The 72089-nt window shown below is 42.7% G+C and overlaps 1 protein-coding gene across 1 annotated transcript; it reads right to left on the bottom strand.

Annotated features, from left to right (window-relative positions):
• Positions 1–30412: 30412 nt before the first annotated feature.
• LOC147436762 (uncharacterized protein At2g34160-like) lies at positions 30413–56744 on the bottom strand. The gene is made up of 5 exons (XM_086486188.1): positions 56540–56744; positions 32024–32072; positions 31601–31663; positions 30824–30888; positions 30413–30758 (listed from the first exon to the last, which is right to left on the bottom strand). The coding sequence occupies exons 1-5, from the start codon at positions 56663–56665 to the stop codon at positions 30660–30662; spliced, it is 402 nt and encodes a 133-aa protein (XP_086342314.1). The 5' UTR covers positions 56666–56744; the 3' UTR covers positions 30413–30659.
• Positions 56745–72089: the final 15345 nt, after the last annotated feature.

The raw sequence follows: 72089 nt of genomic DNA, 5'->3' as shown, positions 1-72089 counted from the left end.
GACATGAAAGTATCTATAATGGCCTAGTCATTAGAGGTATCACTACTTGGGAAGCAGTCACCATGAATGCAATCCAATTGGAGGATAATTTAATGATTGCAGGAGAAAGAGTGTTTGCCGAGCCGAAATCAAGTAGCTCGCAAGCATCAGGGCATGAGCCAATGAAGATAAAGCCAATCGTGAAAGAGCAAACGATATCTGAGATGACTTTGGCAGATCTCACCAAGGCCATCCAAGAAAGCCTTAGGGGTAATCGTGCTCCACAAAACACTTATATGTATCCAAGAAGGGAGCAACAATGGTGCTCAATTTGCTTGGGCCCACATACTACGAGTGAATGCCCTACTTTTAGAGTAAAGTTTAACGGGACTTGTAACGCGTGTGGTAGGTATGGCCATCAAGCGAAGGATTGCCTAATGCTTAAATGCATCATGGAAAATAGACCGCCTATAGCTTGGGCAGACTCACCTCGAGTTCCTGCATTGATGCCTACCCCACCCATGGAGCAATAGTTGCCATTACAGCACATGGTCCCTAGAACCCAAAATGTGGTCCAAACCACACAGTTGCCACCTCCAGTGCTAGGACCGCAACCCCCTCATCCAAGAGTTACACCTATGAACCAAATAGGTTGCGAGTCATCTAATGCTTATGGAGATTGCGAAGCGGACATAGACTCTAGTATCACCTATGGAGTCGACATGCTTGAGGAGTGTCCCATGTACTATATGGAAGACCATTGGGGACAAATCAAACCGGTATATCAAGCTACTGCGCTAGCAGCAAGAAGCCAAAACATTAATAGTTTTACCAAGAGACCACCTCTTCAGTGCTACGAATGTGGTGGACCACATCGAGTAGCTAAGTCCCCCATTAGAATACAAAAGAATGCCGCACTAATGCAAACAAGTCAAGGGAGTGCATTGGCAATGCCAATACTCACTTGTAATCGTTGTGGCATAGATCATTTGATCGCACAGTGTCCTAACAATCCAAACGCACCGAAAATCACACCATTGAACATAATAGAGATTTTTGATGGGACACCACCAACTATAAACATAGCACCAGTGAATGCACTCACACAGTCGATGCTCCAAAAGCAAAATTACATCCTCGAAGAGAGAGATGCTGCATCCATTGGCCGAGCGAGAAAGAAGAAAACACGAAGAAAGAAATCCCTTAATGCTTCTAGCTCAAAACCTAGTTCAAAGACTAACATAGGGACAGGAGAGGATCCCGTGTATATAAATGACCCTGAGGATGACTCAGATTCGATAGAGACCACGAAGACCACCTGAACCCAAACATATCTAGATGTCGGACACAGTGTTTCCCACACAAGTTCAACCTCACAAGAACTACAGGCCGTTAGCTATACCCAGTATCATTCGGGAAGAGAGTGAGGGTAGGACATCTGAAAGTGGACACACACCTTTCCTACTAGAGAGAATGTTTGGTGAGGGAACGCCCGACCCCCTTGAGGAAGTGGAGATTCCATCTTCACCATTCTCTTGTCAGGGTCCTACGTCCCACAAGATGCCATTAAATGTTGCCAAATTGATGGATTTCATGTCTTCAGAAGTTAGAACCACCATCATGTCCAAACTATATAAAGACCCCGAGCTAGTCTCAGCTCTTCGAGCCTTCCTCAATGGAGAATTACAGGCCGGATTACCACAGTTTGCACATATGAACAAACCTGACTCGGTAATGAATGATGAGGAACATTTAGCACCACCATCTGACCTAGCGGGACATGAATCTGTAATTGAAGTACCCGTTAACAAGTTGGGGCAATACTTTGAAGGTGATGAATCTAATGCTACTCTGCCAATCACTACTAAAGGATTAATTGTAAAGGGGGTCCTTGATGGTGGTGCGGGAGTCAGCATGGTGACAAAGAGTTGTTGGGAGTCTATGGGGCGACCTCACCTTGAAGCCACAAGCGTAGTGGTAAAAATGGCTAATGGATCTATTGTTACGCCTATTGGAATGCTTAAGGATCTCAGGATCAAGGTCTTGGGACACAAGGTAAGGCAGACTTTCATTGTTATGGATTTTTCCAAGCATCCTATGTCATTTGAGATGATCTTAGGGAGTCCATTCATGAGGGAAGCAAAAATGGTGCATGACTGGTCCAAAAACCACGTCTACTTACAGTTCCAAGACTCTGTCATTCGAGTTGATCTTTTAAGTGGTCGAACGCATCCTCTAGGAAATAAATTCATCATTGATAATCGATCAGACACAACAATTCACTTAGCTCCATTACAGTATTGTTACACGTGTAACGAAGACACGGATATTGGGGAGAACTCTCCTTATATGGATATCCTACCAGGAATGGCTGAGTCAGACAATGTCAATTGGGTACACCTAGCGGCAACTATAGATACATGGGGAGCTAGAGGAACAACCTGGGTAACACCAAATGGGGAAGAGATACCACACATTGCACCAGTAAACATGTTAGGTGTAGCGCATGTAGCATCCGATGATAAGAAAGAGGCACACCTACCTGAGAGTGAAACCGATGATTCCTCAAAGGCTTCAGGCCAATACACATCAGAAACGGAATCTCAGGGAGAAATGGATTCAGAACCTGAGGAAACATCGAGTGAGCCAAGTATAGAAACTGAACACTCAAAGTCTAGTACGACCATCTATGGTAATTTATATGAGAGTGAAGAAGATACAAGAGAAGACCTATCAAGCGAGTCGAGTTCAAACATTTACAAAAATCAAAACCTTAACAAGAAACAAAGGTCATATAAGAGACGATGATATCGAGCAAATGTGAGAGCTAGGATAAACAAGGAAAGATCTACTGCAGAATGGCTTAGCTATCTAGGGGCATGTGATGCTCATCGAAAGCTAGTAGACAATTGGGGTGAACATCTCCAGAGTGTCATGTGGTGCAGCCCGCGACCCATTGACCTCGCTCAATTGGAGGTTACAGAGCCGAAATTCAGTCGAACTATAAGAAGACGTCAAAACCGAGAGTTAGCACAACAACAAAAGGAGGCAGAACTAAAAGAAATGTCTCCGTCAGGACAAGAGCCTGCTGACTTACATATGGCTCCTGAACATTTTAAATCTTATACCACGGGGGAGCGAAAGGTTGTGTATGCCAAGGCCCAACGAATACCTACCAATGAAAGCAGTGGAGTCTATGATGGTCCAGCGGTAGTTAAGGAGATAGAATTAGCAGAACCAGGTGAGGAGTCTAAACCCGTCTTTATTGCTCAAGACCTTACCAAAACTGAAGAGGCTGTACTTAAGGAGCTCCTCAAGGAATACAAGGATACCTTTGCCTGGACATATCATGACATGAAGGGCGTTCCACCTTCTGTGGTGCAACATACAATTCCCATGATCAACACTGCTAAACCCGTCCAGTAACGACCCTATCCAATGAATCCTAAGTATGCCAAAATTGTACAAGAGGAGATTGAAAAACTTATCCAATGTGGATTCATATACCCTATTGAGCACTCAGAATGGGTTTCTCCGATAGTCATTGTACCAAAAAAGAATGGGAAACTAAGAGTGTGCGTGGACCTCAAGAAAGTTAATGCAGCCACTAGGAGAGATCATTATCCCTTGCCATATTCAGAACATGTGCTTGAAAGAGTTGCGGGAAAGGAAGCTTATAGCTTTTTAGATGGGTACTCTGGTTACAATCAAATCACAATTGCATTAGAGGACCAAGCTAAAACTGCTTTTATCACAGAGTTTGGAGTGTTTGCATTTCGTGTTATGGCTTTTGGCTTAACGAATGCCCCTGCTACATTCCAACGATTAATAAACACTGCGTTTAAAGAATTTCTAAGGGAGTTTTGTGAAGCTTTCCTAGACAACCTTTGTGTTTATTCTTCTTGGGAGAAGCATTTGTTATATCTACGAAAAATATTTGAAAGGTGCAGATTTTATCGCATCTCATTGAACCCTTTCAAATGCCAATTTTGGGTTAAGCATGGAGTCATTCTAGGGCATATAGTGTCCAAGAACGGGATATCCACAGATGAGAGTAAGATTAAAGCCATTGCCGATTTGCCACCACCTACGAACTATAAAGGAGTTCAAAGATTTATGGGCCATGTTGGTTATTATCGAAGATTTATTTTAAACTTTGCCGAGATAGCGCGTCCATTGTACAAGCTTCTTATCGAGTTTCACTGGACAGAAGAATGTCATCAATCTTATGAGTTATTAAAGAAGGCCCTAACAAGTGCTCCAATCCTACGAACACCTGATTGGAATGTACCTTTTCATGTGCATATTGATGCATCAAATTTTGCTATTGGGTGTGTTCTAACTCAACCAGGAGAACATAAATTGGACTACCCTATTAGCTTTGCAAGTCGCCAATTAAATGATGCCGAGATGAACTACACTACTACAGAGCGTGAAGGTCTAGCTATGATTTACGCAGTAAAGAAATTTCGCTATTACCTTCTTGCTACCAAGTTTGTGTTTTATGTTGATCATCAAGCATTGCTATATTTGGTAAACAAGCCATGTTCCACAGGTCGAATTACACGATGGTTGTTAATTCTTCTTGAGTTTGACTTCACCGTTGTTGTGAGGCCTGGGAGGAAACATGTCATGGCGGATCATTTATCTCGTATCCCTAATGGCGAAGCTCCTACGGGGGTTGATGATGAATTTCCTGATACTCCTTTGTTCATTTTTGAGACAATGCCTGAATGGAGTGAAAAGATTGTTAACTTCTTAGTTAATGGTTTTCCACCCAAAGAACTGCGAAAAGATATAGCTCGAAAGTTAATCAAGGAATGCGAACCCTATTGCTTACTGGCTGGAACTCTCTATAAGAGAGGAAAAGATGATGTTCTTAGACGCTGTGCCTGCGAGGATGAGTATTTATATATTCTACAAGAGGCACACATGGGCGTAGCTGGTGGTCACTTTTCAAGAAACTTGACTGCCCGAAAGATCTTACAGTCAGGCTATTGGTGGCCCACTCTATTTAAGGATGCATCACTTTTTGCAAAGGGATGTGATGAATGCCAACGCTTCAACAAGCCACAAAGGAGGGATAGGATGCCTCTACATCCCATCAAGGTAACCCAACCATTTGAAAAGTGGGGCTTAGACTTTGTAGGACCGATTAGTCCGGCTGCACGTAACACGCAATCACGATATATCATTGTGGCTACCGACTATGTAACCAAATGGGCTGAAGCAAAAGCAACACGAAAGGCGGATGAAAAGCAACAGCTAAGTTCCTCTTTGAGAACATTATCACACGTTTTGGATGCCCCTTTGAACTTGTGAGTGACAATGGAACTCATTTTATAAATGAAGTAATAAAAGAACTCACATCAAACTTCATGATATCTCACCACAAGTCTACACCCTATTATCCCCAAGTAAATGGCCAAGCTGAGAGTACTAACAAAACTCTCATCTCCATTTTGACAAAGACAGTCGAGGCTCATCGCACTGATTGGGACCTAAAGCTTACATCAGCTTTATGGGCTTATCGTACTGCGTACAAAGTTGCTATTAATTGCACACCGTTTAAGATGGTGTATGGCCAAGAAGCAGTTATGCCATGGGAGTTTGTCATTCCTAGTCTTCGAGTAGCTTCTCAAGAAGGTTGGGATGGTAACCCCTTAGTGGAGCGATTATATATCCTGGAAAGGCTAGATGAAGAGAGACAATTAGCTGTGCGAAATGCTCTAGTGGAGAAGGATAGGAGAAATAAGTGGTTTGATAGCCGTTTAAAGGATAAAGACATCAAGGTTGGTGATAAAGTTCTTATGTACGGGGTACGTAATGAAAATAAGAAATTGAAATACGCTGGTAAGGGGCCATATCGTGTGTGTGAAATTACCCCGCAAGGTACCATTCGTGTGGAGACTCTAGATGGAGTTGAAACCATTGGATTCCTTAATGGGAGTAAATTCAAAAGATATTATGATCCTCTAAGCCAGGAAGAGTTGCAAGCCATCCATCAAAAGAAGGCTGCCAAGGAACAAGCAGAGCTTTAAAAAATCCAAGCAAGAGTTGAGGCTCGAGAACGACAACAACATCTTAGACACCAACAAGAGGCTAATCTGGGAATCACGCAAGCATTTTTCGAGGACACAGATGACGACTCATTAGAATCTGAGCCACCCCTACGATACCCAATTGAGCTAAATAGCCCCTATGGGAAAGTACTATACAATGCCTTATTAGATACGGGAGCTAAACACAATTTGTTATCCTATGGAGTTTGGTGTCAATTAGGGAAACCGACCCTATCCCCAAGTACGATGCAAGTCAAGGGCATCAATAAAAAGAAAACTGCTATTCTTGGAGTCCTTCAGACCCCTCTTGTCTATGACAATGGAAGCATAGTGCAGAGGTTTCTAGTCATGCCTGTGGGAGCTATGGAAGGCAACGTAAACCTGGGACGCACGTGGATGTTGGCAACCAAATGCACTATTGATTGGGATACTGTTAGTGTCACGACTCGACCACCAACTCTTACCCCTATCATTCAAGCAAAGTCACCTACGTTGCAAACTCTAGCAAAGTTGAAGGATAGCCAACATTCACAAGCCAAGGTGGTTAACTCGTCTTTGCCAGCTACCCATGAACCTAGCACTTCAACACTTGTAGTTGCAGCAAACAGTAATATTGCAAGTACTCATCCACGACCTAAGAGTACATATCAATGGGTCCCCAAGGCCTTACTTCCAACTACCTCAACCCTCCCATCCATTCCAAGAAAAAATTTCCTGGGAAAACCAAGAGCGCGCCCTAGGAGAGTCAAGACCAAATCACGATGGATTCCAAAACAACTATTAGAAACCCAAGGCTACTATGATGGAAATGAGCAAATTTGGGTACCTAAACGTAAAATGTGCCCTTCCCTATCAACAACAAACCCATATGAGTCAAACAGTGTAACGCTAAAGCCAATGGCAGACCGTGGGAAGAAAAAGATCACAGGATGCTACACACCTAGTCTAGAGCTAGTTTGGGCTCCAAGGCAAAACCAATTTATTCCACCTAGCTCAGGAAGGGGGGAGTTCCATGAAGCTTCTAGCTCCTCATGTAATACATCCATAGAGGTAAAAGCTTCTACACATCCTCCATCTATAGTAATGGACCTCCATGAAGCTACAAAAGAATCCACACCTCCCAGTGTTCAAGAATCACCTGATGAACCACTTCAAGTTCGATCCTGGGAGAGTACCTTACCACCCTTGCAACTTGACGAGGTGTTAACCCTCACGGCACACAGACACCCTATGATCTATAAACGTTGTATTATTTAGAGTCAGGTACCGGGCTTGTCGGACCAATAGGAAAAGGGTAAGAGTGATCGCCGATGAGAGGCGCACTCTAACTGGGACATTCAAGGGATTAGTTGGCTAAGCATGGGCGCCCAAGTGTAAATGGGGTGAGCTCATATAAAAGCCAACTAAACCTAATTTTTACTCATTCTCTCATTTGTGCAATAGAAGAGTGCTCTTGCTCCATCTCCATCTCCATCTTCTTCTTCTTCACCTCCTTGTGTGTGTGTGTGTATGTGAGAGAGAGAGAGAGAGGGAGAGAGTGTGTGTGCGATCGAGCATTACAAAGGCACGACGGCGGCGAAGCGGTTGAGAGAGGCACGACTGCAGCTTCTTCTTCATCGCGGCGAGGAATCCACCACGAAGGCGAGCGTAGAGCGGTGAGTGACACACCCTTTGCTCTCTTGAGCTTGCTAGTTTAGGCTTGTTGTGTGCTTGGAGCCATTTGTGGCTCGCACACGGTGTATCGGCAAGTCCCTTGCTTCGACAGTGCGGCAAGGAGCGCACATTTTTGGCGCCGCTGCCGGGGATATGCCCTACACTAAGCTCGGTTAGCACTTTACGCTTTCTTGTGGTGCAATTTCTATCATAGGAAAGGCAGGGAATGAGTGTGTGTAGTTGTGTGGAGATTTCTGTTTTTTGCGTTTTCTACGTTTTCTGGTTTGCAATGCACAGTTAGCATTTCTTGCGTTTTTTGCATTTTCTGCATTTTCTGGTTCTGTCAAGTTTCAATTTCTGCATTTTCTGTGTTAAATTTCCTGTCAAGTTCCAATTTCTGCATTTTTCTGCATTTTTCTATGCTTTTTCAATTTTCTGCATTTCTTGCGTTTTTTCAATTTCTGCTCTTTTTGCATTTTCAATTTCTGCATTTAAAAAAAAAGTTTAATTTAAATTTTCTGGGAAAAAAAGAGCGGGGGGGAGGTTAAATTTTCGAAAATAAAAAACGTGAGTTATAAAAACGGACGGGTTGGTTTGTATAAAAGATAGATCGGAATCAAGCCCAGGCCCAGGCCCAGGCCTCAGTCCTCAGTCTTATGATATATACTAGACTCACTCTTATATATATACCCTACTCCCTCAAGAGAGAATGAGAGCATGGGGGACAAGTCCTCCACTCTCCTCCCTTCTCTTCCCACTTGCACCCTTAGACTTTCTAGTTTGGGCCTAGTTCCCTACTGGAAATTGACAGTTTTAGGGATTCCGAGGGCATAGAGTGACCAAACGGAGGGCTGTAAAGCACAGCACGACCCTTTGACAGAGACGCTCGTTTTGAGCTATCATACGCTCTATTCTATAGCCGGGTCAGAAAAAAAGGACCAAAAAGTCAAATTAAGGAAAGACTTGGGTTGCAAAACACCCAAAAATACTAGGTGAGCAGCCTTCACGGGCACTCACTGACACTTCTAGGGGATCAAGTCATATGAACCTACGCTGTGGGCGGGTGCTAGAACACGAGCATATTGAGGGTGCCTTTGTTCATATGGACACCCATTACCCATCCACGATAGGCTCTAGACCCTCAGCGGGGACACAAGGTAGCACCACCCAAGACCCTAAAATAGCTGCTAGTGATTCCTCCTCCGACTCAGAAATCATGGAAGCATACCCTACCCAAAACACTGATAGAGAAGGCCATGCACCTCTCGAAGCTCCACAGCCTAGTACTAGTATGTTTAGCCGTTTCATGGAACATTAGGTAGAGCTACTCGCTCGGAACCTGATGCAAATGAAGGACACGAAGGGGGTGGGGAAGTGGACTCTCCTTTCACATCGCAGGTGGACCCCACACCCCCAAAGAGTGTCCATGTGGATATCCTGCCAACTTCTTACCAAGAAGGCCCTGTTGAGCTGCCTCCTTCAGAAGTTCCCTCTAGAGTACCGTTGGTGACAAGTAAAACCACGGGGAGCAACATTGCTTCTACCTCACAAGAAACCGTTAACCCGTCGACTCTAGAAGGATTGTTCATTAATGATCATTGGACATATGACCACCACACTGAGGTGTTGACGGATCTACACTCTGGCCACGCCTACCATGTAGGATGGATAGAGATTGTACAATCCACCTCTAGTGCCACGAGCATCGAAGATCAACAGAAAATGATCTGTAATGTTATCCATGGCATTATTCAATCGGAAAGGAAAAACCGAGGGGTAAATATACTCTCAACTGGCCCCATGAGACTTCTGGATACGAGCAAGGCTCAACAGCCTACTCTATCACAAATGGAGACTCCTCTAATGAGTCCCATGGACCCATCTTACGTCATTTCACCTGGGGTCTCTATGCAATCTGAGCCTCCGAGCGACAACTTTAGCTTCCCTAACTTGGCTCAACCCTCTATTAAGGAAAACACAGTGCTCACTCCAGGGATAGGCCTGACAGAGAATGTACCGATGACATCTACGGTTAGCGCAGTGCCACTACCTAGTGTCGTAGTACCTAATATGGGTCCTCGACCGTATGTGCCTCTAGCCCCTTATGCACACATGGCCCCCACACCTCCAATTGTACCACTTGTTCATGCTCCTCGAGTGCCGCTCCCTAGCCCTTATCCGAGTGGACCTATGTCCGGTTATGTTCCATATCCTACATAATCCACACATATGCCAAGACCGGTACCCGTCCCTCTCCCACATATGATTCCAAGAGTACCTCCATCGGCCCTGCCTCCTCACATAGGTGACTTGGCAGTGTTTGCTCAAACCATAGGTCGATCTATCGTGGAAAATATGCGTCATGCATCTGATAGAGAGCCTAGAAGTAAGGCAGTACAAATTGCCAAACTCACGCAAAAATTCAATGGGGACGAAGATGCTAGAAAACACATTGAAGTGTTTGAACAAGTATGTGATTCCTTAGGGGAACGCAACGAACTACATAAGTGCAATGCCTTAAGCTTGACATTAAGTGGGAAGGCTGGAGATTGGTATAGAACCCTAAGGGTGGACGAGAAAACAATCTACCCTACCCTTCGAAGGTTGTTTCTAAAGGAGTACATACGAGAAGGTGTGCTTTGGGGTGTAACATCTCAGCTACAGAAGGCCGAACGTAAGGAAGGAGAGTCAGTAAGGGACTTCATTAGTCGTCTAAAGCACTTAAACTCTCGCTGCCCTGTAAATGAGCGCTTCAACAATAACCAACTGCTTGATCAATTCATTCGAGGGTTGAGGAATGAAGGAATCTATAATGGACTAGTGATTAGAGGTATCACAACCTGGGAAGATGTCACTACCAATGCAATCCAATTAGAGGACAACTTGATGATAGCAGGCATGAGGGTGTCTACTGACACGAGATCCACTAGCTCACAAGCCATTGATTATGAACCCATGACTGCAAAGCCCATTGCCAATGAGCCAAAGGTATTTGAGACATTCTTGACAGACCTCACCAAGGCAATCCAAGAGTCTCTTAAGGATAATCGACCCCCTCAAAATAGTCACATGTATCCAAGAAGGGAGCAACAATGGTGTTCCATTTGCTTAGTTCCACATAGCACTAGTGAGTGCCCTACGTTTAGAGTAAAATTTAATGGAACTTGCAACGCATGTGGTAGGTATGGTCACCAAGCTAAGGATTGTTTAATGATCAAACGTGTGATGGCAAATAGACCACCTGTAGCCTAGACGGATGCACCTCGAGCTCCTGTATTGATGCCTGCTCCACCTGTTGAGCAACTACCGCAACACATGGTCCCTAGATCTCAAAATGTTGTACAAGCTACACCGCTACCACCTCCTGTGCTAGGACCGCAGCCCCCGCATCCAAGAGTCGCCCCTATGAACCAAGTGGGTTGTGAACCATCAAATGCTTATGCAGATGGCTGTGAGGAGGAAATAGACACTAGTATTGCCTACGGACTTGATACATTGAAAGAGTGTCCTATATACTACATGGAAGATTGTTGGGGGCAAGTCAAGCCGGTTTATCAAGCTGCTGCTCTCGCATCCAGATGTCAAAATATCAACACCCAGGCTAGGAGGCCACCTCTTCAATGCTACGAGTGTGGTGGACCACATCGGGCAGCGGAGTGCCCTATTAGGCTGCAAAAGAATGTTGCACAGATGCAAATGAATCAAGGGAGCACGTCTGCAATGCCAATACTCACATGTAATCGTTGTGGCATAGATCACTTGATTGCCCAATGCCCCTATAACCCAAATGCGCCTAAAATCACACCCCTAAATTTGGTCGAAATTGCTAGTGTGACATCGCCAATACCACCCGTCGCACCCGCTTATGCGATTACACGGTCCATGCTTCAAGGGCCAGGCCATATCCTCGAAGAGAGAGATACCGCGTCAGTTATCCAAGCAAAGAAAAAAAAGATACGAAGGACGAGGTCGCATAATACGGGAAATTCAAAGCCAAGTTCCAAAACAAACATAGGAACAGGAGATGACCCCGTGTATATGAATGACCTCGAGGATGATTCAGATTCAATCGAGACAATGGAGACTAGAACCAATACCACAAAGGGAAAGACCGACAAAGAAAACCGTAACATGGAACCAAATGAAAACCGAATAAGAGAAAACCATAAAGAGCCTCTGAAAACACCACAAGTGTTTCCAAATCCAATCCAAGACCCCCAAGATAAACCGCAGGGGCAAAAAGGGAAGAATCGTAAAAAGAAGATTGGGACGTACCCAAACCCAGTAGACGAGATTGAGCAGGTGAAACATCTAAGAGGTTTAGTGGAGGAGACTCAAAGGAAACTAGAACCAGAACCCATGCATGTCAAAATTCATGACACAGTGTTTCCCACGCAAGTTCATCCACCCCACATGAACCATAGACCGTTAGCCATATCTAGTATCATCCAAGAAGGGAATAAGGACGGGACATAAGAAAGTGAGCATACACCCTTCTTGTTGGAAAGGATGTTTAACGAAGGAATACCTGATCCCATTGAGGAATATGAGATTCCATCCTCACCAGTTCCTAGTCAAGGACCTACACCCTGCAAAATGCCAATGAATGTTGCCAAACTAGTGGACTTCATGACTTCTGAGGTCCGAACCACGATCATAGCAAAGCTGTATGGAGATTCTGAGTTATTCCTTGCACTTCGAGCATTCCTTAACGGAGAGCTACGAACGGGATTACCGCAGTTTGCGCAACCAAATAGGCTGACTCGATTATGATTGATGAGGAAAAGCATGTGCAATCACTTGACTTAGATGGATACGAGTCTGTGATCGAGGTACCCATTAACGAATTAGGGTAACTGTATTTTGAAGGCGACGAGTCTAATGCGACCCTACCCATCACTACCAAGGGATTAACTATAAAGGGAATTCTTGATGGTGGTGCGGGAGTTAGCATCGTTACAAAAGATTGTTGGGAATCCATGGGAAAACCCCGCCTCAGTGTTACTAACATTGTGGTAAAGATGGCAAATGGTACCATAGCCAAACCTATGGGGATGCTCAAGGATCTTAAGATCAAAGTTCTAGGACACAAGGTACGACATACGTTCATTGTAATGGATTTCTCTAAACACCTTATGTCATATGAAATGATTTTAGGACGACCATTCATGAGGGAAGCACAAATGGTTCATGATTGGTCTAAAAATCATGTCTATTTGCAATTCCAAGACTCTGTCCTTAGAGTGGATTTGGTGACTAGTAAGGTACACCCCTTAGGGAGTAAAACCATTATTGATCATCGCTCTGACACCACAGTTCACTCGGCCCCACTACAATATTGTTACACTTGTAAGAAGGATACAGACATTGGCCAAGATTCTCCTTATATGGATATCCTACCTGGGATGACTGAGTCGGACAATGTGGATTGGGTCCACCTAGAATCAACCATAGACACTTGGGAAAATAGGGGGACGACCTGGGTAACACCTGAGGGGGATGAAATGCCTGTACCCTTAAATATGCTACAAGCAATGCATATCGCTTCCGACAAGACTCATCCTAATGTAACGAAGAAAACATACAAGTGGGTCCCTAAAGCTTCTTTAGTGACCATAGCTAGTGCTAAAAAAACAAACGCCTTGTAAGAAACGTACCACTCGCTCCAAGAAAAGTAAGAAAATGTTGCGATGGATCCCTAAACGACTATTGGAAGCCCAAGGCTACTATCAAGGAAATGATCAAATCTGGGTGCCAAAACGTAGATTGTGCTCTTACTTATCACCTGACCCAAGTGAGCCCAATCCCATAGCTCCAAAACGAATCAATGATCGTGGAAAGAAAAAAATCACAGAATGCTACACACCCGCTCCCGAGCTAGTTTGGGTACCAAAGAAAGAACGATTTGTTCCACCTAGCTCAAGAAGGGGGGAGTCCCATGAAGCTTCTAGCTCCTCATGTAATACATCCATAGAGGTAAAAGCTTCTACACAGCCCCCATCTATAGTAGTGGACCTCCATGAAGCTACAAAAGAATCCACACCTCCCAGTGTTCAAGAATCACCTGATGAACCACTTCAAGTTCAATCCTGGGAGAGTACCTACCACCCTTGCAACTTGACGAGGCACCTAGGGTAATAGAAAACTACTGGCAAAAATCCTCACCTATTACCAACTGGAACAATTGGTTTCAAAGGGTGACAAGCTCATTTCAAACGGTATGATCTACCCAAGGAAGGGGGGAGTGTTTGTGGACATCCATCATTCACTTGCTTCCCTCTCAACCTTTTTCCCTGACCTCTTAATCACCAATCTTAGGGAATGTACATATAAAGATTTATACTCACAAAAAATTAAAATAAAGAGCAAGAGCAATTAGCAAACGAGTATGCACATTAAAAGTCAAAACATTGACTCAAACCTACACATGTCACATCTGGTACAGTGAAACAGAAACCTATGTCATGAAACACCTTTGATCCTCATCACTTGAGTGATGGAGGGTAGGTAAGATTAGTACGATAGGAGTGTTTCTGTTTTAGAGTTGAGAGATTAGCGAAGTTCTCTTTTCCCACTAATGTGCCTCCTGGAGGTATTTCTTTCGTTTCCTAGTGTGTACAGGAGCCTGTTGCTATTGATAGGATTTGGACCTTCATGGAACCTTTCTCTCGTTCACACTTCAAATCAAGCGCGACCATCAACACAAACATGTGTTTTATGACCATTAGCATTGCCCTTATCTTTTTGCATCCATGTTTGTCTGCTTTGATTGTGATTGGTAGCATAATATTCAGCGCATTGGCTTAGTATCAAACATTTAATTCAATGTAATGTTTTGTCATAATCAGTTGTCTAGGTTTGAAAATCAAGCAGTCCGACTAAGCTAGTTTGACCAAGCTAGGTATTAGAAATCTTCTCTTAATGCCATGGGGAATGCCTTCCTAATAAGCAATGGTTACTTAGGTTCTTAATCCGATTTAGGCAGCATTGTATGAAATGTACTAGGGATTTCTAGTGGGCTTAACCCTATTGACCTTTAGCTTAAGTATTATAAAGGGAGTTTACTAATGTGATGAGCCTGGGGAGGGTAACAGTGTTATATGACCCCCCAAAGTTACAAAATTAAAATGCTGAAAATGAACACACAAAAAATCAAAGTGCCACAATGTAAAATTTTAAGCTGGAAGAGAAATCTCAGCTTGATTTGGTACTTCACTCACATGTATCGCCTATGGTACTAGAGCCCTAGAGGTTCCCAGTGTGGGCGCTTTTCCTTGAAAAGCAAAAAACCCAAGGCATACAAAATAAGCACACACATCATAATTGAATCAATGTGAAAAGACTTTGGGGGGTCAAAGAAAAAGTAATCAGTCAGGCAATGATTTCATGAGAAATTCCTTTTATGGTAGCTTAACTACAAGGTTTTCTAGATATAGCCTCTAGTCAGCCCTTGAACATGAATACTTGGCTCTCGCGATTAAACAACTTAATTGACCACAGAAAATTAAGAAGCTTACCCATGGTATTAATATTCGATCTCTAGTGTCTTTCGACCGTCAAATTAGCGACCCCATACTTGTTTAATTTTTTACCTTTACATCTGTTTATGCATTTGATTACATTGCAATTTAATGTTCATTGCTGACAAATTGTTTGAAATTTTTTTTACCAATCAATTTGTCTACCTAAAACTGCATATGCTTTTTAATCACTTATGAGAATGCAATTACTGTGCCAATGTTGTTGGATTTTGCAATGACTGAAAAAGGCTAAGGACATTCATCTCAAATGCTCTTCCACCTCGACGAACCAGCTTCAACTCAATAGCTTCCGAGGACGGAATCTACATCAGGAAGGGGGGCATGTTAACCCTCACGGCACACAGACACCCTATGATCTATAAACGTTGTATTATTTAGAGTCAGATATCGGGCTTGTCGGACCAATAGGAAAAGGGTAAGAGTGATCGCCAATGAGAGGCGCACTCTAACTGGGACATTCAAGGGATTAGTTGGCTAAGCATGGGCGCCCAAGTGTGAATGGGGTGAGCTCATATAAAAGCCAACTAAACCTAAAATTCACTCATTCTCTCATTTGTGCAATAGAAGAGTGCTCTTGCTCCATCTCCATCTCCATATTCTTCTTCTTCACCTCCTCGTGTGTGTGTGTATGTGAGAGAGAGAGAGAGAGAGGGAGAGTGTGTGTGCGATCGAGCATTACGAAGGCACGACGGCGGCGAAGCGGTTGAGAGCGGCACGACTGCAGCTTCTTCTTCATCGCGGCGAGGAATCCTCCACGGCAGGAGCATAGAGCGGTGAGTGACACACCATTGCCCTCTTTTGAGCTTGCTAGATTAGTCTTGTTGTGTGCTTGGAGCCATTTGTGGCTCGTACACGGTGTATCGGCAAGTCCCTTGCTTCGACAGTGCGGCAAGGAGCCCACATCGCCATACCAACCCAGAGTTCTCTGATCACTTGTGAAATGATCGTCTCCATGATAAATACTTTGTTTTACCTATATAATCATGTAGCTACATGACATGAATGGCTTTATAGTTGGAGACATTATCCATGACAATAGCGATAATATTCTGTTGTCCATCTCCATTTGCTATTGCATGCTCATAAATCCTTGAAAAAAGATACTAGTCTTCTCTTTCAAGGATCTCATAATGGCATGATAGTTTGAAATAATGGCAAAGAGAGCAATCTTTCAAGTTTCCATGTCTTTTTGGGGGGGCAAATGCTAGCTATGAAAAGTGTTTGGGAAAATCATGCCTTAAGTTGAAGTTAAAATTTTAAAATGGAGGATTGAGCCAATAGAAGAAAGGGAAAATTCTAGCAGGAATTCGGTATAAGTTGTCTAAAATGGGCTTGAAATTTAAAGTAGCCTAAAATGGGCTTGGAATTTGGTATAAAGTAGTCTAACATGGGCTTGAAATTTAAAATGGCCAATTGAGCTCATAAGAAAAAGGAAAAAAAAATCCGCTAAGGATTTGGCATAAAGAGTTGGAAATGGGCAAAAAATACAAGTCATTTTGCATGATTCCCTGTTGAGAATTGCCTTAAAGGGATTTGTGTATGTTTGGTAAAAATTATCACTTTTTATGGCAGACCACAATGGTCACACAATGATAAAAGAACAGAGGAGAGCAAAGCAACCTCTTTTTTTCATTGTACAGGAAAGTGTGTTCCAGATAGAGAGTGGCTTATAAACTCTCTCTACCCTAAAATCATTATATCCCAATGTATCATTGTCCTTTGGCTTTTCTCTGGTATTGCTAGAGCAAGCATTTCTCTTCACAAACTTGGTATTTACTTAAAGGTATTGTGTTGTGGAGATTGATGTGAGAAGGTGAGAGGCATGTTAGCTAGCTAACGGAAGAAGCAAGGTAGAGTCTCTCTCTCTCTCTCTCTCTCTCTCTCTCTCTCTCTCTCTCTCTCTCTCTCTCTCTCTCTCTCTCTCTCTCTCTCTCTCTCTCTCTCTCTCTCACACAGCAAGTCAACAAGCTCAACAAGTCCCGCGATTTCGTGATCCTCTGTGCTCGAGTCCTGCTTGCTGCCGACTTTAGCTCTTATGCTCGAGTACGCACATGCCTGCCAAAGTTGAGCTTAAGGCACTTCCCTAAGGTTCTAGGTGAGCGCTCACCTGTACTAGGGTCCTGCTACCAACCTTGGCTATGGTCGAAGTGTTGTACGCACATGTTGAGCTAAGGAACTTAACCCTAAGGTTCTAGGTGATTATCAAACTCAAAGCTTGTTCCCCACAGAGTTTACTTTCAAGATTTTTATGATGCCAAACAACACTCCAAAGACTCCTGCATGAAGACCGACTTTTGCTACGCTGGTGGCAGCTCCCAACAAAATTGATCGAATCACACAACTTCAAGCAGCCCTTTATCAAGTCATGGAGGAAAACCACGACCTCAAAACTCGCATTAGTGAGCTAGAGGTGTGCTTTGATTCCATGATTGATCTTACAAGCGACAAAGTCAACATTAGGGCCAAAAACGACTCAAAAAGGGCTGTTTGTTAATCTAAGGATTAAGGAATAGTCCAATAGTTTTTTGACACGTATACAAAAGTATGGCACTCTTGTCTCCTGTATTGTGGGTTTTGGTGGTCCTATTTTGACAGAGAACTGCTAAATGTCTTGATCATAAGGCTGAAACTGCTATATTTGGGTGCTTTCGGCGAGAGAGCTCATTAAATTTGCGGCCCAAAGTAATGAAGTCTCATCTTTTATTCTATTTTATATTTCAGAAAAGCGTTGTCAAAAGATACGAAATCTATGTCAGAAGGCTCTCAAAACAAGGGCATTAATGACAAATCACCTACTTTTTCAAACGTATACCTTTTTCGCTCTCTCTCTATTTTGTGAGAGGTTTAAGTCTTTCCATCTATATTTTCTTTCTTCTTCTCTAATCTCTGAGTTTCCATGGCGTCTTTTGCATGTCGTCCTTCACATAACATAACTTCTTATGACTTTCATAACGTTAGAGAGGATGGTCTTTGGAAGCCCATATCTTTTCGTGTGATGACTCGGTAACAATGCGTCCTTCATGCAAAGGTGTACACAGAGTGAAGAGAACTAAACGTGATAAAGTAAAAAGGTCGTGTTCTTGCTTTCAAAGTGATCGACAATGTCTGGCTAGCTAAGGTTCAACATGTGTACATGGCCAAGGATATGGTGTTAGACTGGGAAGAACATCCCACACTGCATTCTTACTGTAAGTACAAAAAAAAATTCTATTTTGATACAGTGAATTTTTCATTATCCCATTGTTTTTCTCATTTTTTGATTCCATTCCAGATATATTTCCTTCAACAGCTGTGGAATGGCAGCCTGTGGAGAGTCTAAGTGGGACGTTCAAAGCAATGCATAAAGGGATTGCAAATGCTATGTATGCTGACAAGCCACCTTCCTTTTACAAAACAATGGATTTGTTTGTCTATTTTGCAGAATACAAAGTTTCATATGTGCCTTCCCCCAAAAAGAGTTGTATTTGAGCCACTTGCAAGGACTTGAAAAAACAAGTTCAATATTGTAATCATTTTGTAAATATATTTATCTTTTCTCTACCTTACTGTGAACATTATTTATGTTGTTTTAAACTTACATGACATCATGATACACATTTAAGAATCGATAGTTGGTATTAAGTATTTGAAGTACAAAATTATGAATCACCAAAGGGTGTCTATATATGTTCATATGGACAAAATGAACAAAAGTGTACATAACTTTTGTGGAGTAATCAATCATGAAACTCCACTTTTCTTTTTGCCTGAGAGGATTCTGCATCCTCAGAGAGCCTTTTCTTTTGTGTTCAGAAGGGAGTGAAAGTTCAAGAGTGGGTGGTAGTGGTGACTTGGGCTCCTCAGGGCTTGGCACAGGTGACTTGGCAGGGGTTGGTGCTTTGGGCTCCTCAGGGCTTGGCACGGGTGACTTGGCAAGGGTTGGTGATTTGGGCTCCTGAGGAGTGGCTGGCTTGGGCGACTTGGCAACCTTCTTTGGCAACATGAATGGTAGCTTGAAAGGTGAGCTAGGTGCCTCCCCCTTACTGTTCTTAAGTGTACGATGCTTTTGAACCTTGAATTTCAATGGTGAGTGGAATGGATGGCCCTTTGTATCTGCTCTTTTTTTTGCAGGGCTCTTCTTCTTGGTGGGACTCTTCCCCTTTGCATTCTTCTTGGTGGGACTCTTCCTCTTGGCAGGGATCTTCTTCTTGGTGGGACTCTTCCCCTTGGCAGGACTCTTCTTAGCATGGCTCTTCTTTGTAGGACTCTTCTTGTGATCCTTTTTCTTTGTAGAACTTTTCTTCTTCTGATCCATTTTCTTTGCATCCAAACCCTTGATGGCTCTACCTTTCTTTGGTGGCAAAGGAGATTCTGGATCATTTGGATTTATTGATCTTTTCAAAACCATAGAAACGGCCTTCTCTCTCACCCACATGACCCAAGACTCTGGATAGTCATGCAACTGAAAAAAATAGAAAAAGGAATTAAAGGACATGAGTACATACATACATAGTTAAGACATCAAAATAAATACATGAGCCACACACTTACAGTGAGTGTAGTCATCCGGCACCTTGACTGAAGATATCTCCATGCATTGGCAAGCACCCTCCATCCACAAGATGTTGAGTCTGTCTGTAAAGGCACTTTGTGATTGTAGTACTTGAAAGCTTCTATATTGTAATCCTTATTTGTGGTACTCAGGTGACCAACAATAAGTTTGGCAGCACTGCAAGAAGACATTGAATCAAAAAGCCACTGATAGAAAACAATGGGCCATCAAGCATAGATCATACTTCATACTTACAGTTTACTTCTCCCATGGATACTTGACAATGAATTCATAAATATAATATCTTTCTCCAAAAGATTGAAGATAATAAGACTCCAATGTCCTCTACAAAAAATAACAATTAACTAGGAATACCACAAAATGTTAAAAATAACATGTAAGGAGTTAAGATTTACCCTTCAACATATGGGTATATTATACAATTGCAGGTCAGCATGTTAAAATCTTCAAAAAAATTCCTTGCTTGTTAAAAAGGCATTGTGTCACTAGAGGGTCAAGTATGGAAATTTGCATAGCTAGAGCCTCTAGAAGATCCCTCATAAGACACCTGAAAAAGAAAACACACCCCCCAATGAGGCCCTTGTGCCTGCCTTGCACATGCACTAATAATTAGCAAAGGAGCAACACATACCTGAGACAGATAAAGAGCACATTGTCACCAAGCTCAATGTTGGGATTTACAAGTATACTTGTGTCTTGAGGGAATATGTCCAAGTACGCCTCATTATCTCCAAACAAGGAGACATCCATCACCATTTGGCCTGTAACTTTTTCATAAAGAAGAGATTTGGATGCTCTTAAAATTTCTGCTTGCTCTTTAAGGATAGCATCCTCTGATATCATGTCTTGCTCCCTCTGAACCTCCTTTCCTACTTTGATATCCTGGGCCTTTCTTATCTCATACTCATGTGTAACATCCTCAATGACAACCCCTGAATCTTTCTGCTGCCTGGAAGGAGGGATATTTAAAATTTGGAAGGCTCTAAGATCCTCACTAGAAATAAGCTCAAGAGCCTTATCAAACTTGTACCTCAGCCTTGACACAAGCACAAAATCTTTTCTCATAAGTGTGACCCTGTGAGAAAATGCAGCTGTAATGTAGCTATCATTCATAAAGTCTATGAGAAAATCCTCAGCAGCTTCCTGAAGGCACATCAAAGCTTGAGATTGCCACCTTACTGTGCGCTCCTTGCCGCACTGTCGAAGCAAGGGACTTGCCAATACACCGTATGCGAGCCACAAACGGCTCCAAGCACACAACAAGCCTAAACTAGCAAGCTCAAGAAAACAAAGGGTGTGTCACTCACCGCTCTACGCTCGCCTTCGTGGTGGATTCCTCGCCGCGATGAAGAAGAAGCTGCAGTCGTGCCGCGCTCAACCGCTTCGCCGCCGTCGTGCCTTCGCAATGCTCGATCGCACACACACTCTCCCTCTCTCTCTCTCTCTCACACACACACACACAAGGAGGTGAAGAAGAAGAAGATGGAGATGGAGCAAGAGCACTCTTCAATTGCACAAATGAGAGAATGAGTAAAAATTAGGTTTAGTTGGCTTTTATAGGAGCTCACCCCATTCACACTTGGGCGCCCATGCTTAACCAACTAATCCCTTGAATGTCCAAGTTAAAGTGCGCCTCTCATCGGCGATCACTCTACCTTTCCCTATTGGTCCGACAAGCCCGGTACCTGACTCTACCAAATACATAATACAACGTTTATAGATCATAGGGTGTCCGTGTGCCGTGAGGGTTAACACTTACTGAGACAAAAGTTTTGATATTCATCATGCTTACAAGTCTATCTGATATCTCTTTGACGACTCTCATGAAAGGTAGCTTTGGAATTAGTAGACAAGTAGACTTTTGTGCTTTTCTTATTTCTCTTAAAGATTTGACTTGATAATTCAACCTTTTTCTAGCAGTGGGCCTCTGACGAGGTTGTGGAGGTGGTGGTTTCTCTGGATCTTCTCAAAATCATCTTTTTCTGGATCATTTGGGGCTTGGTAGACTTTCCTTGTAGTCTACTTCGTCCTCGCTATTTGGGTCACAAAACATCGCACGACGCGATAGTTGGGTCACCCACAATCTACAAGTTGTCCCTATCACGCCGTATGTGAAGCAAATGATTTTGGCTAAGCATCATGAAGGGACTCCTACACGACGCAATAGCCGGGTCACCCACACTCTAGAACCTGCCTGTATCGCGTCGTATGTGAATCTTTTGACCTTTCCAATAAATCAAGGAAGGAGACCTGCACGACGGGATAGCCGGGTCACCCACATCCTAGAACAGGGCAGGATCGCATCGTATGTAAAGCTGTTAAGCCTCGACAATGAGTCAATGGACACCTGCACGACGTGATAGCCGGGTCACCTACATGCTAGAACATGTCCGAGTCGCGTCGTATGTAAAGCTGGCGTGATAGCTTGGCCACCCATTGTTGCAATAGCTTGGACAACTGCACGACGCGATAGCTTGGCCACCCACTATCTAGCACTTGCTCGTATCGCGTCGTACGGGATAGAAATAAGACAATACGGAAGTGCAACTGATTGGGCGAGGATGGGTAGCGTGGGTCGGTGGAAGAAAGAGAAGAAAGTGCGGATGGTGAGGATGGGTCAATGGAAGGAAGTGCGGGTCGTTTAGGAGGTACGACATGACGCGAAAGTGAGGTATGGTGGAAGGTAAAAAATGAGCAATGAGAGAGCTTTATATACATCCGACCGTCCGTACGACGACCGTTGTAAGCAGGCCACATGGCACGTCTGCATGGATGACACGTGTCCATAACAGTAATATTTTGCACCTTATATAAGGCTTGATCTCGGATTTTATTGGTGTTGCACGTTTGCTTGTCCCACACGACGCGAGAAATTGGGTTTATTTCACTTCCCTCCACTAGTGCTACACGTCGCTTTGGTGTCTCAAGTTCCTTTCGTCCAGGTTGCGACCGTACTCGTTTGCAAACCCCGGGTGGGGCCTCTATCGCGTGGTTCGGGCTTCTACTTGGTTCCACTAGGCAGCTTCGGTACAACGCGATCGGAGCAGGTTGCACATCCTAGAACCCACCCCTATCGCTTCGTTTGGGCATACTAGTGAGGTTCTTAGACATCTTCACCCAGTGCCCGGAGCGTTTTGCTCATCGTGTAACCCTCCCCCCTTATCGCTCTATATATCACTTTGGCGCCTACTTGTCGGCCTTCACCCTATGTCTAGGTAGCTTCACCGGTTCAATTTTTCCTCTACCGTGAACGAAGGTCGGGAGGAGATTTTTGGAGGAGAGTCCAAATGAGAAGTTATTGGTTGCTGTGATGGATGGTGGTGACATGCAAGTGTACACCGAAGCATATGAAATATTCAACCCCGTGTTTGATCTTACAGCTTTGTTAGACCATTTGAAGGACTTCTTGTCAGAAGAATTCAAAGAGTTTGAAGAGGCAGTTGAAGGCAAGTGTTTGGTTTTAGATGGCAAGACTTATTGCCATCTAGCCGAATTTACTACCAACTCAATTGAGAAAGGCAAAGTAACAAGGAGGTTTGGAAGATTTTCTAAGAAGACTTCCTTTGTTTGTCCACCGGCCATTTCTTGTCAATTACATTTAAAGCCTTGCAACCTTGTTCCAAAAGAAGTTGCTTTTCTTTTCTTTTTGTTCCTTAAAGTTGACATGCAAGGCAAAGCTAATGAAGTGAAAGATACAGATGAAGAGGTAACAAATAAAAATGTTTCCACAGTTTTGCAGCTTGAGAAAAGTGAAATTCTAGAAGAGGAGGAAGTTGATGTTTCAGTTGAGGAGCAGGAGAGTGCAAATTTTGATGTGGCTCAATTTAGAGCTAGTACTGTCATTGATGAGCCAACAGATGAGGTAGAGGTGTCCGAAGCTTCCCTTACTATTCCAAACCTTCCCTACTTCTATATCAATGGAAAAGAGTATATCCCTCTCCATCATATCCAGTGTCTGCTTAATATGAGGGAGGACTACTGTATTGCAACCATTTCTGAAGCTTCGGAGGTGGCCAAAGATTTTATTGACATAGAAGAAGAGTCAAAAGATGAGTTTTTGGCACCTGATTTTCAGACATCCAATAAAGATTTTCTGCCTGCTCCTGATGCACTTGCTCTATGCATGAGAAGAGTGGAAGAGGAGAAACCTTCCCTCAAAGATGAGGATTTTGAGAATAAACTTGTTGAGCTTGGCATCCAATCTTTTGGTAGAGACTTTAAGCTGAAAAAATTTGGAAAGGAAATTCACATAAGAGAGATGACCGGATCATGCAATCTCCTTCAAGAAAAAGTCATTGCCGAAGATGAGTTGCAAAAGGTGATCTCCCTTCTGAAATCTTTCTTTTTTTTCAAGTTTGTTTTAATTACTCATTCTATCTTGTTTTGCAGATTGAGCTCCTTGACAAAGACAATTTTCTTGGGAGAGCTAAAGGCTCGAGAGGGAAAGCAATAGAGGGCTCTTCAAAAAGGGATGCCTCCTCTCTCATGCACTACATGCCTACATTGGATAGTGCCACCTTCTGTGCTTTTCACATGCAGTATTCTGAAGATCCTAAGTTGCCAATGTTTGCCCTGAAGATATTGTCATGGTTTTTAGGGTACACTCCCCTTCAAATCAATGCAAACAAGATCATGCTACTTGAGAGAGCAGTAGCACTTAGAATATTTGGATATGCTGCAGGATTCAATGCCTCAAGAGCAGGATACTTTCTTTGCTACTCTAGCTATGCAGCAGCAGCTGAGGAGACAAATGTCAACCTTCTTGGGGGCTATAAAAGAAGAAAGTTTTTGAGAAATAGAGTGACATGCCTAGAGATATGAAAAAAATCAAAAACTGATGTAAATTTGACAGTTTTTTGCACCAAAATATCTTTTTTGAATTTGGATCTCTTTGGAAAGATTCGGTACAAAGTTTCAAGGTGAAGCATTAATCTCCATCTGTGGTTGAGTAGCATGGTTTTTTGATCTCATCCGTTGTAATTGCCTCCTATAGAACCAACTGAATAATTCCTTTAGTGCATTGCTCCTTCTTTGTCCCCCTCCCTTTTTCGTACATTTGAAAAAAGAAGTCCTCGCTTGATAGTGAGATTTTTCCATTCCCTGAGTATTCCATGTTGCAAGGGGTCCTTGTTTTGCAAAATATGGTCCATGCAGGTACAGAATATGCTAAAAATAATAAAAAAAGTTAGTTGAACTCAATAGGATGCAATGTAAAATACTATCCAGACTTTAGAAAGTAATTGAATACTCACCAAGTAATATGTGATGTCTTTTGCTTCCCAAGCATCTGTAATAGCAGTTATTAAAATCTTTATTGATTTTTTAAAGTCATGTGCATAAGTAGCAGAGCTAACTTGTTGTCTCAAAACTTTCAAAAAATTATCGAGCTTCTTCCACACTTCCATGCGTTTGTTGGCTACATCTGGTCTACTTTTGACATTGGTTGTTATAACACAAAGATCCTTCCAGCAGTTCCACATAGCATCAACTTGTTTGTTGTCATGGTTACTCAAAAATCTTCTGGCTTTTGCTCCACCCATTGAAACATCTTGCAAAACATCACCGGTTCCTTTTGAAAGTGTGGGATCGTTTTTTAGATGCACTTGACCACCATGAAAACCCATTTGAGAGAGCAAAGCCTCGCATTTTTCCATGCACTCGTCTGCAAGTTTAGATGGCTTAATAGAATATGCATAGTCAAGATGGAGTCGAAGCAATTTGTCCAAGATTCTAATCTCTGCATGCATTGTGCATATATGTACATTTCTTAAATCTATTGTTAGAATTGGATCCCAAATCATAGAAGACGATGGGTAGTCGATGACGTTCACACTATTTCTCGATGGTGGTTTTCCAACCTCGTGTTCTGCAAGCCATCCTTTTGTTCCAGTGCTTGCCACGCAATATAGACATGGATACTTGGTATTGGCACCTCCACATACACCAAACATGCACTTTAATGCTTTTAGGTCGGTACTCAAGTGTCATTCTACAAAAAAGTCACCCATGCCATCTACACAGAGTTTTTCACCTACATTTTGGTCTTGTATAACAGAAGGAATATCGCTCTGCAAAAACAACCATTTCAATGTATCGTGATTTTCTATTGGTATTTGAGCTGCTCCGATCCACCAAAGCTCCATTTCTGATTGAGTTTTGTGGTATGGGGAATCAAGCTTACCCTGGCTATAGTCCAATGCTCTATTCATAAGGGATATGGATACTCTTTCCATTTTTTGACATTTTTTTAATTTTAGCTTCATCCAATTTTATAACAAATATAAGTTTTCCTTCACAATCTACTTCTTGCATATTATAGTATCTCATCATAGCAGATTGAACATTTTTTATACTCATCCAAATGTTATTAAAAACATTATACTCAAAAGAAGATTTTTTTTTCTGTTTTTCATATGGCATCGTTCCTTCTATATGATAGTACTCTCCAAAATGTTCGGGGTATTTCTTCGTTTAATAGAGTCCTAACTTTCCCAACATTGTGAGGCCTAGGCAACCCTGTAACCCCTTCTACTCACCCCCACTGTGTCACAAACTTCTTGCATTTGAGAAGGTTGGACCAGTAAACCCATATCTTTCAGTAAATTTTGGAATACCAATTTCTTCTGAGTTTGATTTTCAGGAAGTTTCAAAAGTTTAAGAATATCACTTTTGTTCATAAAAAATCTCACCCTTTCTTGAACATTGGACATATCAAATCCTAAAAGACTAGTCACATGTTCTCTAGTAATCTTTAATCTTTTTTTTCTTTGTCAGAACCTTCTGTTAAGTTTACTACATCTCTCATTCGTTTTACTCGTGCTCTTAATCCTATTGGAGTTTCTTTTAAAGTCCAAAGCTGGTGATTTTCTTGTTTTAGAGATGCTATTTGGTTTTCAAGTTCTAAAATTCTTGTTACATTTGAAGACAAAATAGTATTGAGATATTGAATGTAATGTGTATGATTAATGTGTAAATGAGATAACCTAGAACTATATCCTAGTAAGCTATCAATCCCATCACCAACAAATCTCATCAAATCATGAGGTGTGTGAAAAGATGGATACCTCCCAATGCTAGGATCCGGTGGATACAAGCTCCCATCTGTCCATATATCAATGTGTTTCTTTCCCTCGTTGCGAAGTTATTGTGCTTCATTTGCAGTTGCAACTGGTCTTTGATAGACAGTCCGCATAGTAGCATATTCCTGGCTTAGCTTAATGTTCGAGTGAAACTTGCGGTTATCACTAATGGAAGATGTATTCGTCATTGTAAGTAATGAAGGAGCAAAAAGTATAATGGAAATAACGTAGCAGCAGAACAAGGTGCATCAAAGAATAAGAGATAAAGCTCGCGAAAGGTGAGAGAAAAAAGAGAGATTCAAAAGTGGAAACAACTATTTGCCGCCAAGTGAAGTAAATGAAAACAAATTTCGAGGTGAGCCGCAAAAGAATATGAAGAAAACGATATCTTTTTGAATATTTAGAGATATGTACCTACATATGCTTTAGATTGAGTAGATATGCTTTAAATGACCAAAACGGACAAATTTGCAGCCGTTTTGACCATAAACGGCTCTGCTAATTAGTAATTTAACCAATTCCTTACACAGCCCTTTTTGAGTCTTTTTTGGCCCTAATGAGGAGGTGGAAGCAAAGGTCACACACGTTCACTCGACAATCATTGCCAAAGTACACACATGTATGACAACGGAACTCCGCGAACAAAGATTACAGCAAGAAAACGCTTTGAAGATCCGTATAGGTGGGCTTCCCTCACCATGGTGTACTACCGAAGACACCCATGAAAAGGCAATTATTAAGCTCAATGACATTCTCAAACTTGTTCAAATCAAGCCAAAAACGATCTCTTGGATCAACAATACACACAGGCATGTGCCACCCGAGCAATGTGTTCTCACTTTCAGAGACAAAGAGGAGCGGTTGAAGCTGCTACCACAGTCCCACCTTCTCAAGGGAACACAACTATTATAGAAGAGTTGACTATGAATCAACTTAAGAATAAAAAAAGTGAGCTTAAGAAGATGCATGAAGCACGCACAAAAGGTAAATGGGCAGTCTATCGATGAGGTAAAGCCATCATTCAGGAGTTTCGAAATCCCAAAGGGAATCCCCCCTCATCCGACTCCCCCTAGGTTTTTGTTTGTTACCCTCCCAACGGACTCTCAGTCCTTAATTGAACACTGTCATTGTAATGTTTTGTATGGTTTACCCTAACGGACTCTCAGTCCTTAACTCAAGACTATCGTTGTAATGTTTTGTATGGTCCCATAGGTCATATTTGACCTCCATGGATGATAATCTCTCTCTCTCTCTCTCTCTCTCTCTCTCTCTCTCTCTCTCTCTAGATGGAGATTCTGCACTCCACAAGATATATAAAAATTTAGCCCCATAGATGAGGACACCCATGATTCATGACCCCATTTTAGTCCTTACATTTCTAATGTTATTTAGTGCATTTTCATTTTCTAACCCATTGTCCTTTATTTAGAAAGCCAAGTATGTATTTTCTTGTGCATTGATTTGTCTCATTGGACAATTTTGGCCTTTAGAAGATACACTACAATGTTCAAATAATAATATCGATGGTTACACCAACCTACTAATGTGCAATTAACATGGGGAAATTTATGTCCCTTAGTGTCATACTAAGCATGGATACTGGCATCTTTACAAAAAATCAATATTGGGGTCATAATAGTCAATGAAAACATTGGGGAACCAGAGGAAAGGAGGGGTATGGTGAAGACCACGAGCAAGAGAGAGAGCCTCCACATGGCATGCAATAAAAACTTCTCTCTATTAGAAATAAACCTTTATAGGGTGGTTTACAAAGCCTTAAAGACTGAGCCCCTCTCTTCACAAATCAACTACAATGGTGCCATGTGACACTGAGATCACTGTCATATGTCGGCAATGAACATGATACAATCTATAAACAAGAGAATAAAAGATAGGGCTTCTACAATAGAAAAGCATCCGTGCACACTGTTGACATTACCAGAAAAGAGAGGTCTTTGAGGCCTCTTAATTATCCTTGATGACTATTAGGTGTACGAGAACGCATTGAATTTGTAACACTATAAGAATTTAAGTTGATTTTCTATATGTGAAGCAAAGCCATAAGTGGATTTCGTGTTGCATTCAAGAAAGATAAGCGGTCATTGTGGGTTAATTCATTGTTGCAAAAAAGTCTGATATGAGCCCCTTGATGCTTTTGATGGATGAAGAAGGAATCTCAATCTGGGTGAGCAGATGATAAAGAGCAATTTTAACTCTCCTAAGATCTTGGTGAAGATCAAGGGTTAAGAGCAAATATTGCATCAACTTCAAGATAAAAAGCCTACAATCCCCCCCCCCCACAAGAAGAATTGTCTTTTTTGGCCCTCGATCTTACCATGTTGCAAAAAGCCAATGATTTCCTATTCTCTAAGCTTCAAAGTGTCAATAGATGTTTGGATAATGGAGGGTCTCATCTTATTCAAGGTTAGAGTTCAAACCTTTAATGAGAGCATTGGACCGTCCAAATTGTGGACCTAGATCTTATAGTGGGTAGCTAATGTACAGACAAAGGGATGAGCATCATTCTATAGAGAATTTGAGTACTCATGGGGTAAAATTATAGACCCCTATGGTAGGTCAGTGCACTTAAGACATGTGTAGATGGTTGTTTAGCTCAAGGACAAGCCCATTGCAAAAATGATTTGATTAAGAGTATGGAGTTGTAAACCCTAACATGATGTATTTTCTCTTGTTCAAGTGAGGACTAGTACAATTTTTTTACACAACTTTGCTATCTAGAGGGTGTAGCCACTTGCTTCCCCACCTCGACGCCCTTACTCTAGATCACCCATGACCACTTCAGATGATCATTCATGAGATAATCATGACCACCAAGCCCAAACCATGTGGATTTGGCATCGGGATTTTTGCAAGATATTCATACCAAATGAAGGTTAGAGGATATAGTTAATCACTGACATCTTTGAGAAGTTTCATCTCCTTTCTCCACCATTGATGCACTCCATTCTTCACATTGAGACATCCTATGGATGGAAGACAAGCCAACGCATATAAATAATATTGTACATATGTACATGCTTTTACATTGCCTCGTAGGCAATCATGACCTTTTATAGATGCTTATGCTTTTTATGTGCCTACATGTGAGTTTTTTCTTCTTTTTCTTTCTTCTATTATTCTTAGTGTGGTGGTGTGTGTGTGTGTGTGTGTGTGTGTGTGTGTGTGTGTGTGTGTGTGTGAGAGAGAGAGAGAGAGAGAGAGAGAGAGAGAGAGAGAGAGAGTATTTTAACGTCGTAGGAAACTATCCCCATTGTGAGTTTATTCTCAAAGGTCATTTTGCCCTTGTTTGCAAACAATATCATTGCATTTACATTAAGAGAATGGATTAAACCCAACATGAAGTGTAACTTTTGGATCAAACCCAACATTAAGAGAATGGATCAAACCCAACATGAAGTGTAACTTTTGTTCTCATAATTCAAATTTTACCGTTGCAAACATCAGTTCTCTCTCTCTCTCTCTCTCTCTCTCTCTCTCTCAACTCTTACTCCTAGAATTTTACCGTTGCGAGAGACAAGATAACTCTTACTCCTTGAATGTCCCCTATCTTGCCAAACTGTTTAAATGAATGATTTGTCTGTACGAGATAGAGCATTAACTACAATTGGTTGTTGCATAGCATTGCTCACATGTATATGCAAGAATGGGGATATGTTCATCAAAAACTCACAACACATGGTGTTAGATGGATGCCCTTCATTGTCGAAGATTTGAGGATTGAAATTTGTATTTCTGTAACTTAAGCTAAGACTTTGAATCTCCATCCGTAAAGTTAATCTACTTCTTCACAAAATTCAGACTCGTCATCATCAAAAGTAGTGGATGCTATCAATTCATCAAACATACTTGATTTTGCCAAAGTGATTACTACCTGAAACATAAAAAGTCACCATAAACACATTGAAAGATTAGGCAATCGGCCATATTCAAGCTTACCTTAGCCTTTTGTACCATGCGTTCCTTTGAATCATCCCATTGATCCACAATGGATGTGACGATACCTGCAAAGAGAAGAAGTTGAAAACGTGTGTGTGTGTGTGTGTGTGTGTGTGTGTGAGAGAGAGAGAGAGAGAGAGAGAGAGAGAGAATTTATTAACGTCTCGTAGAGGCCAAAGAGAACTTGCCTATGAGACAAAACCATGCACAGCGTATCAATGGTGTCATAGTATACAATCAATATGAACCAAAACATCCATGTGACTCACATCAAGCTCGGTGTCAATGTATTAGAGTGGTGGCTTCTGGTACCATTACCATCTAACAATGCCCCTATGAGGCAGATCAAATAACACAACTATCAGCACCCTCTGGGATCCAAGAGAAGGTCCAAGACAACACTGGACTGAAAATTATGTGTGGATGGATGGATGGAGCTCTCTACCTGGGAGCTCAAAATACAATACTAAGAAATCAGGAATTGGGGGGGGGGGGGGGGAGAGAGAGAAGAAGAAGAGAGTTTTCGTAGGAAACCGTCCCAAGAGACCTTAAATATTTAGCCGACGAGGAGAGTTGAACTCAAGACCTGCTATTCAAGAGGGAAATGGCATAACCAATCTACCACACTTGGGTGATAGAAAGGTTATACCATTTTCCTCTTTTTATTAACGTGCGCACACACACACTTTTATAGTAGCGCGCGCACACACACACACACACATGCACACCCGAGAAAGAGAGAGAGAGAGAGAGAGAGAGAGAGAGAGAGAGAGATACTTTTCTCCACAGCTAGCTGCTGGCTTTTCAAAATTTCTGCTACAGTCACCAAAGTAGTGACAGCTGCAAAACACAACATAAAGTCAACAAACAACATCGGCAAAAATGCTCCATTATTCACTGGTTGAAATAATGGGGGTGATGGCGCTTCTACAACTAGCATGCCATAATAATAGAGGAATATGCTTTCAGTACTGGGTATTCTCTTTGTCCTTCTCTTCAAAAAAGGCTAGCCTATTCATTATCAGTAAATGCCATTTTCACATAGGATAGAAGCAAATAAAAGGTCATCCAGTCTCTGATTGGATTTGCCAATCTTGGCCAATTGTTTGCATTGTTTTCCTACCCAGAGCATTGATGGAACTATGCTCAACTCCAGTTACATACAAAGAAATGTTGTTTCAGAAAGCAAAGGAAACATACCCATTCCGATCCCTGACATCTCCACTTCTTCATGTTGTTGCAAATATCTCTGCAAAGAGTTCACCATTAAAGTCAGTCACAAACTTGACGACACACACAATCACTATTTTGCTGTTCTGAGAAGACGTAATTGCCACATGCAGTGAAAAGAACAGCCCAAAAAGTGGTTGGCATAAAGGACTTGGGCATGGCTTCTTGAGCTAGGGTCAGAGTTGTGGAAAACGGAAATGAGGAAATGGAAACGGAAACGCCTAATTATTTGAGGGTCGAACAGGGAAACGCCATGTCAACAAGGGTGTGCTACTATCAATTTTTCAAGTAACTTATTAAACTCTTTCATCTAGAAAAAATCATACAATTGTGGACCACGTACAAACAAAAAACACAAATTTGGATTACTCAACTCTATATCAAGGGACCAAAGGTTGGATTTCAATTTTCCTCACTCAAATTTATTATAACAAGAGACTCAAGAGTCAAGAAAGAACAATGAATCTTGCTGCTAAAAGCAGATAACAACATGAAAATTATGACTACGAAGACCTCTTCTACTTCTCAATACATGGATCACACAAGCCACCCCATTAACATAAAGAGGATACAACAGCCGCATAGGTTGTTGCTTGCATTTGACGGACTACAAGGTTCACTCAGGTGTGCACCCTTGTACCTTGAAATGAACCTTACTCGGCTAAGCAGCCCGAAACTCCACGTTTCATATGTCTGAAACGATTTGAAACACCACATGGCAGCCGTTTCGCCAATCCTGAAATGTTTCGGAATGAGAAACGTGTTTCGAGAGATCAACCTGGTGGGTGTTTCCCACAATGCTGGTTAGGGTTGTCGCATATATTCTTTTCAATAAACCTTTGGAGGGTCGAATCAAAAGATCTGAACTCATGAAACGGTCAGAGAAAAACTATGACACTTGCACAAAACACACAGTCAAATGACATGCATATATCCAAACAGGCAACAAGTTTTAATTTTCAATATCTGACATTATGAAAAATCAGAAACAACAGCAATGACTTACAATAAAATAGACATGAGAAACAAGTAAAACATGTAAAGAGCTTGCTTGACCAGATTTATTCTTCACAAAGACTTTAAAGTTGTTATCACCAAAGACGTGACAAACAAGCGAAATCAAATTCATTCATATCTCTTGCAACACCAAGCCATGAGACGATCAACGATTTCTTGGGTTTTCAAATAGGTATAAACTAAACCAACAGTCTGCAATGTCAAGATGCTTGAAATGAAGCATTACAGCACAAAATTTTAGCAAAGTGCAACCTTCAGTGCATATCCAAACTCAAATATATCACCACTATAGAATCTAATTCAAATCACCACCATAGAGTTTGCGGTAGCTCATACATACAGGTCCATGGTGACACAAAATCTTTGAAATGGGCCCAGACATATCTTCACAATGAGCCTAGTCACTTGCCAAAAAGGAGGAGAAAACACAATCTCCAACATTTATACACTATTGATTTTCTTGTGATAAATATTACAAATGATGATGCTTGGTTTCCAATGTCCTCAAACAAGAGGTCCACGCAATGGCATGCACAGTGTGTGGAAAATAGTCAGCCACTAGTGTTCAACCAATTCGCCAGCTCAAATAAAATCAGATGCATTATCCATACATGTACACTTGCACAATATTTGCAAGACCAACGTGAATGACCTGCTAGAGACACAGAAGGCATTGGGTAAAACCAAGGAGGGATGACTCGCCTTCAAGTCTAAACATTAAAGTTTAAACTTTGAACTTGTCCGAAATTGCGAGTCAAGAGTCGAGACTTGAGTGAGGAGTCTTGTCTGGAGAGAGTCAAGCCACAAGCAGCTTCAAGTTCGCATGTTGCTACCATTTTGCCTCCAAGCTCTTCACCGTGCACTCTGTAGAGATCCAAGCCTTCAAGCGCTTGAGTCTTCACTCTTAAGACTCTTTTAGCTTCCCAATCACACACAAATGGCCAACGAAGCCACATAGCTGGCCACAACAACACAGGTGACAATCGTGCCAAAAAAACACAGAAAACGGGTAAAAAATTTTCCCAGAGTCCTACTTCCAACGAGCGCTTAGATCATCACCGTACGAAATTCCATATCGTACGGATTCATACGCACACATGCAGAATTCCATACATATGGATACATAGGCAGATGTTGTGAAGGATTGGGGGGCTGGCCTCTACAACACCTCAAACCAACATGAAGATAGAGAATTAAGAGAATAGCTCTCTAAAGATAATGTGGGCTGATCCTTGCTCACAAATTTTGATAGGTTCTGTTGCTAATTGGACTATTCTTTTTCTTTTAATGATTAATTTCTTTTTCTAGGATATTTTATTGTGTACACTAAGAACTGTTAAAAGATTGTAGCTATAAGAAGTACCATCAAGAACGGACAACTCTGATGTGTCACTTGATGGGTGACGGTAAACATCGCGAAGGAGTTTCCGTAAGTTTGGTGGAAAGGGCCGGGTTACGAGTGCCCCTGATGCGTCACATGATGGGTGACAGGGGCATCAGTAAGGGGGCATTCCGTAGGCTAAGGAGGAAATCCGAACTGAGTAAGAAAATACACGTAAGAACGCAAGCACAAGAATAAAGATGGGTTCAATGAAGCTTTTTACGAAAAGCAGGAACATTCGTGGGAGGGCAGATGCTTTCCCGCGAGGAGTCTGTGTCTGCATTGCATCTGTGCCCGTGTTCTGCACCCGGGGACGCCTGGAATGTGTTCGTGTAGCATTATTTTCACTAACTAAGTGAGTTTTTAAAGTTTGAACAGGTTCACACTTTATTTTATTGAGTGGCTGGTAACTTAAAAGTGGCGGTCACTTTTAAGTGACCAGCCCTTTTATAATAAAATAAAGCAAGGCTCTCTAAAAAAACTCAGCGCTAATAAGCTACGCAGGCCAGATTCAGCGATCTCTCTCTCTCCTCTCTCTAAAAGCGGCAGATTCAGCGATCTCTCTCTCTCTCCTCTCTCTAGGGGCACCAGGGTTCTGCTTTTTCGGCTCCTATTCTCGCCGGGTGCAAGGGCCTATAAAAGGGCAGCAAGTGTTCTAGTTTTAGACACGCCGGAAGCAGCAGAAGGAGCTAGCGCTGGGATTCTGGAGCAAGGGTTGGCGACGGAAATTGCAAGTGCTCGTGTGACGACTGAGTACGGAGGTCGTTTTTCCGAGCAAGGAGCGACAAGTATAAGGTGTTGATACGCATTGAGAATTATTGCTTTGTGTGGTTTGTTTTGCAAGAATCTCCAGTCTTACAGGAAAGCCCCTCACGGGAAGTACGGCTTCGGGAAGTACGGCTTCGGGAAGTACGGCTTCACGCCTAGGTCCCTTACGGGAGAGTACGGCTTCGCGCCTAAGTCCCTTACGGGAAGGAACAGCCTTGTGCCCAAGCACTTTACGAGAAAGCACGACCTTCGGGTCTAAGATTACAGAACAGAGGGGTTTCCTCGGGTTCTCGTGCTTGTATAAGAATTCTCCCTGAATAAAGAATACTCTTGACGGGGGGGGGGGGACCAGCCCATCTTCTGGTCCCCAATACTGAGTCGATCTTCTCCCTTCTCTCACTTTTGCAAAGTATTTTATTTTTCAGATTTCTAAGTGCTCGTGTACGCTCCCGTTTTGTGACAGTGGTATCAGAGCTCGGACTCCTCTCTTTCTCTTCAAAGAAGGACAATTCCGGGAAGAACGGGAAGAACCATGTCGGGCCAAGGGAGAAGCGTTGAAGAGGAGCTTCAACAAGTGCAAGCTCAGCTTGCGGATTTGCAACAAATCTTACTATTGACAGAAGTCCAAAAGCTCTTGGGCGGAATGAAGAAAACGAATGGAACCGATGCAGCCGGGCATCCAGACCACACTGTTGGCGTGAGACCACAAGAGGAAAGAGAAGAAGAACGTGCCGAGGTGCACAAAGGATCTTCGGATCGGAATGAACGGCCTACTCCAAGGAAAGGCCAAGAAAAAGCGCTCTCTTTGCTAGACGAGAGCAAGGACATCTCTATCTCATCTCCATCCTACTCTCCTGATTATACTTCTACTTCTCGATCATCTCGTCAGAAGAAGGAAGCCGCTACTACTACTACCCTACATCAACCTAAAGATAAGCCTCGATTCAAGAAGCATGGTCGTAAGTCTCAACATCGCATGAGAGTCTTCAAATCGGGCGACAAGGACATCAAGTTCGAAACCTACAATGGACGGAGAGACATCTCCAAAGCACTGTCCTTCATCAGACAGTTTGAAGTAGCCTTTACCAATGGGCACTTCACAGAAAGATCCAAATTACGTCATGTGGGGATGCACCTCAAGGAAACGGCAAGTAATTGGTGGTTAGCCAAGATTCTGGAAGGTTCTCAGGCCAGAACTTGGGAGAGCTTCAAATCCGAATTTTATGAACAATTTCTTCCGCCTGACTTCGAGCAGGACATACGGAAGGAATGGGACTGGCTTGCCCAGAAGGAACATGAAAGAGTAACGACCTATGTGGACAAGTATTGGTCGGTCCTTCTGAAGGTCACTCCCTTCATGAAGATTGCCGACGAGGAAAAGAAACGAAAGTTCGAAGCAGGTCTCCAACCACAGCTTCGAAAGAGTATGAAAGTGTATCCGCATGATACTCTTCAGAGGATGATGGAGTCAGCAGTCATTGTTGAGGATGCTTCACCCTACTGCTCTCTAGTTCTACTGGTGCAGAAGAAAGATGGCACGTTTCGAATGTGCATAGACTATAGGTCTTTAAACAAGATCACGGTCAAGAATCGCTTTCCGATCCCTCGGATTGATGATATACTTGATAAGTTGCAGGGTGCAAGTGTCTTTAGTCGCATAGACTTAAAGAGTGGGTATCATCAGATACAGATCGCCCCTGAGGATGTCCATAAGACTGCTTTCCGCACCACCTTTGGACTATATGAATTTTTGGTAATGCCTTTCGGCTTGACCAATGCTCCTGCGACGTTCAATCGCATGATGGACCGCATTTTCAGCCCGTATCGAGCTTTTACGGGAGTATTCGTTGACGACATACTCATCTTCTCTAAGTCAGAAGAGGAACATCGGAAGCACTTGGACCTAGTGTTGCATGTGAATGCAAAGAAGAGCGAGTTCTTTCTCTCAGAGATACACTATCTCGGCCATATAGTCTCTCACAATCAAGTGAGTATGGATCCTGCCAAGATCCGAGTGGTAGAAGATTGGCCTATTCCCACTACGGTACATGATGCACGTAGTTTCCTGGGATTATGTTCGTATTATCGAAGGTTTGTCCGAGGATTTGCTCATGTAGCAGGACCACTTCATGACTTGACAAAGAAGAAGATTCCTTTCAGATGGGGATCGAGACAACAAGGAGCTTTTGATCGGCTCAAGTCCTTGCTAAGCCATGGACCTATTTTGATAGTGCCTGACTTAAGGAAACCATTTGAGGTTCACTGCGATGCTTCAGGCGATTGCATCGGAGCAGTGTTAAACCAAGAAGGCCATGCAGTGGCCTACGAAAGCAGACGGCTCAAGGATGCAGAGTTGCATGCATCAATCTACGAAAAGGAACTCACGGCTGTGATTCACGCCTTATCCAACTGGAAGCACTATCTTCTAGGAGCGGATTTTGTGATCAAGACTGATCACCAGAGTTTGCGGCATTTTCTTACGCAAAGGAAACTATCTGAGAAGCAGCTGAGATGGGCAAACTTTTTGTCTATGTTTCACTTCTAGATCCTTCACACGGCTGGGAGTAAGAATGTGGTCGCGGACGCATTGTCTAGGCGGCCAAGGGTGAACGCTATCACTTCGGTGTATCACCAAGAACTAGAAGCACTACCAGATTTGTATCCGAATGATCCAGATTTCTCCACCATTTGGGGAAAGCTACATCGTGGAGAGAATGAGTTTCTCTATTCCATTCGGGACGGTTATCTCTACCACCATCAGGCCATATGTGTGGCGGAACCATTAAGAAAGAAGATCATGGATGAAGCCCACGCTTCGCCTTATGCGGGTCATCGGGGTATTCTCCCTACGACCTTAGCAATGGAAAGATATTTCTTTTGGCCTCGCCTTAAAACAGACATTGATAAGTATGTCAGGGAATGCTTGGTTTGCCAAAAAGTGAAGTATGATCGGCATAAGACGCCTGGGTTGCTACAACCATTGCCTGTGCCTAATGAACCTTGGGAAAGTATTGCCATGGACTTCATCATGGACCTCCCTAGAACTCAGACTGGAAATGACGCGATCTGGACCATTGTGGACAGGTTTAGCAAGCAAGCACACTTTATACCAGTCAAGAAAACGATCAAAGCAGATCATATGGCTAGGGTTTTTCTGGCACAGATCTTTAAGCATCATGGAATGCCTAAGTCTATTGTGAGTGATCGAGATCCTTGCATGACAGGAAATTTTTGGCGTGCCTTGATGGATAATCTTGGTACGAAGTTGAATTTTTCATCTGCCTACCATCCTCAAACGGACGGGCAAAGTGAGCTAGCCAATTCCACAGTATTGGATATGTTAAAAGCTTATGTGTCAGACCGGCAATCTGATTGGGAGAAATATTTGCCTCTTGTCGAGTATGCATATAACAATACCATACACTCATCGACGGGGAAAGCACCTTTTGAGATTCTCTATGGTAAGCCTTTGCTTCCACCAATCCTTTTAACTAAGGATAAGATCTTTACAGCAGATGAATTTGTCCGGGATTTGAACACAGCCTACGGGCAAGTTAGGAGAGCTATTCTACGCTCTCAGGAAAAGCATAAGAAAGCTGCAAACAAGCACAGGAGGAATCTAGACTTAACAGTCAAACAGTTAGTCTTACTCAAGTTTGAGAAGGCAAGACTTAAGAAACAAGAGTCTCATAAGGGGAAGGTGGTAAAACTTTCTACCCGTTATTATGGGCCGTTTAAGATCACTGAGCGAGTGAATGATGTCACCTTCCGATTAGAACTACCGCCTAATTGGAGGATCCATAATGCTTTCCATGTCAGTTTACTACGGCCGTATGTGGGACCGCCTCCGAGCCAGCATAGTGCTGAGGAACCTTCTGAGGTTGAGGAAACAGAAGAAATACTCCGACCGGAGTAGATAGTAAGTCATCAGGAGTGGCCTCTCAAGTCCGGAAAAATAACACGGAAGTATTTGGTTAAGTTTAAGAACTATTCGAATCTAGATGCTCAGTGGATGACGCGGGAGGAATTAGCAGCTTATCCCGAGATACTGGAGGTATATGTCCAAGCACTACAGTTGAGGTCAACTGTTTAGAAGCCAGAGGGATGTTGCTAATTGGACTATTCTTTTTCTTTTAATGATTAATTTTTTTTCTAGGATATTTTATTGTGTACACTAAGAACTGTTAAAAGATTGTAGCTATAAGAAGTACCATCAAGAACGGACAACTCTGATGTGTCACTTGATGGGTGACGGTAAACATCGCGAAGGAGTTTCCGTAAGTTCGGTGGAAAGGGCCGGGTTACGAGTGCCCCTGATGCGTCACATGATGGGGCATTCCGTAGGCTAAGGAGGAAATCCGAACTGAGTAAGAAAATACGCGTAAGAACGCAAGCACAAGAATAAAGATGGGTTCAATGAAGCTTTTTACGAAAAGCAGGAACATTCGCGAGAGGGCAGATGCTTTCCCGCAAGGAGTCTGTCTGCATTGCATTTGTGCCCGTGTTCTGCACCCGGGGACGCCTGGAATGTGTTCATGTAGCATTATTTTCACTAACTAAGTGAGTTTTTAAAGTTTGAACAGGTTCACACTTTATTTTATTAAGTGGACAATCACTTTTAAGTGACCAACCCTTTTATAATAAAATAAAGCAAGGCTCTCTAAAAAAACTCAGCGCTAATAAGCTACGCAGGCCAGATTCAGCGATCTCTCTCTCTCCTCTCTCTAAAACCGGCAAATTCAGCGATCTCTCTCTCTCCTCTCTCTAGGGGCGCCAGGGTTCTGCTTTTTCGGCTCCTATTCCCGCCGGGTGCAAAGGCCTATAAAAGGGCAGCAAGTGTTACAGTTTTAGACACGCCGGAAGCAGCAGAAGGAGCTAGCGCTGGGATTCTGGAGCAAGGGTTGGCGACGGAAATTGCATGTGTTCGTGTGACGACTAAGTACGGAGGTCGTTTTTCCGAGCAAGGAGCGACAGGTATAAGGTGTTGATACGCATTGAGAATTATTGCTTTGTGTGGTTTGTTTTGCAGGAATCTCCCGTCTTACGGGAAAGCCCCTCACGGGAAGTACAGCTTCACGCCTAGGTCCCTTATGGGAGAGTACGGCTTCGTGCCTAAGTCCCTTACGGGAAGGAACGGCCTTGTGCCCAAGCCCTTTACGGGAAAGCACGACCTTCGGGTCTAAGATTACAGAACGGAGGGGTTTCCTCGGGTTCTCGTGCTTGTATAAGAATTCTCCCTGAATAAAGAATACTCTTGACGGGAGGGGACAAGCCCATCTTCTAGTCCCCAATACTGTGTCGATCTTCTCCCTTCTCTCACTTTTGCAAAGTATTTTATTTTTCAGATTTCTAAGTGCTCGTGTACGCTCCCGTTTTGTAAAACTTCACTCGCACTCAACCTCCACTACCCTCGACTAGCTTCCCTCTACATCGCTACAACTCCCACTATGCTTGGATGCATCAAAGAAAGCAAAGGGATCAAGAAAACCAAAGAAAAATGGTAGGAAAAAACAAAGAAAATCTCTGCACTTTTTTTTATAAAACCAAGAGCTTCACTTCTTTTCAAACGCCCTTCCATGTGCTAGGAGAGACTCCATAGGCGCTCCCATATATACACATAGTTTGACCAAAACCCATCCAAATCAAGACTAATTTGAAAACCCACAAAGTTCAGCAAAAAAACTCAGAAAAAGTGATGGAAAACTTGAGGAAAACCTTGCCCTATTGCGTATGTACAAGCAAGGAATTGCAGCGCATAGTCTACCCTTGACTAGTTGCACCACAGGGAACTGCATACAACATGAATGCCATGTGAGGATTCTAGTGACTAGTCCTTAATTAAGTACTTAAACTCATGATTAAGATTTAAGAAACTTAAACTTGACTCAGAGATAAAACTTAGAAGACTCTATGTTTGATTGATTGATTGATTGATTCAATTATCGAAATGTGTTACAAGGGTGTTCTTATGTAGAAACGGAAGAGACACGATGAAAAGACATGACCATAGGTCAAGAGACATGACTCTAGGCCAATAGTGTCACGTGCACATCTAACCCTATGTGTACGTGGACAAGCTACTTCATGACATGGGTTCAGTTCAATTAGAATAGGAAGTGATCTGGCACTTTTGTGAGTCTGTTCGCAGACCGTGCATGACCAGACACTTAAGAGTAGATGCATATCCTCTGGTTGCACACAGCATGATCATCAGATTTCCATCAGAACCCATCAGGAGCATTTTACAGTGCATAGACCTATTTTCCCTATTTTAGCCATTTTTCACTTTTATTATTAAGTGACTTTTGTTGGGAACTAGGTAGGGCAAATTTACCGAGCATCTATATAAGAAACCTAATAGTAGACCGCTCTCGCCATAGAGAGTGAGGCCTTCGGAGGAGGGTTTGACAACTTGTCTGGTGTCGTATTCTTCTCTCTCTATCTCTCAATCTCAGCACCTTCGTTCACAGTGTTTATCAACTTGTTTGTGATCACTTGCACTCTCTCATTAGAGGAACGGAAGGCTCTCCCTTCCGTAAGTAAAAGGAACCTTGAGCACAGTTCGGAGCACTCATCTTGAGCAAAGTTCAACATTCACTTCCGCTGCACCTTACATTGGTATCAAAGCTTTGGCAGTGTTTTGTATCACTCAAGGAAAGAACCACAAGAACAACATAATTTTTTTTGCTTGTTGCGGTCGCACGTAACCCAAGTCTACTTGGGCGTGTCGATTCCTAATCGTGTTTTTGAAGAGTGACAAGAAACCCAAGAAAGAAGGGCTTGTCCAGCCTCCCCTTGCTCTCTTCTCAATAATGGCGAGCGGACCGTGCACTTAGCGGCCGGCCAATCAACGTGAGGTGGAAAAAAGCAACCTTGGTGTGAGCGCAAGGCCGTCAAGGGGTGCGCCCGCGAGGAAGAGTATACCTCGGGTAAGAGAAGATCCTTCTCTAACACAGATTACAAGCTAAAGAAGAACCTCAAGAACCAAGAATCACAAGAACCCAAGTTCCTCGTGAACTTAAGAACCCACGACTTCAGTGTATGGTCATACCCAAAGCGGAATGGACACTTCGCATGGAGGTGATGAGCATGGCAGTGGCGAAGAAGAATTTTCCTCACCGGTAGGTTTTTCTGACCCTCCCCCTTCCCCATCTATGCCACGGATTGCACCGACTTCTATGAAGGCTTTGGTCAAGTCGATGATGGACATGATGGCACAACAACAAGAAGCGAATCGCGTTGCAATGGCACAACAAGAAAGAAAAGCAGAACGACAGGAAGCCGTGGAGCGTGAACGCCAAAACAAACAAGAAACCTTGGACCGTGAAGCGCGCCTAGTGGCCGAGGAACGAAAAGAAAGAAAAGCAGAACGACAGGAAGCCATGGAGCGTGAGCAAGCGCGCTTGGCGGCCGAAGAAAGACAGGCACAGCGTGAGGCATAGAGAGAACTACGCATGCAAGAGTTGGTCCGATAGGTTCTCACCTCGAAGTCCGAGCTTGCCAAAGAGGTTGGTAGTTCATCAAGTGACACAAGCCGAGATTCGGACTCCAACAACCCCATCACAGAGAAGGTCACGTTCAATAAGTATGATGGCAAGATGGATGCTAGTGTTATTCATTCTTGGTTGCACCAATTTAATGCTTATTTTGCGACAACTAAGAAGACGGGCAATAGCAAGGTTTTGACGGCAGCCATGTACCTTGCCGGTGATGCCATTAATTGGCCCAGTTGGCCGTGCACCTAGAGGAAGCCGATAAAGACGCGCCCCTTTCCTTCAATTGGGCCGACTTCCAAGACAAGCTCAAGGCGCAGTTTATGCCACCACAGTACCTAGCGCGGTTGAAAGAGGATTGGCGCAATCTCAAGCAGAATGGTATGCCAGTCATGTCTTTTTCTAGCCGTGTTTTGCAGCTCGGCACCCAATTACGCAAATCGGATGATGAGCGCAAAGAGGCTTTCCTTTTTGGGTTGGACGAATATACCAAGTTTGATGTAGAATTCTTTGACCCCGCGGATCTCAACAAGGCGGTAGCAATTGCTCTCTCACAGGAGATGAAGCACAACAAGGGAAAGCCTAAGGAAAACAAGACTTCACCAAGTACCACTCAGACTCTTCAGAACAGTAAGAACGGTAAGAACGGCAAGAATGGTAAGAACGGTAACTCTTCTAACCAATCTTCCAATAGTCTCTCAGAAAAGAACTCTCCAAATGAACCTAAGGGTAAAGCTAACACAATTGCTAAACCTAAGCTCACTCCAGATGAAAAAGTAGAACAAGGAATTTTAGGAGGATACATCATGTCGGAAGAACAAATCATTCGTGATGCTTTCCTGTATTTTAGTCACCGTCCTTATGTGATCCCTTTTCATAGGCATGACATATTGTACGATGAACACGATTCACTCATGAATGAGCACGGATGCATGCGGATTACTCATGAAAAGATGAAATGTTTACATTCAAGGAATTCACATTCCATGTCTCTTCCTTGGCATGACACAGTATCCAAAAGAGCACAAGAAGGATTGAGCATCAAGCATAGGCATTTCCATTGTGATTTGCCACAGTTGATTGATTTAGATCAGAAAGTTAAGATTCGAGTCCAATGTTGCGTGTGTTTGATGAACGGTTTGGCACTCCGTCACTTTGTTCATTTGCATTGCATGCACAGTTTTTTCGAATAAATAGTATTTTTCCAGTCACTTTATATGAAATGGGTATGTTCATGTTTTTGTGTTGGAAGTGGTTTCAGGAATTTTCAACCTCGGAGATTCTTGAAGAAGGTAGACGCATGACTATAGACGAAGTGGAAGCATTGAAGGAGCCACATAAGACTTTGTGTCGCTTTCGTTCGCTTTCGGCGCGGCCCAACGAAGCAAGAGTTGCAGACCTTTATGAAGTTCAAGTATCGCACGACCCACACATCAAAGTGGGCTGGCGAAGAGTCCTTTCCAAGATTTGGCGATCTCCCTCGACGCCATACAATTCGGTACCAGTACCTCACTTTGAAAAGGAGGGGATGTCAGGCGCACATCTAACCCTATGTGTACGTGGACAAGCTACTTCATGACATGGGTTCAGTTCAGTTAGAATAGGAAGTGATCTAGCACTTTTGTGAGTCTGTTCGCAAACCATGCATGACCAGACACTTAGAGTAGATGCATATCCTCTGGTTGCACACACCATGATCATCACATTTCCATCAAAACTCATCAAAAGCATTTTTACAGTGCATAGACCTATTTTCCCTATTTTAGTCATTTTTCACTTATTATTATTAAGTGACTTTTGTTGGGAACTAGGTAGGGTAAATTTACCAAGCATGTATATAAGAAACCTAGCGCTAGCACTTTCTGGCAGAAAAGGCAGCAAGGACCAAGGTTCAACAGGCACCTTCTCAGCAAGAATCTCCCCACATCAGCACATCTAGCGTTTTTGCATCTGAAGGCCTAGCGTTTTCATCCACAGCATCAACCTAGCTTTAAGACAATCCGGCAGTAGCACACAACGGCAGAAGCCTAGCGTTTATGCAGCAGGACAACATTCAGCCTAGCGTTTTGCAGATTCTCCGTGACAAGACCACAAGTTGCACCAGCGTTTTCAGTTTTCAGCAGTCAGACGCCACAGTAGAAGTCCCGAACCTCGCAGATCTCACCTTCCCGCAGCAGATCCTCGCCGCACGGTTAGATCAGCCACAGTTTGCATTTTCAGCCCGGAAAACGCAGATTTCAGCATCTGCGTTTTCAGTGCATCGTCGTTGCATCGTCGCCATCGACATCATCACCGACATAGCGTCAAAATTCAGCAGATAAAGATTTGCAGATTTCAGCCATTAGCATTTTCAGATTTCAGCCCGTCTCGTCATCGTCGACATTGTCGGCAAGTCCAAGCATTGTAGAGATTTGTGCAATCAATAGTAGACCGCTCTCGCCATAGAGAGTGGAGCCTTCGGAGGAGGGTTTGACAACTTGTCCAGTGTCGTATTCTTCTCTCTCTATCTCTCAGTCTCAGCACCTTCATTCACAGTGTTTATCCACTTGTTTGTGATCACTTGCACTCTCTCATTAAAGGAACAAAAGGCTCTCCCTTCCGTAAGTAAACGGAACCTTGAGCACAGTTCGGAGCACTCATCTTGAGCAAAGTTCAACATTCACTTCCGCTGCACCTTACAAATAGTCGTGTCCCTCTGCTGTAGAGTCGTGACCCTTCTGCGTAAAGGTGCAGCCATTCGCTAAAGAGGCATGGCTATTCGCCGAACAGGTGCAACTCTTGGGCGAAGGGACGCATCCTTTGGAGAATCGGGGTCTCGAATCTGGTGCGTCTTCGTATCTACAAAAGAATCAAGCGAAGAAGGTAATACACAATCGTGGCATTCCCTCCCATTTAAAATAAAACCCAAGGTAGTTGTAGAAACTCGAGAGAAGGAAAATGTATTTCTGCTTGCTTCTGCATCCAAGGCTATAACCGTTAAGTCCCATGTCATGGCATTGTTATTAACCATACCGATTTTTCCAAATTGAAAACAGATGATGTAACTTCGAGCTTTATCCAAGAAAAGATTGAATCTTTATCTGCTTCGAGTGAAACTATTGGTAAACTGACTTGAGTTTTTTGTGTCTAGTTGTCTCTGAGAAACCATGCTTTGGTGAGAAAATTTGGGCTGCGAAACCTTTGATTTGAGCGGTTCGTCATGGTCGGCCACTGAAGCTTCAAAAGATGTCGGAGAATCGGCATGTATAGTCCGCGAAGTAGTAGTATGACTTCGGGAAGCGGTTTGCGTCTGCATCTGCATCTGCTCCAAGCGAGTGTGAATTGATGCAAGACTCGTGCAAAGTGCCGCCATCTACTCTTTGAGAACTGCTATCGGGTCTTCGGGCATAATATGGTCGTTGCCACCTTTTGATCGAGCCATCCTCATTGCTTAGAGAAAGTAACTGATAACTTGGAACAAGCTCACGAACTGATCAAGCGCTGGGAGAAAGAGCAGTGTGCAAATTTTGGGATCGCTGACTTGCAGGCATCTTTACGTAAGTTGAGGGAATTTTTGAAGGGGTGAGTTCACATAAAGTTTAAAGAATTTGGGACTGGGCGACCACTTTTAAAATTGAGGGCAATTGATTAGCATAAAAAAAAACTCTACACTGCTGGTTTATTTTGTTTGACGTAACAAGTCATCCAAGCGTCAAAAGCAGCCAGTGAAAGGTTTTCTGTGAAGAGGCAACCAGAGTCTTCGACATATCCCCAATTCACGAGTTTGTTTTGGAGGGCTATTTGAGAGAACATTGGCACACGGTTGCAATTTTTGTCATCATTCCACCCGCAAACAGATGGGCAATTTGAAATTGCAAATTCAGTTGTTCTGGATTTATTGAAGTCTTACATCTCTGATCACAAGACTCGATGGGAGAAAAATTTGCCCTTGGTGGAATTTGCCTACAATCACACGATCCACTCTTCGACAGGGAAGGCGCCATTTGAGATCATTGAAGGTGCTCCGAAGGTTCCACCCTTCCTTAGCACTACAGATAAGATTTTTGAAGCCGACCAATACACGAGGGACTTCGACACTACATTTGCCAAGGTTCGGGAGGCTTTAGCGAGATCTCAAGAACAACATAAAAAGGCAGCAAATCGACATCAACGAGATTTGAAATTAAAGGAAGACGATTGCGCACGCCTAAGAAAGAAAAAGGGAAGGAGCGGCTTTTTCCAAAGCTTAGCATGAGGTATTATGGCCCTTTCCAGATAAATGATGTCTCCTTGAGACTCACGCTGCCGATACTTGGAAGATTCACAATGCATTTGATGTGAGTCTATTGAAGCCTTTTAAAAGTGATGTGCCCGATGATGGGGAACCTGATGAGCAATCCGAAGTGGAGGAAAGCGAGGAGATACTCGTTCCAGGATAGATTTTGGCACAGAAGGACAGAAAGATAAAAGGTAAAGCGACGAGGCGGGTCTTGGTTAAATTCAAGAACTATCATGCATTGGATGCGAAGTGGATGGAGGAGGAGTGCCTAGCAGATACTCCTCAAATTTTGGAACTTTACCTTGAAGCATTCGGTTTAGCATAGTCTACTCCAATAGAACCCCGAATTCAGCGAGGGTGAATCTAGTGCAACGGGTTTGCACAAGAGGGGAGTCACTCCGCTCCTTTGTCAACGAATTACCCCGATATTGAATAGAGTCACTGATGTACCCTTTGCGTTTCAGGGATACTAATGGGCTGACTAGTATTCTGCTGTATGACTTTATGAAAGAATTCCCGAAAATGAAAATGATTGATTTGTACTTGACTTGTAAGTTGTTTGAGTGCAGGAACTGAAAGACGAAATGACTGCAACATTTCGGTCTCATAAATCTCTATAGACATGATTGCAATAAGATTTAGATAATCGGGCATTCGTGAGGTCCGGAATGGATCTAGATGCAATTACTAAATACGTTGCCGATGGTCATGGTTTGAGATTTGAAAATGAATTTGTCTGTAATTTGTCATGTGATGTCCTGCGATGTGACTGTCGTTTTGTACAAGTGCTAGATGTGTCGTGTCTAGTACGTCGGTACTAACAGTCAGTGTTAGGTGCAGCGGAATGATTGTTTGCGCTTTGCTCAAGATGAGTGCTCCAAACTGTGCTCAAGGTTCCTTTTGTTCTTATGGAAGGGAGAGCCTTCCGTTCTTAATGAGAGAATGCTATGATCACAAACAAAGTGAGTGGACATTGTGCGTCCGTTCTTAATGAGAGAATGCTATGATCACAAACAAAGTGAATGGACACTGTGCGTGCAAGTGTATGAGACTGAGAGATAGAGAGAAGAGAGATACGACACCAGGGACGACGTAAAACCCTCCTCCGAAGGCCCCACTCTCGTCGGCGAGAGTGGTCTACTTATGATTGCACAATCTCGTACAAATGGTATGCATGAGACTGATGCAAGTCTAGGCTATGTCGACGATGACGACGGTGATGACGAAGTCGACGTGAGGGCTGAAATCTGCAATCTTTCTACTGCTGTCCAAAAACGCTATGGGCTGAAATCTGCTAATCTTCTATCTACTGAATTATGACTCTATGTCGATGACCATGACAATGTCGATGGCGACGATGCGACGACGACACGCTGAAAAGTGCGTTTTCCGGGCTGAAACTGTAAACCTTGCGAAAACTGACCATGCGGCGAGGAACTGCTGCGGGAAGGTGAGATCTGCGAGGTTCGGGACTTGATCTGCGGTGTCTAACTGCTGAAAACTGAAAATGCTGGTTCAAGGGCTGATTCTGTCGCTGTAGATCTGCAAAACGCTGAAGTTGCTGGCAGATGCAAAAACGCTAGGGCTGAAAATGGTGTTTCTGTCGCCGAGGTTCTGCAATTGCAAAAACGCTAGGCTGATCTGTTGTGGTCTTGTCGCCGGGGATCTGCAAGGGCAAAACGCTGGCTGATCTGTTGTGTCTTGTCCAAAAACGCTAGCCAAGCTGCTGGGGAGCAAAAACGCTAGAAGCCTTTGAGGTCCTACTGAGAAGGTGCCTGTTGAGCGGTGCTCTTGCTGCCTCTTTTGCCATTGAGTGCTAACTTGGGTTTGCTTATATATTAACATAGCAAAATTGCCCTACCTACTTTTGTTTGAAAGTCACTTAAAAATAATAAGTGAAAAATGTCAAAAATAGGGAAAATAGGCTAAATGCACTGGAAAAATCCCCTAACTGATTCTAATGGATTCTGATGGGAAAATTGATGATCATGTTGTGTGCAACCAGAGGATATGCATCTACACTAAGTGACTGGGCATGCATGGTCTACGAATAGACTCACAAAAGTGTCAGATCACTTCTAAATCTAAACTGACTGGACTGACTGAACCCTGATCGTGATGTAGCTTGTCCACGGACACATAGGGTTGCATGTGTCACGTGACATCCCCTCCTTTTCAAAGTGAAGTACTGATACCGAACTGTATGGCGTCGAGGGAGATCGCCAATAGCATCCGGAATCCTGGAAGGGACTCTTTGCCGGCCCACTATGATGTGTGGGTCGTGCGGTACTTGAACTTCATAAAGGTCTGCAACGCTTGCTTCTTTGGGCCGCGCCGAAAGCGACACAAAGTCTTCTGAGTCTCCTTCAATGCTTCAACTTTGTCTATGGACGTAGGTCCATCTTCTTCAAGAATCTCCGAGGCTGATAATTCCTGAAACCAACCATGAGCATACCTATTCCATGTAAAGTGAGTGGAAAAAATCTTGTCTTCCTCAAAGACTGTGCATGCAATGTAGATGAACAAATAGACGGAGTGACAACCTGTTCATCAAACACATGCAAACAATGAGATCGAATCTTTCTCTTATGATCTAAAGCAATCAATTGTGGCAATTCACAACGGAAATGCCCATGCTTGGTGCTCATACTTTCATGTGCTCGTTCGGAAACTGTCATGCCAAGGAAGAGACATGGAATGTGACTTCCTTACATACATACTTTTCAGCTTTTCATGAGAAATCCACATACATTCGTGCTCATCCATGAGAGAAACGTGCTCAACATACCATATGTCATGCCTAGGAAAAGGGATCACATAAAGATGCTGACTAAAATACAGGAAATGATCACGAATGAAACACTCGAACAATGCGTGCGTATCAATCATGCGAACACATAATACTTCCTATGAGAGTTCTTGAGACCTAGGCTCCAAAGCCAAGATCGCTTCTTCTTGAATGATCGAATCGTCCTGTGGGGGTTCTTTGGACCTCGACTCGAAAGCCAAGATCGATTCTTCGTGATTGATCGAATCTACAACGAGGTTAGCTTCGCTAGAAAAAGCATCCACTAACACATCATCCTTGTGAACAATCACATCATCTTCATGCAACTCATCAAGCTTGTGAGAAATCACACCTTGATCATGCAAATCATCATGCTTGTCTTTATCATCCAAATCATCATGCTTATCACTGTCAATCAAATCATCATGCTGCTCTCAATCATGCAAATCCTGTGTGTCATGCTTTGGAGAAAAAGAGACTGAGAGAGTCTCCTTCTCCTGAATCTCTTGCATCGGTGCCTGCACTTGAGAAAAAAGTCGCAAGAACTCTTTCATGTGTTGGTCGCTCTTTTCTTGGAGGGCTTTGTTCTCGCGATCAAATTCTGCTGGTCTTGCTTTGTTCTTTCGATCAAATTTGGCTTCACTTTCTTTTTCTTCCAAGTCGTACTGACGCTTCATGGCTTCCATTTTTGCATCTTATTCACAATCTATGGCTGCCATTCTTTCTTCGTAGTCAAACTTCCTGTCCATAAACAACTGCTTCAACTCCTCCACAGGAGTTAGTGCAATCTGTCATAGATGGGGAAGGGTTGGAAAAACCTCCTGGTGGGCTTCTTCGCCTCTCTCATGCTCATCACCTCCAAGCGAAGTATCCATTCCACTTCGAGTGATGACCATTCTGCAATCGTGGGTTCTTGTGGTCTTGGGTTCTTAAGTTCACGAGGAACTTGGGTTCTTGGGTTCTTGGGGGTCTTGAGTTCTTGAGGTTCTTGAGGTTTTCTTTCGCTTGCAACCACGTTTGAGAAGGATCTTCTCTTCACCAGAGTTCTACTCCTTTCTGCAGGCGCACCCCTTGGCGGTCTTGCACTCACACCAAGGTTGCTTTTTTCCACCTCACATCGATTGGCCGGCCGCTAAGTGCACGGTCTGCTCTCAATGAGTGAAAAGAGACACAAGGGGAGGCTGGACAAGCCCTTCTTTCTTGGGATTCCTGTCACTCTTCAAAAACACGATTAGGAATCGACACGCCCAAGCGAACTTGGGTTCGTGCGACCGCAACAAGCAAAAAAAAAAAATCTTGTGGTTCTTTCCTTGAGTGATACAGAACACTGCCAAAGTTCTGATACCAATGTTAGGAGCAGGCTGCAGCAGAATGAAGCAGAATGATTGTTTGCGCTTTGCTCAAGATGAGTGCTCCGAACTGTGCTCAAGGTTTCTTTTGTTCTTATGGAAGGGAGAGCCTTCCGTTCTTAATCAAAGAATGCTATGATCACAAACAAGGTGAATGAACATTGTGCGTGCAAGTGTATGAGACTACGAGATAGAGAGAAGAGAGATACGACACCAGGGACGTTGTAAAACCCTCCTCCGAAGGCCCACTTTCGTCAGCGTGAGTGGTCTACTTATGATTGAACAATCTGGTACAAATGGTATACATGAGACTGATGCAAGTCTAGGCTATGTCGACGATGACGACGGCGATGACGAAGTCGACCTAAGGGCTGAAATCTGCAACCTTTCTACTGCTGTCCAAAAACGCTATGGGCTGAAATCTGCTAATCTTCTATCTACTGAATTATGACTCTATGTCGATGACCATGACAATGTCGATGGCGACGATGCGACGACGACACGCTGAAAACGCAGATGCTGAAATCTGCGTTTTCCGGGCTGAAACTGTAAACCTTGCAGAAACTGACCATGCGGCAAGGAACTGCTGCGGGAAGGTGAGATCTACGGGGTTCAGGACTTGATCTGCGGTGTCTAACTACTGAAAACTGAAAACCCTGGTCCTAGGGCTGATTCTGTCGCGGTAGATCTGCAAAACGCTGAGGTTGCTGGCAGACGCAAAAACGCTAGGGCTGAAAATGGTGTTTCTGTCGCCGAGGTTCTGCAAATGCAAAAACTCTAGGCTGATCTGTTGTGGTCTTGTCGCCGGGGATCTGCAAGGACAAAACGTTGGCTGATCTGCTGTGTCTTGTCCAAAGACGCTAGCTAAGCTGCTGGGGAGCAAAAACGCTAGAAGCCTTTGGGGTCCTGTTGAGAAGGTGCCTGTTGAGCGGTGCTCCTGCTGCCTCTTTCTGCCATTGAGTGCTAACTTGGGTTTGCTTAAATATTAACTTAGCAAAATTGCCCTACCTACTTTTGTTGGAAAGTCACTTAAAAATAATAAGTGAAAAATGTCAAAAATAGGGAAAATACGCTAAATGCACTGGAAAAATCCCCTAACTGATTCTAATGGATTTTCTGATGGGAATACTGATGATCATGCTGTGTGCAACCAGAGGATATGCATCTACACTAAGTGATTGGGCATGCACGGTCTACGAATAGACTCACAAAAGTGCCAGATCACTTCTAAATCTAGACTGACTGGACTGACTGAACCCTGATCATGTTGTAGCTTGTCCACGGACACATAGGGTTGGATGTGTCACGTGACAGTCAATGTCTACTAAGACCGTTTATGGCCTTTGCCTGTTTTGCATGCGTAATCGAGGGCGATTACAATTCTTTCAAGAGGGGGGTATGTCACAAACTGGTAACATGGAAATGCTCAGACACATACACACACCCTAATGAAGTTGTCCCAACTTTATGGATTATTGCCAAGGGGCCCAAAGTGACACTAGGGACATTAAAACAAAGCGAAGCGGCTGCTGACGTGGCTGCCCGTACGGACTTCCATGAATTACGTTGGTTGTACGGACCTCCGCATTTTACACTGGCTGTACGGACACTGCGGATTTTCCGCAAAATGCGATGACAGCTTTTGGCGGGCAGCTTTTGGGAACTCTTGCTTTTAATTTAGAAGCTTTTGGGGGCTCTGCTTTTAGCAACCCTATGTAATCTTTACAAGTGGCCTTAGGGTCTCACTCTGCAGAGCATCTGGACGTAGAGACTGAGAGTGAGCATCCAAGGGCTCAGTTGTACTTTGCACACAGAATATAAAAATAAATATCGAAAGGGGCGCCAATCTTTGGGGCCAATACCTCTTGGCACGGAACTACGCCGGGCCGTGTCGTCTCTTTTGTTCTATCAGTTAATTTGAAGCGAATCTCTGCTGTGTCGCAGTAGAATCTTGACTTGGGTGTCCAAGTTTGTTACACACCGTCATCGAGATCTGAATTTTTCAGCCCTGCTTTACGCGAGAGATCTGCTGATTTTACGTTACAGATCTGCATTTTTGCAGCCAGATTTCAACCCTTCATTCCTCTCACATCGGGAGTGCGATTCAGTCTCAGATCTACCCTTTGGTGGCCATCCGCAATCCCACATCGAGAAGGATCCAAAGATGTATCAAATCAGCCCCGAAGGTGCCTCGTCCTGAGGAGTTACTAGCGACAGTCATCATTCGAGTGAGTAGAGTCTGCACTTGAGGTATGGCATGTATGTGTACATTCCATTTACGCAATCAAAGCAAATACCGCATCGGCAATGGTGTGGGGGGCCCTAGAGAGGGTTGGTTGGGACCCCATCGGGTCTCTCTCTCTCTCTCTCTCTCTCTTCAGGGACGAGTAAAAGGAACCATCATTCAAGCTAAAAGCAATCACTAACGCAAGGAAAAGAAAGAAAAGGATTTATGGAAGTGTAAAACCTAGATCTTTACCATTTCAATTCCGTTGCACCTGACACTCTCTCTATCTATCTATCTATATATTCAAGTTCAATTATTTGTAGATTTTCCTCGTGTGATTTCTCGCTTAAGAAGTGTCCAAGCTTGTAACAGTCAAATACTCAATAATGCTCTAATCACCCATCCACAATGATGCATCACAAGTATCTATTCCAAGTGGCCTCCCTATCACAATGCTTTCATCATCTCCCTTGATTGCCGCCGGCATAGATTCTTCGGGAATGGGCTCCTCTAGGTGAGAAGGTTTGTTGAGTTAGTGTTCTTCCAAAACCAGAAAAGGACATCTGATATGGGAACCTGGAAGTCTTTTGGTGATTCATTCTCCAGAATGGAACCTGTATATAAAGCTAAAGGAGGGGAGGAATAACGTTCTTGATTTATTGCACAACATTCACAGAGGACATTGCCAGCAAAGATGGATAGAATGTATGATGACTGCCATGTTCCAATCCTCAGATTTGATTGTTGGCTTTTTTATTTGCAACATTGATGTAAATCGTTGATTTTTACCTTGTCCTAAAGCTTTGCCGATTTGGCAATCTGATTGATAAGTCAAGGTTAGCATGAAACCCTAATGTGGCACTCCAAGCAATTATTAATTGCCTAGTGCAGGTCTTTAAACATTGTTACGTTACCTTCGTACAAAAGGGAGTGTCCACTGTCACCTAGGGACTTACAGCCACAGAGGGTGTGTAGTTGAAGCGGTTGGCCACCAATTGTGTCATATGCGACCGAGTTCAGAGATTAGACAACATCGAGCAATCACACAATCACAATCCTTTTTGTTGACCTTGAATTAGTGAATGAAACTTTGTGGTGTTGATGATTTTTTTTCAAAAGCAAAAGTGAACTTGATGGAAGGATAGATGTCTCAATGTTGATAGAAAGATCTAGATGAAATCTGCTTTAGAGAAGAGTAGATCCGATAGAGATAAATGTCACACACACACACACACACACACACACACACACACACACACACACACACACACAAGAAACACGCCAATGGGGTCCCAACCGCCCCTTTCAATGGTCCCCCACCCCCTTACCCGAGTGGTGTTTGCTTTCCATTGCACAAACACAATGTATAGCAAATGATATACCTTGATGCATGGCCTGACTCGACTCTAGCAAGATTACCGCCACATCAACTCTTCAAGATTAAGCACCTTCAGGGCTAGTTTGATAAACAATGAGAACGAATCGGTGTGGGTTGCGTATGGCCACCACAGGGAAGATCTAGGACTGATTGCACACCCAATTTGAGAGATTTAAGGGTTGAATGTTGGCTTAAAAAACAAATATCTGATGTAGCAATGCGCTCCGACTCTATGTGGACTACGTATGGCCTTCATGGAAGCAATCTGAGGCTGATTTTCAAACCCTATGTAAGGAAGATCTATGGATGAATGCTGGCTGCAAAAACACAGTACATCTATACCAAAATTGTACGAGCAGGCAGGGATAAAGATGGGCTGGATCTCGTGCAGTAGAAGGCACCCTCAAACAGCCAAACGATGGGCTGATGTAAGAGGTAATTTGCTATCCCAAAAACGCCAGGTATGGGACATGTAGAAAGGGAGCGGGAGCAATCAGCAGAGGAAATGCCACAAAGATGGCCTGCTTGTGGTTGCTGAAAGCGCCTTACGCATTCTAATAGCACCAAAAATGAGAGGGGAGAGGCTGTGTTCATAAGGATCTGGAGACCTACACATGAGTCACACACTAGGTTATATGAGAGAGAGCTCACCTCTTGTGCGCGAGAAAATCAGACCTCGAATTCCCTAGATCATTGGGTGCACTATGTGAGGAATATAGACATCTAGTTTTGATGCAATGACCTCCACGCTCGACACAGCAAATCCTCCAAGTTTCGACGCAACAAACCTTAAAGTTCATGGATGTTGACTTTTCCCTCAAAGTGCACGTGCACACATAGTTATAGGGTAGTGTGAGATCTGTATCGCCCAACCTGGTAATCCATTTGACTTGGAAACTAGACCACGACATTGCATCTACCCTAGGTTACATGCCGGTGTTGCCGGATGCCCATGGACGTTTAACAACACTCATCAAACACATGTACAAAGCGTTTGCGCAACAACTTTCCGAAATGGAACCTATCCATGGGCTTGTTCAAACATGCAGGACATATGAACAGGCTCACAGTGTTGCCAGTACAAAATCCCTAGGAGCCAATAGACAAACCTTGGCTCTGAAGACTCAGTAATGGCATGTCCACATGGCACATAGTGCCATGTGCTTGTGAAAAATTGCTACAGGCTTAAAAGATGCAACTATAACCAAAGAGGCGTGACTGCTCATGAGCAGACAAAATACGCACAAGCACGTCTCGGGAACAGGGAAACGCGCAAAATTATCAGCATGCACACACTTGACCTCCTCGCATGAACCGCTAGTCTTGTGTATATTATTCCAGCTATACAAAATGAGCGAGAAGAATGATGAGAGGCACCTGTACAATCGATATGTGCACTTTGGCAGCTTCGAATGAGGGGTCCTACAAGAGTGATCAGCCATATAGGTTCATCTGTGTCGAAGAGGAAAAACCACCGTCCTACTTCCATACTACATCAAGAAATTGCCTTAGAGTGCTCGATGTAGAGGCAACAGTGAGGGTAGTGCACTCACTGTGGTAGGAGAAACGTAACTGGAGCGCGTCATGTTTATTTGTAATTAACACTCTCTATCATCTCTGTCATCCACAGCTTCGCCTATAAATCTCGTTTTCCAGTGCACTTTTAGAGAGATCAAAGGCAGAAACGTTCTAGATTGAGATTGTTTCACAGAAGGTAGGCATCGCTCCACATGGGGAATGCATGCGCACACTTGTGGCAAACGATCAGACCCACAACCTACCACGAAGCTTTTTACCTTTGGACGAGAGAGAGAGAGAGAGAGAGACCTTGGCAAGGTTGACATAGAAAAAGAGCGGGCGCTTGATGCTGGAGACTTGAATTTTGTTCTTCCTCTTCTTCTGGGTGGTTTGGGCGGCTGCTGCTGCTGCTGCGTCGCTCGATTCCGGGACCATCCTCTCGGTGGCTGCGGAGAGAGGCGCCTGCTTCTTTCCTCGCAACGCTCATGTCTGGCAATCTCAGAACTTTATTCTATTCAAGTCAACTTAAGAAGATTAATCCTATTAATCTCTTAACTTGGTGGGTGGGATTAGTGCCGAGGATCTTGTGCAGCAAATTTTCTCAAAAGTCTCATTTGAACTAGTCACGATTTTTGTGTTGCTTAAAGATCGAGTAGCAAATAGTTGGCATGTACTTTTGCAATCTAGAGGAAAGGGACATCAACAATCCAAGTTTCTTCTGTATATATTTGCACTATACAATTTTGGGTGGCACTTTGGATCTTTGATTGTGGTCAATCTGTTTGGTATTTTGCTTTGTTGATGATTTGGAGTCGAAGAAGAACCCTAATCCCAAGTGTGTGTTGAGTTCCATACCATTTGGAGTTTTTTTGGACACTCCAGGCCCTCTGGCAAGTTTGACTCATTTCTTAGGCACTTTTTAGCATTACTTGAGTCACAATAAGTGTCCAAGCTTCTTTGGTGCCACAACTTGCTCAAGATCAAAATTCTACACTTAACACTCTAACTTTACTCATTTTGACATTTGAAGCTCTTGAGATAAGAAAACACTAAAAATTTGACACATTTCTCAACTTGAGATCATCGCAAATATTCTGCACTCATTTCCTGATCAGTCTGCTTCAAGGGGTCATGGATCACGATCCATGTTCCGATACTATTTTGCACAAGACTTATAGGGTATCTTTGAGGCATCTTCCCTATGCTATTGGTGCACTTTTTATTGAATTTGGGTCAAATTATTCCAACCATGGGTGAAAATGACCATCTACAGATTGAAAACCCAATTCCCATTGATTTTTTATGATTTCAATGTCCATATTATGTCAAATTTGTAGGACACATTCCCCAAGGCAATATTAAACTGAATATACTACAATTTCCCTTATAGGCCATGTTGAGGGACATGGATCGCGATCCATGCTCTATAACATTTTTCGACCGTGATTACAACAGTGAGAAAGCACTTTCACAAGCATTGTTTGGCACCACTTTTTCTTGCAAATTGAGATGGGGGTCCTGGATCGCGATCCATGTTCCACCCCTTCTATGGACTATGATTACATGGTTGGGTTCTGCCAGTTGAGGGGAGCATTCCCATGTACTTATCTTGGAATTTGAACTTGGTTTGCCCTTCCAAAATCTCTCTGGCAGTTTGCCCAAATCATGATTTTGCTTTTTGTGCATGTGATGGGTGCTTTTGGCAATTCATACATATTGTAGAGCTGAAGAGGATCATACCTGACCGATCTAGTGAAGAGCAGGTGTTGGTGTGGCTGTAGTAGGCAGAACTACGGCGCTATGCTCTACGGTCAAACAAGCACGGTAGCTCTCTCTCTAAACTAACTGAATGCAAATGAGGTGTATTTTTCCCATTTTGACTATATGTGCTCGACCTACCCCAAATGCAACATGCATAGTTACCTTATTTACCCACTTTTCTCATTTGCCCCTGATTTTGCAATTCTGGTCTATTTGAAGTTAGCTCGAAATTTGATTTGTGTCAAATTGCTTCATATTTGACATGCTCGAAGCTCTTGCTTCGTAGGTTCGGCGTTTGCTTTCAAAACTTGATTCCAAATTTTTTGCTTTTGTTTATTAATTTGTGATCATTATTAGGTTAAAAATCAAAGAAAATTACTAAAAACTATTGTTATTTGGCAAAAAAATGTTACCAAAATTATTCCTCATACTCGTATGTACATATTCTCACTCTAGGTATCTAGCCCGTAGAAATATGTTGCTATGGCTCAAAACTTTGCCAGATAAGAGTAAAGATCTGCTAAGAGTTGTCAAAAAACAGAAATTTTAAACATCAAACACACTTTATACATTGTACACATAATCTCTCAACATCTTGCAGCCTATTATCTTGAAATATACTGCGTCAGTTACTTTAGCCACTGTTGTTACTCCCCCTTCCTATTCTGAGTCACTCTTGACAAATGTCTGTGCAATGTGCATGGGTAAAAACAAGGTGTCTATGCATGGCCGTCTAACATGACCCTATTATGCTTAGAGAAGAGATGCATTGGGTATCACAATGCTATGCAAGAGGTGGATATTGAACCAACTGTTCAATGTCTTTTGTTGGCGAGGTTTCATAATGTGTGCATTTTTCGAACAGAAGTTTTTGAAGCGGGGATGCCCTTTCTTTAATGGTTGGTTTTGTGATGAGCCGTTGTGTGGCCAAGATACGATTGGTTTGTACTTTAGGGATCCATTTGAGGTTTGTATCGGGAGGTTGTGACAAGATTGGGTTGTTTGTTGGTTTTCTTTGCCATTCCCATTTTGGATGTTGTTGATTTATGTTGTAGCTCCACTTTGGATTTGGGAATCCACTTTGCAGTTGGTTAAGCGTGTTGAAGCCTGAATTGGTTGATTTATTTTTTGGTGTTCTTTTGTTTAGCTTTTTTGGTTTTGGCAATTGAAAATCTGTTTGGCTATGAGGCATATGATCAAGTTGCAACCATTGTCTTTGGGATCCATAGCTGAGTTGATTTTGATGCCATGATTGATTTTTGGATCCAAATTTTGGTAATGTTGTTTGCGCGATTATTGGTAGGCACTTTTGGTGTAAAACCAAGCAATTCCTCCCCTGTTTCACTTTCAATTGAATCCTTCTGTTCATCCCAAATGTGATATGTTTGCACAAATGGCGTAACACAAGATTGATCCTTGAGATAATAATGAAGCGCAATGTGTCATCTTTCCAATCTCGAATAGCTTTGTAAGTATGCATCCATGAAACACCGAAAATGATGTGCTTGTTGAGATCTGTATCAACCATAATGTGGAACCGATGTGGGAAATGGTTTCCATCAATGTTAGTTGAGACATTGGCTTGTTCCAAACTAACCATGGTTTCCCTATTGGCCGCTTTGAGTTTAATTTGAGTTGTTTCAATCATGGAGCGATAATTTTAGGTAGGTTGAATACTGCATATCATTGATACGTGCTCTAATATCCACAAGTGCCCTTTCGGTTGTGCCATCGGCCAACCGAACATTGATCTAAACATCCATACCGCCAAGCGAAGTTTGCTCAACTTGAACTGCTACAATAGGAGGTGGTGGTTGATGTTGTTCGTTTTGTTTTAAACTCCGTACTTTGGCTTCCTCCTGTGCTTGATCTTTAACTGCTTGAACTCTTTTCTGTCGCTCCTAGCTAATTGTATCTTTTTTAGCATGTCCGCAGTGAGAGGTTGTTGATACTTTTTCAATCTACAACCATTTATCTGGTTAAACGTCACCTCTTCCTCTAATGTTGTAAGTTGGACGGCTCCACTTGGTGATATGTCGTTGATCACAAATGGATCGTCACCCTACTTTTTAAGTTTCTTTGAATGTTGCTTAAGGGTGTAGATTAATACGTAGTCATCCTTTTGAAATTCCTTGTTTTTGACATGGTGCTCATGGAATTGTTTCATTTATCATTTTTGCACATACATAGCTATAACCGACTGAAGTCTTGTCTCGTCAAATTGCATTAATTGGTTCAATCTGTCAAACAACTCATGTCCCATCCATCCCAAGTTTTGAGCTACACCTAGTGTAGAAATCAAGAACTCTATTGGCAGCATGGCGTTTATCCCAAACACTAAGTTGAAAGGAGTTGTATTTTGTGGCACTTCATATGCTATTTGATATGCCCGTATGGCTGAATGTAACTTCAGTTTCCAATTTGATCTAGATTTACTGACAATCTTTGTGAGCACTGTGCACAATACTTTGTTGGTGCTCTCGTTTTGTCCATTGGGAGGGTGATTTGAGCTGATTTAGAATGTAGTATCATAAACTTATGCAACAAAAAATTAACCGTGTCATTGAGGAAATGAGTGCCTTGATCACTCACAATTTCAATCGGGAGGCTATACCATGTGAAAATGTTCTCGTATAAAAATTGTGTTGTGGTTCTAGCATCGTTCTTTGTGTTGCCTTAAAGCCTCGATTCATTTGGTTAAATAATCCGCTGCCACTATAATGTATTGAGTATGCATTCTATATGCTGGTGGTGAGATAGTTCCTACAGAATATATTCCCCATTTGGAAAAAGTGCATGCTCCCATGATTGGTCTTAGTGGCATGTAATCACGTCTTGCCTGTACTTTAGTACGTTAGCAAACGTCGCATCGTTTCACATAATATTCAACATCCATGAATAGGGTAGGCCACCAGATCCCTGCTAGGAGTATTGCTTTCACTGTTTTGTCTGTCAAAAAGTGTCCTCCACAGCTGAACTAGTGTGAGCTTGCTCAGCAATGTCATGTTTTGCAACACAAATTTTTAAGTTTTCATCTATTCCTTTCTGATAAAGGTGGTTTTCAATAATGACATAATTTTTGGCTTCTTGTTGAATCGATCGTAATCTGACTCTGCTCAAGTTCTCTAGTAAAACGCCTTGCTCTAAGTACTCCACAATGTACTTTGCCCACTTGGGAGCTGTTGCTATCCTAAAGAGTATAGCATGTTTGATTGGCTTGTTGATTGTGCAAGCATCGCATGAGCTAACATAGTCATGTACGCTTTTTTGCATGTGATCCCAATATACTCCAAGTAGCATCAGTCTCTGATATGCTTTCTTTTTGGCATTATGGATGCTCGGTGTTTATACATGAGCTTGTTTCAGATATATCTCTTTTTCGGATGGCTCAATGCATAATCTAAGTATGCCACCGTGTCCTTTCTTGTATAACCGTCCTCTTGCAATCAACACTAAATTACGTGATTGCTCGATGATTGATAGTTGTCTCTCAATTTCCAGTGAACCAATGGTGAGCAATGGTATAACTTGTTTGCTTTACCGTGGTACTATCTAGATGTTGAAGAGATACGAGTCAGGCAAATAATCTTTAACCCCTAAAGGAGCTTCCCCATGTAGCATTCGCGATAAATGGCCTGCTCTTTGGTGTGTAGACCCAATTTTTACCACCACAATGAAATCAAATTCTAGTAATATTAGGAACCATCGAACGATGCGACCCATATTGTATGGTTTGTTCACTAAGTACAACAACGCTTTGTGATCCACAAAGAACACAAACTTGTTAGAGAAAAGGTAATGTCTAAACTTTTATACATAATAGATCATCCCCAAGCCCTGGTCGTGTAATCCCGTTCCCCCCGCTATTGGGTTGTCTATTGAAGTAACAAATTGGAAAACTCCATGTTGTTTTCTCTAGGTTTAGCCAAGATACATCCGATAGTATAGGTCGATGCATCTACATTGTTAAGTTTGGTCATTCTTGTTATTATTATTGAGCTATGGGTCGGGTTTGTTGGCTCCACACATGTACTTGGGTGATCAGTGGGAAGAGGCACTAACCTTTATTGAACTTAATCAAACAACATAAGAAACCCTAACTTAATTATTTGCACCCCACCTTTTAGGGAGTTAAGGAAACAAGATATTGTAGAGATGGGGAGGTAACCCTAAGGCTAAACAATTATCCTCGTCATCGTCGAGAAAAACAAAGTCATCATCCGTGAGAACATACGTGCCATCCGTGTAATGATGTAACTCTTCCTCATCATTAGAGGCACAAATGTTCACTAAGAATGTCACTAGGCATCTATAGTCAACTTGGTCAAGGGGGTAAGCTTGTGCAATTGGAGAGACGTACTCTACTAAGTATGGATCAGTCATGGTCAAGAGATGTATCAGCCATTGTAACTCCTCAAAATTCCTCTCACACGCTAGTGTACCTACCAAATCCCATTCAACAGGCAAGCACCGGATAGACTATGTGAAACACTTGTGAAAAGTAAAGAGGGTACCTCTCACCCAAGGTAGGAGTGGATGACTCTAGCGTACTAGCCATATCTGTACACACAGATAGATGATGGTTAGAGTGCAAACACTCCCCCCTTCCTTGGGTACCATAGCTTTTGGAATGATGTCATCACCTTTTGAAACCAATTATTCCAAGTTGTATTGGGTGAAGACTTTGACCCATAGTTTTCAACCGCCCTAGGCATTTCATCTAGTTGCAAGGGTGGTAAGGTACTCTCCCATGATTTTATTTGTAACTTTGTTGTAGGTGGTGAACTTATAACGGGAGGTGAAAACTCTTTTTTGTTCAAGTATGGATATGTACAATTGTGAGGTCCCCACCCCGTCATCTCAAACGACCGATCTGATGGTAAACCTAGTGGCCACTAGATGTACAACGGAAGCAAACAAAATGGTTTATGGTTCATCTAGCGGCCGATCTCTCATCACAAAGTGAGTCGAGTTCGAGCCTACTAGCATCGAGATCTAGTTCCACCCCGCAGGGGAAGTGTGATTAACTTATCTAGCGATCCTAAGACCCACCTTCCAAGAGGAGGAAAGTCTCGAGTGCATTTTTCCCCATAGCTTTCAGAGGCACGTACACTTGAGACTTCGCCGCTCTTGGGGTAATGAGTAATACTAGAGTCGATTTATAACACTATGGGGACGGAGAGTTCCCGACTAATCGGGACCACCCTTCTCATAGGCATTGGCAACCCGAGCCAAGCCCCCACTTTCACCCCATACTCACACTTCCTTTTTGTTATCTAATTACTACCACACATGGTTGTTCAACACATAAGTTCATTGATTAGTTTGAGATTCACAAGTTCCTTAATACAACCCTTCAACCAGTATTGCAAAGCGACACCAAGACAGTAATTCTAGTAAAAATTCTACTCAAACTTATTCATTAAAATTCCAATGCTCTGGAGATACAACATCCTCCTCCAGCGAGAGTTTACTCCTCCCGTTATTTTATCGCCTAGTTACCCATACAACTAGGTATGTCCATCGCTTAACCGCCTAGAACGCAAGACGTGGGTTCCTACCGCTTAACTAGCAAACGTGGGTATCCACCGCTTAACCAGAAGTCGTGGATTCAAGAGCCCTTAACCAGGAAATCTACCCCCTGTGATCAGGAGGGGGTTCTGACTAGTATCAACTTTGAAAATAGAAGTGAACAGGCCGAGCTAAATTTTCCCTAGCAAACATTCTTTCCTATCTCAAACAGTATATCCAACAATCATTCTTTCCTACTTGAAAATTAAGATATATTTCAATTCAAATGCCGTGAACTCCGTTGGATTTCTCCAACATGTTTAGGGATATGTTCTTTCCTAACTTATCGAATGCAATGTTAAATTAAGCAAAACTTGAATTAAAAATGTGACCTACCTTCACAATTTCCTCGTCATTGCTCCGTGAGTTGGCCGGTACTTGGTCGACCATGGGAGCTTTTCCCTTCCCATTTATGTTGGTTGTCCCAGCCTCGCGGTCATGGAAACCACCGAAACGAGTTCTCTTTACCGGGGCCATATTATACTCACTACTTAAATTGACAACTTGGAAAAAGAGAGCTAATATTCGAGAGCACATATGACCAAAATGACGGATTCGTTTCAATAAGCAAACTCCTTTATACGAGAGGTTTGATTACTTCAAAACATAGATTTCTGATAGCCCCTTACTTGTTCTATGGGAATTGGCCCTAAGGTTAATTATTTGGCTTAGATAATTAAGAATTTCATATTTCTACTTGGTCTATTTACTAGAGATGAATTAGGCATGCTTAATCACTTCCTAATGCAAGTAGAGATTTGCAGATTTACCGCATGCATAGGTGAGAGGATTCCTTTTTCCTAGTGGATTAATTACAATAATTACATCCTAATATTTGAACAATTTAAATCTAAACATAGCTATATAAACATTGTGTGGTAATAGAATGAAATAGACTAACCTTATCACATTGCTGGCTTGATTCTATCATTCATTAACTATAATGACTTAATGGATAATTCTCTTATTGCTAATCATACATTAATTTATGATTAGGAGAGGTTAATTGTTTGCATAATTGACAATTAGAATTAAGAATGTGCAATGGAATAATCATATAGCAATTTAGAGAGTGTCTAATGAGAAATTTAACTGTGATTATGCATACTAGCAGCGGAATTATGAGAACCATAGAATGAATTATGACATAACGTGAAAGTAGCTTTATGTTACCGTAGTTTGGGGTGAATTTGAATCAATTTGCTGATCCAATGGAGCTTCTTGTGGAGAGAATTGCCAGCACTTCCGTCTTTTGCTCCTTCTCCAAAGGCTATGTGTGCTTGCAGCACCTCCCCAAGGTGTGTGTATATGTGTGTGTGTGTGTGTATATATTGAATGTGTGTGTGAGCATATGTGTGTGTGTGTGAGCACACTCTTATATAGGCTCTCCCATGCTGAAAATCGAACCAAGCTGGTATATGCATCTGGAGAGCACTCACTTCATGCATGGTAAGTCCAGTTACATGCCTACCAAGTGTCGAGTTAGCTAGTCTAACTGACTCTCACACTCTCTCTCAAGCATGGCAAGTCTCCCACAACTCCCTAGAGATGAGAGGGCGCCCCCTAGCTGCTAAAGCAAGCTCTAAGTGGCCTGGGACCTGTTCCCACACAGCCCCCGAGCCCCGGTGCTCCCCGCACAGCCTTAGAAAAATTTGACTTTAGCTAAAACGGGCGATACGAATCAAAATTTAATGCCAAAAATTGCTATACTAAGCTCTAACTAAGGTGTACCTGTCCGAGTACCTGCCATATTTAGCAGCCCTCGGGGTCCGAAAATGCATTTTTTTCCAACTCGGGATACGGGTGCAGTTTTTCGAGACGGTCAAAACTAAACGGGTCAGGTGACCAAAAACTTACTATTTTTGAAAAATTTCCACAAAAATTATTTTAATTCACTTTTGGAAGCTTTATGAAATTCTAATCATCATGGCATCGACAGATTTTGGAAAAATGCTAAAAATAGTATCTTTTTCCATTATGATCTTTCATGGTACAATGGTGCTCTTTTAGCTCGGGGTCGGAGACCTTACATCCTCCCCAACGTGAAGAATTTGAGATGTCCTCATCTCAAGAATACATCTGGGTAAATTTTATGCTAACTACTTAGGTACATATATCCCTTATCGAAAGTAAAATCATCCTTTGATAATAGAATGGTCTTTAGCTTTATGCGTCTTATTCTACTGAACTTTGATGAGATCCTGGTGCTTTGAGTTACTGCTCACTAGGATTAGTAGTTGCAGCATACATTGTTGCTCTCTCATCAGCTTCATCACCCACAGTTGGTTGTCCCACTACGGCATTGTCTCTAGCGAAAGCTCCGCTTCCTTGTCCTATGTTTCCTCTTCCTCAGTCTCCTCTTCAAATTCGGGGTACGGGTGCAGTTTGTCGAGACGATCAAAACTAGATGGGTTGGGTGACCAAAACTTACTATTTTTGGAAAATTTTCACAAAAATGATTTTAATTCAATTTTGGAAGCTTTATGACATTCTAATCATCATGGCATCGACAAATTTTGAAAAACTGCTAAAAATAGTAACTTTTTTCATTATGATCTTTTCATGGTACAATGGTGCTCTTTTAGCTCGGGGTCAGAGACCTTACAACAATGGTAGGTGGAGGTTGTGTCAAAGCTTCCATTTCCATGTATGAACTACATGAAGAGCAACAAGCTTCACTCATTTTTTCTATGGTTGAGCTGAGCGAAACAAGCCTTTCTCGCTTGGAAACCCATACTAGCGTCAGATCCGGTGTATAGTATTCTGTGATTTTTCATTTCCCATGATCTTTCATCGGCTTTGCCATCACAAGATTTGACTCACATGGGTTAGGTGACAGGTAAGAACACAATTTACGTTTTGGCACGCAGATTTGATCATTCTTTGATAGTAGCCTTGGGCTTCCAATAGTCGTTTGGGAATCCAACGCAATGTTTTCTTACATTTTTGGGAGCGAGTGGGGCGTTTCTTACAAGGCTCTTGTTTTTTAGCATCAACCATGGTCTCTAAAGAAGCTTTAGGGACCCACTTGTATGTTTTCTTAGTTATATTACGATGGATCTTGTGTGTCTCAAGCTTTGTTTCAACTACAGAAGTCGAAGCTCTAGGAAGTTGGGCTATAGGGACATATGGTTCAACCTCCTAGACATACACTATTTTGGGTTTTATATCCTCGGGAGGTAATAGCTCACAGACTATGGCTTGAGTGGCAGGGCTATGAGTGGTTTCTGTGTTGTGACACTCCCAGTCCCCCAATTAATAGTGCATTTGGTCATTATCATCCACATGCATCCTAGGTTTATATTGCCTTCCATAGTTCCATCAGTCATGACCAAAAAGTCTTGAGCTACAACCCCGTTGTCATAACTGACAGAAGTGTGCCAAATACCAAAAATTGTAGTTTTTTTCTTGTTGACACCCTTGACTTGGATAGTACTCACAGATAGAGATGGCTTTCCTAATTGACACCACACCCCATATGATAACAGATTATACTTAGCACCCGTGTCCAATAAGGTGTTATATAGCACTTTTCCATAGGTGCTATTTAACTTAATAGGGTATCGTAGAGGTGTGTCAGAATCCAACCAATCATCCTCTATTTTAATGTGGAATACATGTGTTACTCCAAGGTTGGCCTCTCGTTGGCTTTTTCTGCGTTGTTGTCGCTCCTTAGCCTCAGCTTGAGCTTGTATCTTCTTCAACTCTGCTTGTGTTAGCCCTCACGGCTCACGAAAACCCTATCACCTACGAGACGGACGTTGTAACCTATGATGGACATTGTATTATTTATTTGGTAGAGTCAGGTACCGGGCTTGTCGGTCCAATAGGAAAAGGGTAAGAGTGATCGCCGATGAGAGGCGCACTCTAACTGGGACATTCAAGGGATTAGTTGGCTAAGCATGGGCGCCCAAGTGTGAATGGGGTGAGCTCATATAAAAGCCAACTAAACCTAAAATTCACTGATTCTCTCATTTGTGCAATAGAAGAGTGCTCTTGCTCCATCTTCTTCTTCTTCACCTCCTTGTGTGTGTGTGTATGTGTGTGTGTGTGTGTGTGTGTGTGTGTGTGTGTGTGAGAGAGAGAGAGAGAGAGAGAGAGAGAGAGAGAGAGAGAGAGAGAGAGAGAGAGAGAGAGAGAGAGAGTGGGCGATCGAGCATTACGAAGGCACGACGGCGGTGAAGCGGTTGAGCACGGCGTAGCAGCGTCTCCTTCTTCTTCGCGGCAAGGAATCCTCCATGGCAGGAGCATAGAGCGGTGAGTGACACACCATTGCCCTCTTTTGAGCTTACTAGTTAAGCTAGTTGTGTGCTTGGAGCCATCTGTGGCTCGCACACAGTGTTAGGCAAGTCCCTTGCTTCAACAGTGCGGCAAGGAGCGCACAGCTTGTGTCTTGGCTGCCCTTTTTTTATGGATGGCACGTAGCTCCTCTTGGCTTAAAGTATCATAATATCTTTTAAATTTGCATCCATTGAGGAATCCAATGGTTTCAACTCCATCAAGAGTCTCCACACGAATAGTACCTTGTGGGGTGATTTCACGTACTCTATATAGTCTTTTTCCCGCATATTTCAACTTTTTCTTTTTGTTATGTACTCCATACATAAGGATTATATACCCAACATTGATATCTTTGTTCTTTAGATGACGGTCTCACCACAACGGTGAAATCAAACTCAAGAAGAATTAACAACCATCGTGTAATTTTTCCCATGGAACAAAGTTTATTTGCTAGATACAACAAGGTTTGATTATCAACATAGAAAACAAACTTGTTGGCAAGAAGGTAGTAGCAAAATTTCTTCACTACGCAAATCATAGCTAAACCTTCACGCTCTGTAGTGGTGTAGTTTCTCTCAACATCATTCAATTGACGACTTGCAAAGATAATGGGGTAGTCCAATTTATGTTCTCCTGGTTGAGCTAGAACACACCCAATAGCAAAGTTCGATGCATCAATATGCACATGGGAACTCGTAGAATGGGAGCACTTGTCAAGGTCTTTTTTAATGACTCATAAGCATGATCACACTCCGCTGTCTAGTGGAACTCAATAAGGATCATATACAAAGGACGAGCTATCTCGGTAAAGTTTAAAATAAACCACCGGTAATAACCAACATGGCCCATGAACCTTTGAACTCCTTTATAGTTTGTAGGTGGTGGCAAATCAGCAATGGCTTTAATTTTGCTCTCATTTGTGGAAATCCCATTTTTGGACACTATATGCCTTGAATTGACTCCGTGTTTAACCCAAAATTGGTATTTAAAAGGGTTTAAAGAGATGTGATACAATCTGCACTTCTCAACACTTTTCATAAATATGATAGATGTTCTTTCCAAGAAGAATAAACACAAAGGTCATCTAAGAAAGCTTCACAAAACTCCCTCAAATAATCTCTAAAAGCAGTGTTTATTATAATATTTTTGGAAGGTAGCAAGAGCATTGGGTAAGACAAAAGCCATAGCAGGAAATGCGAGCACTCCGAATTCGGTTATAAAAGTTGTTTTAGCTTGGTCCTCTAGTGCAAATGTGATTTGATTGTATTCGGAGTACCCATCTAAAAAGCTATAAGCTTCCTTTCCTACAACTCTCTCAAGCACATGTTCTGAATATGGCAAGGGGTAATGGTCCCTCCTAGTGGCGGCATTGACCTTCTTGAGATCCACGCACACTCTGAGGTTCCTATTCTTTTTCGGCACAATCACTATTGGAGACACCCATTCTGAGTGCTCAATAGGGTATATGAATCCGCATTTGACAAGATTTTCGATCTCTTCTTGAACAATCTTTGCATACTTAGGATTCATTGGGTAGGGTGGTTGTTGGACTGGTTTAGCCATGCTATTCATGGGGATTGTGTGTTGCACCACTGAAGGTGGAACACCTTTCATATCATGATATGTCCAAGCAAATATATCCTTGAGAAGTCCTTTAAGAACATACTCCTCAATCTCTGTCAGATCTTGGGCAATGAAAACAGGTTTGGACTCCTCACCAAGGTCTACTAACTCTATTTCTTTAACTATCGCTGGACCATCATAGACTCCATTGCTTCCATCGATAGGTTTTCTTTGAGCCTTTGTATACACAACCTTACGTTCCTGTGTGGTGTAGGATTTGAAATGTTTAGGTGCAGGGTGTAAGTATGTGGGGTCTTGTTGTTCTATGGACTGTGGTTTCTCTTCCGCTTCCCTTTGTTGTTGAGCTAACTCTCGATTTTGTTGTCTCCTTACGGTACGGCTCAACTTTGACTTCACTGTAGCCTCTAGTTGTGCGATGTCAATGGGTTGTGGACTACACCACATAACGCTTTGAAGGTATTCACCCCAGTTATCTACCAACTTTCGATGAGCATCACATGCCCCTATATAATTAAGTCATTTTGCGGTAGATTTCTTTTCATTTATTCTAGCATGCACATTTGCTCGATATCGTCGCCTCTTATATCTCTTACTCTTCTTGTCTAATTTTTTATTACGACTGATCTCTAGTGAAGAGTCACTAGATCAATCTCTACTCGTGTCTTCTGCTCTCCTGGACAGATTGTCATCTAGGGTACCATTGGGCCCTAAATGGTTTGTCCCCACATTTGCATTAAGATTTAACTCAGATGTTTCATCCTCAGAGTCAATTTCAATTGATGATTCTGACTCCAAATCGTGTGGGCTATAGTCTTGTGAGACGTTACGGATTCCAATGTCAGTCAAGCCTTCATCCTATAGGTCATCAAAATCAATATGCATTGCTTCTAGCATATTTAAGGGCACGAGTTGTGGCATTTCATCCCCCTCAGGTGTTACCTAGGTCGTCCCCCTATTTCCCCAAGTGTCTATGGTTGCTGCTAGGTGGACCCAATCCACATTGTCAGACTCAGTCATCCCAGGTAGAGCATCCATAAAGGAGAATTTTTCCCAACATCAGTGTCCATTTTACATGTGTAACAATATTGCAACGGGGCCGAGTGAACTGTAGTCAGATCTATGATCAATTATAAATCTATTTCCTGGAGGATGTGCTCGACCAAATATAAGATCCACTCTAATGATAGAATCTTGAAACTTCAAGTAGACATGGTTTTTAGACCAGTCATGCACCATTTTTGCTTCCCTCATGAAAGGACGTCCTAAGATCACTATGTAATCTCAGATGACATAGTGCGCATGGAGAAATCCATAACAATGAAGGTATTCCATTTTTTGTGTCCAAAACCTTGATCTTGAGATCTTCTAGCATCCCAATAGGTTTAACAATAGTCCCATTGTCCATCTTTACTACTATGTTTGTGGTCCCAAGGTGAGGTCTTCCCATAGTTTCCCAACAATTTTTAGTCACAATGCTAGCCCCAGCACCACCATCAAGGATTCCCTTCATAGTTAATCCCTTGGTAGTGATTGGTATGGTGGCATTGGATTCATCACCCTCAAAGTATTGTCCCAACTTGTTAACAGGTATTTCTACAACAGAGTTCTTATCTAGGTTGGGTTGTGGATCTAAGTGTTCCTCCTCTATTAGCATCTCCCTAGCTCCATCCATCTGTGCAAATTGTGGTAGCCCGACTTTTAGTTCTCCATTGAGGAAAGCTCGAAGAGCTAAGAATAGCTCGGGGTCTCCATATAGTTTGGACATGATGGTGGTTCTAACTTCTGAAGCCATGAAATCCATCAATTTGGCAATATTTAACGGCACCTTTTGGGCTTCAGTCCCTTGATGTGGGGAAGATGGGATCTCCATTTGTTCGATAGGGTCAGGTAGTCCCTATGTAAACATTATTTCCAACAAGAAGTGAGTATGCCCACTTTCCCATGACTTTAAATCACTTTCTGCTTGGATGACACTAGGTATGGCTAGGGGTCTATGGACATTGTGAGGTTGTTGTTGCATAGGGAACACTGTGTCTGTAATATGGATCTGCCTAGGTGCTGGCTCTAGATGTCTTTGGGTCTCTTCTACCTAACTCCTTAATTTCTTGAATCGCTCGATCTCCTCTGTAGGGTTTGGGTTAGTTCCTATCTCCTTTTTTGGTCCTGGCCATTGTGGCTCATGACGATCTTCTTTGTTGGTTTCTTTAATAGTGGTCATTTTGGTCTCCATGGTTTCACCTGAATCAGAATACTCTTCAGCGTCGTTCATATATACGGGGTCGTCACCAGTCCCTATGTTGGTCTTTGAACTGGGGTCTGATTTTGCTTCTTTTTGCAATCTGTTCCTTCGTGTTTTCTTCTTCTTCTGAGACTGGGCAATTGATGCCGTGTCTCTTTCCTCAAGAATAAAATTTTGTTTTTGGAGCATTGATCGTGTGAGTACATTTACTGGTACCACAGGTGTACTTTGTCATGGCTCCTTGGTAACCTCAATCAACACACACATTGGCTAAGTCTATCACATACGGGCATTGAATTGGATTGGTTGTGCATACCCTTCCATGGTGTTTGAAATAAATGTCGCACGTAGTCTCCACTCTATGAAATTTTGTGTGTGTATGTGTTGTGTGAGCGTGTGCTTTAAAAAAAAAAAAAACTACTT

The sequence above is a fragment of the Adiantum capillus-veneris genome, chromosome 17, assembly GCF_014529385.1.
Source record: "Adiantum capillus-veneris isolate H3 chromosome 17, ASM1452938v2, whole genome shotgun sequence".
Classification (NCBI taxonomy): Eukaryota; Viridiplantae; Streptophyta; class Polypodiopsida; order Polypodiales; family Pteridaceae; genus Adiantum; species Adiantum capillus-veneris.
Note: the sequence above shows the minus strand (reverse complement) of the source record. Positions and strands in the feature narration are given on the sequence as shown.

Coding starts and splice junctions, on each gene's coding strand:
- LOC147436762 (XM_086486188.1), bottom strand. CDS start 56,665: ATGGTCCCGGAATCGAGCGACGCAGCAGCAGCAGCAGCCGCCCAAACC. Junction 31,664..32,023: donor GATGTCAGGGATCGGAATGG/GTATGTTTCCTT, acceptor TGTGTTTTGCAG/CTGTCACTACTTTGGTGACT. Junction 30,759..30,823: donor GCATGGTACAAAAGGCTAAG/GTAAGCTTGAAT, acceptor TTTATGTTTCAG/GTAGTAATCACTTTGGCAAA.